Genomic DNA, 72,089 nt, shown 5'->3' with positions numbered 1-72,089 from the left:
ATAGCTAATCACACTATGAGGCTGGAGGATATAGCAACAGGATTGGAGGACCTGGAGAACCGTAACAGACGTAACAACATTAGAATACGGGGTCTCCCTGAGTCTGTGAGCCCACTTAAGCTGGATATTACAGTCCAAAAACTGGACTCTGGACACACCACCACGTCACGACTTCTTCCTATAGGTGTACACTCACCATACTCTGAACACTCCTTTTCTACTCTCACACTGTTTGTCCTCTTTTCTTCCTATCCTTCTGTGATATCCAATTCTCAACTCCCTAACCCATTCTCTACCCTGGATTTACTAATGAAGGCCCAAGGGGCCCGGTTTCCGCTCTCGTACTATCAGTCCCTCAAACAACACCTTGACTATGGCTGAAGTTAAATTTTGCTCCTTTAATACCAAGGGGCTAAACATACCAGAGAAGAGAAAACAGATCCTATACTCCAACCATAAGCAACATGTCTCAGTTCTGTTACTTCAGGAGACCCACTTTAAGACGGGTGTGACCCCTAATTGTACATCCTTTTATTACCCGAAATGGTTTCATAGCACAAACCCCATTCTAAGTCTAAGGGTGTATCTATAGGTTTTCATAAATCCTTTGTTCCAGAGGTCCTTGATTCGAAGATCGATGCAGAGGGGAGATTTGTTTTCTTGAAGTTGGCTTGGGCATCTCGTGAGCTTATCGTGGCGAATGTTTATTTCCCTAACCAGGATCAGCAGAAATTTGGCTACTCGTGTAAAAAGCTCCTGGAGAATTTTGCAGGCACCTCGCCGATCATCCTCGGAGGTGACCTTAATCTTCCAATGAACCCCTTAGTCGACGTGTCAACGGGTAAGACCTCTTATCCCTTGTCTGCTGTCAAAAAGGTGAGAAAGCAGATGAGTGATATGCGACTGGTTGATGTGTGGAGGGCTCTCCATCCGGGCGCAAGGGACTATAGTTTCTATTCTCAGGTACACTCCATTTATACACTCCATTTATAGTAGAATCGATTATTTTTTTGTATCTCATTCCCTGCTAGATTTGGGGGTGGGGGCGGAGGTGGGGTCGATGCTGAGGTCCGATCACGCACCCATCTATTTCTCAATAAAATTAGATCCCTCGGCGAGACCTGGATTTTCTTGGCGACTTAATGAGAACCTACTACGAAATCCGGTCTGCGCCTCAGAGGTAAAACACTCCATAGAGGGCTTTGTGGTGGACCACACTTCAGACCCCACGTCTCCTGCAATAAAATGGGAGGCTCTGAAGAGTGTCCTGAGAGGTGTTCTTATCTCTCATGGTACCCGCCTCAAAAAGGCCCGTATAGCAGAGATAGCTGATCTCTCCGCTCAGATTTCTAAACTCGAGACAAAACATAAATAAGACTTCTCCCCGGTAACCCTATCAGATTTATCCACGGCCAGACAAAAATTGCTTACAATTTTAGACCAGAAATCCCGTTGTCTCAGAGAGAAAATTAAGAGTCGTTTCTATCAACTAGGTAACAAAAGTGGCAAATTTTTAGCAAGGGCTCTACATCCACGAGGCCCACAAACATTTATCCCGTCCATAAAAAATGCTAAGGGTAAAGTAGTACACAGTACACGGGATATATTATCTAGTTTTTATGATTATTATAAGGAGGAGGACTTTTCATTAGAGGACTTCACCTCAGTAATTGGAGATCTGAAACCAGGCAAAAGCCCTGGTCCCGATGGTTATTCAGCGAGATTTTATAAACAATTTTCGGATTTACTGGGCCCTTTATTCTTAGCCGCTTGCAACTTTGTTGCTTCAGGGGGGTCATTTCCCTCACAGGCCTTAGCTGCACATATAACAGTCATCCCGAAACCAGAGAAGGATCCCTCCCTATGTAGCAGTTATCGTCCTATTTCACTCATCAATATAGACGTAAAAATTTATGCCAAAATGATTGCTAAAAGATTACTTTGTCTCCTGCCTCACCTGGTAAACCAAGATCAGGTGGGATTCGTCCTGGGAAGAGAAGCCAGAGACAACACTATTAGATCCATTACCTTGATAGATAGAGCAAACAGGACAGGTGATCCTATGTGTATACTCTCAATCGATGCTGAGAAGGCATTCGATAGGGTGGGCTGGGATTTTATGTACCAAACGTTAGAGGGTATTGGTTTAAAACGGAAAATGTTGAGGAGTATCATGGCTCTTTACGAGTCCCCCTCCGCACAAATCAAAGTTAATGGCTCCTTATCAGATTCCCTGCATATACGAAATGGTACAAGACAGGGATGCCCCTTGTCGCCTTTGTTGTATATATTAACCATGGAACACTTGGCCAACGCAATCCGCAATAATTCATCAATAAAGGGTGTGAAGATCCTCACAGAAGAACACAAGTTGGCACTTTTTGCTGATGATGTACTCATGTTTATTACCTCTCCTATAATCACTATCCCTAACATTTTATCGGAATTGCAGTGCTTTGGCCAACTGAGCAATTTTAAAATAAACTCACATAAATCTGAGATATTGGATATTTCTTTATCTCCGTCACTAGCTACTCAGATACGCTCCTTCCCGTTTAAATGGCGCTCTGATTCCCTCAGATACTTGGGTATAGCCTTGACTGCCAAGTCGTCACAGCTATACGAAATTAATCATAAAATGGCCCTTCGTAGAGCAGAGCTTGATCTGGAGAAGTGGGGTAAACTACATCTGTCCTGGCTTGGGAGGATTAACACAATTAAAATGGATTTATTACCACGCCTACTCTATTTTTTTCAGACCATCCCAATGGTTCTGCCTGCCTCCTTCTTCTCCAGACTCAAGACAGCAATCACAAGATATATATGGTCGGGCAGGCGTCCTCGCTTATCATATCAATTATTAAGTAGAACTAAACAGGAAGGAGGATTGGGGCTTCCCAACTTTCAGCTCTACAATCATGCCTCTCTCGGAACCTGCCTATTAGATTTATACCATCATAGACATAATAAAAAGTGGGTAGACTTAGAGTCGCAAGTCTCAATAAATAACCTCTGCATCTGGCAGGGTGGGGGAGCTGGGAACCAGGGGGGAGCCTCTCCTTTCTTACAAGAAATTTGATTATCTTTGTTAAACACAATAATTTAAAGCTCAACATTTCATCTATACCAGGTCCCTTGACCCCATTGTCTGATAACCCAGACTTCCCTGCGGGCCTAGATAAATTTATATTCCTTCATAAACACAAAGATAGCCACCCAATAGTCTATGACTACATTACCCATGCATCTGTAAAACCCTTACAATCCCTCTTTGAGGGGTTGGAAATTCCTCCTGGGGTTTGGCTTTTTTATGAACAAATTAGAGGCTATATTCTTAAGATATCCAGACAGGTTGACCTATTTCGACCACTTACTTCTTTTGAGTTGGCTTGCCTGGATGGGGACCCTCCATCGCACACAGTTTCATTTCTATATAAAATGTTTCAGGGGCACCAGGTATCTATATCTGGTCCTCCGGCTTTCTTTTTGAAATGGGAAAATGACCTAAACAAACCGATAACGCTGGAGGACAGGAAAAGAAGTCTTCTTCACATATTTAGATCCTCGTTATGTGCAGACTATCAAGAGAAAGGCTATAGACTCTTGGCTCGTTGGTACAGGAGCCCAGAAAATATCCATTCCATGTTCCCAAGCACTCCAGATACGTGCTGGAGGTGTTGGAGAGAGAAGGGTTCATGCACACATATTTGATGGTCTTGCCTGCCCATTAGGGGTTTTTGGGAGGATGTCTTTGATCTTCATAACAAGTTATCCCTGTACAAAATTCGTCCTACAATAGAGGTGGCTCTACTATCTATTTGTGATCTCTCTATAGCCAGATTTAAGAAAGGCCTCCTCAGGCATTTTTTGACAGCTGCGCGCAATTTAATTCCCCGCTACTGGAAGCAATCGATTTCCCCATCAAAAGCTGAGTTGGTAGCAGAGCTGAACCATCTCTTTAAAATGGAGCAACTAGTTGGTCAGGACACGGGAACCCTGGAGAAAGCACTAAACGTATGTGGAGCGCCCCCGGACACAGGGCCATGAGTTCTTGGTACCGGGCCTCTCTGGTTCGGTTCCGAGGCTGTCACGGTGGCTAGACCCAGTCTGCGACCCTGCTAAGGGGCGTCCAATAAAGGTGGTGCAGTCTGTCAGGGGTTCGTGACGCCACCTGTGGTGTTCGGTCAGGGTGACCGACGCTGCTGTGGGGTCCGCTGGGGTGATGGAATGGCAGCTAGATGGTATACCTTCCCACAGGTGAAGTATGTCCCCAGGGCTTCCCGGTAAGGTAGATGGTAATGGTGGAGGGTGCAGTCAATAACGAGGACACAGGGTTGCAGTCTCTTTACCTTTTTACTGAAGGCTTCAGGATCCACAATCCAGAGCACGTTTAACAGGGCTATCTGAGACCAGCCGGTCCGATGGGCACATCAAGAGTTTCCTTCGCAGATGGAAATCGTTGCCTACCACTAGCGCCTGTGTGTTGTAGTCCTACCCTGCTGAGCATTCGGAATAGTCCTCACAACTGCTGTTCTCGTTCGTTCGTTCTCTACAGCTCTCTCTTTCTTTGGTTCCAGATCTTTCTAGTTCAACGTCCCCCAGGTATGTTATGGCTAGGACGCACCCGTATGACGGGAAGGCCTGGAGGTCTTCCGGGACCCTAGAGACGCTCCTCTCCCACTGTTGCCCCATATGTCTTCGTAGGTGTTTAGGTGAGACAGCCAACCTATAATTAACTGTCCTGCGGAGTTCGGAGTAAGGCCTAGAGTCAGTTACTCCCGCGGTGTTCCGGCCACCGGCTACGCGCCTCAGTTGGATGTTGCCTCGGTCTCACGGCACGACTCCTACTGGTACTCCTTTGTGCTTGATCTCATTTACACTGTTCCACAATATCCTTCCCTTCGTGTCTCTCTCTCTTGGATACTGCCGTGGGGTGTGCAGGCGCGGTTCCGTTACGTTCTGTTCTGTTCGCTAGGCACCTGCCAGGTTCCCATGCCTGACAGGGACCCCCCTGTGTCTTCTCCCTGCAACACCCCCTGCCACGGGATGTTGCCTGAATCCAACCCAGTCAGCTTCTAACTAACTTCCTCCCCGACCCCTAGTTTTACCAGTGTGAGGAGGGGCCCAATAAATAAAGCCTTTTGCTCCCCCTAGTGGTCGGAGTGTGAAGTGTAAAGTGTTCTGGTGATACCTGGTCAGGAGAACTCCTTCAGTGCCATCAGACGTACCATCACTCCCCTTAGTGGCAGAGCGTCATACTGCAACGACCACGTCTCTGGGGCGCTGCATATGGACCCCCTGGATAGTATTTAGAGAAACCGCAGAACTGACCACTTGGATTAGCTAATTCCTGTGATACACCATCGATTTTATCGGTCATGTACTTCTTGATCGGTGTTCAAGTATATTTTAATATTAATTATAGACTGGGCTGGGCGAGATGGCGGAGGCTGTGCCCCCTCCCCCCCCTTACCCACTTGTCTCTTCTTCTCTCTCTGTTCTTTCTCACTTTCTTTCTCTAGTCCATTAATTCTTTTATTGGTTAAATTTTTGTTATAAGCAAGAAGCAATTTCGTTACCTTATACTAGCATTGTATTTGAATCTAGTCAATGATGACAAAGGAGTCAAAATATTGGTTTATATGGATAAGTTTATTGTATTTTCTCCTGGATATAGTACTAAAAGCCAAATGTAGCCTTAAGTTATATTTATACGCTACCATTGCAATTTGATATGTATATATATTTGTGATATTAATAAAACTGATTTACACAAAAGGTGGCGCAACAAAGTATTAAGTTAAAAGGGTCGAATAATATTGCACGCTCCACTTTACAGTTTTTGAATTTTCACAAAAATTTTAAATAACCAATAAATTTTGTTCATCTTCACAATTGTGTTCCACTTGTTGTTGATTCTTCACCAAAAATTTACATTGGTATCTTTATGTTTGGAGCATGGTATGTGGGAAAAGGTTGAAAAGTTCCAGGGAGCCGAATACTTTTGCAAGTATTATTTTGTATTGTTCCCCAGTTACATCCAGAGCTGCAGTCACAATTCTGCTATTTATACCGAAAGAGAACCAAATCGCTCCGAAGAGCCAAGCTCAGTTAGGGACCATATAATATAAGTACTATACAGTCATAATGCACGGCAAACCGATAATAGAGTCTATATAAGCGGATCCCAAAAAGAAGCAGAGGGGGTTTAATCAAATTTAAACAGTAAATCTTTATTAAGACAAAAATGACATATAATAACAAGAATACAAAACAGGAGGTATCAAGGGTAGAATGCAGCTAAAAGATAAAAGGCACCATACAGATGACAAAAATATGGTGCCAAAAAACGTGTCTCACGGAACACAGCTACACAGGGTATCCAGAACAGAAAATAGCACATAAATCTCAGAGTCTCTATGTAATCAGGTGCCTACAATCAGTTACAAACAACCTACCCATAAGTCATAAACAGAATATTGGATGAATAAAAGTGCCCTGCTACGATATAATGGTGACAGATATACGTAAGCCGTATCACTAACGGCTACTGATGGTTAATACTAGTCACTTGTAATGCAGGGATAGTAGTAATCCCAATTGGGCAGAGGTTGAAGTCTGGATCCCTAACACAAGGTGACGGAAAGCAATATCATACCTTGAGACATGGTAGTCTATGGGTGTAGCTGTGTCCGTGGGACGCGCTGGCCTCGACGCGCGTTTCACCACCTACGGCTTCGACAATTCTGCTATTACCTTATGTATTGTTCCCCAGTTACATCCAGAGCTGCAGTCACAATTCTGCTATTACCTTATGTATTGTTCCCCAGTTACACCCAGAGCTGCAGTCACAATTCTGCTATTACCTTATGTATTGTTCCCCAGTTACACCCAGAGCTGCAGTCACAATTCCGCTATTACCTTATGTATTGTTCCCCAGTTACACCCAGAGCTGCAGTCACAATTCCGCTATTACCTTATGTATTGTTCCCCAGTTACACCCAGAGCTGCAGTCACAATTCTGCTATTACCTTATGTATTGTTCCCCAGTTACACCAAGAGCTGCAGTCACAATTCCGCTATTACCTTATGTATTGTTCCCCAGTTACACCCAGAGCTGCAGTCACAATTCCGCTATTACCTTATGTATTGTTCCCCAGTTACACCCAGAGCTGCAGTCACAATTCTGCTATTACCTTATGTATTGTTGCCCAGTTACACCCAGAGCTGCTGTCACAATTCTGCTATTACCTTATGTATTGTTCCCCAGTTACACCCAGAGCTGCAGTCACAATTCTGCTATTACCATATGTATTGCTCCCCAGTTACACCCACAGATGCAGTCACAATTCTGCTATTACCTTATGTATTGTTCCCCAGTTATTATTATTATTATTTATTGTTATAGCGCCATTTATTCCATGGCGCGTTACATGTAAGGAGGGGTATACATAATAAAAACAAGTACAATAATCTTAAACAATACAAGTCATAACTGGTACAGGAGGAGAGAGGACCCTGCCCACGAAGGCTCACAATCTACAAGGGATGGGTTACACCCAGAGCTGCAGTCACAATTCTGTTATTATGCATTGTTCCCCAGTTACATCCTGAGCTGCAGGCACAGTTCTGTTATTATGCATTGTTCCCTAGTTACATTCAGAGCTGCAGTCACAATTCTGTTGCTACATCATATCTGTGCTCTAATCATATCAACATCTGTAATCTCTATTCTACTTCTAGATCATGCATTCTACTCCAGTTACATCCAGAACTGCTGTCATAATTTTATACTACATCCAGAACGATGAGCTGCAGATTATAATGATTAGGGTGCTCTAACGCTGAACTAGCAGAGGGCAGCATTGAAGCCCAGCAAGGGTTAAATGGACCCTGACAGCTGATACATGATGCCGATCCACGAGGCTCACGGGAGACTATTCATAAAGGCCGGGTCTGGCGGCATCTCCTCGCCTCTACCAGTGACGGACAGGTCTCTCCCTGTGTGTAGGGAGACATGTCAGCTATTAGCAGGGGGTGGGGAGAAGTTACCAGGACCCGTCTGTCCGACTAGTCACCCATGAGGCTTGGTCCCTGCAGCTTCTAAAGTAGGTTTCAGAATCAAACCTACCTGGCTGAGGTCTTACAACCAGTGTCTGGTCCCTGTAGAGAGGGCAGCATAAATCTGCTGTCAGGTTCCCTTCAAGAAGACACTTAGAAAATTCAAAATGCTGCTCAGCCTGTGACTTTTGAGCAATAGAAGATTCAGAAAGTAGTGATAGCCTTCATCTGTTCTTTGTACATTATTTGCTTGTCCAGCGCCCCGCCAGGTCCGTGGGGTACTCGGATCCGGGCCCTTCTTCTGTACTCAGTGGGGATGTCACGATGGCTGATCCGGTCCGTGGCCCTAGGGGAACGTCCACGGTGAATGGAAGGGGAAAGGTCTTTAAATTGATAATGTTCGTGACGACACCTGTGGTATTCGGTCAGGGTGACCGACGCTGCTTAGAGGTCCGCTGGGGTGATGTTATGGCAGCTAGATGGTATACCTTCCCACAGGTGAAGTATATCCCCAGGGCTTCCCAGAGTGTAGATGGCGATGGTGTGAGGCGCAGTGAATAACGAGGACAAAAGGTTGAAGTCTCCTTACCTTTACTGAAGGCTTCAGCATCCACAGTCCAGGGACCACAGGGTAGGCAGAGTCCGGCCGGTCTGAAGGCAAATCCAGAGTCCCCTTATCCAGGTGGAATTCAATAGCCTTCCTCTAGCGCCTGGGCGTTGTAGTACCTCCCTGCTGAGCAACTCGGTAAAGTCCTCACAACTATTTCAGATGTTAAGTCTCTTCTCTCTGTCCCCTGACGGATAGGACAAACCCGCATGACTGGTGGCCTTAGGCTTTTTATAGGGACCCTAGAGACGCCCCGGCCCCCACAAGTTGCCACCCTGCCTCCTGGGTATATGGTTGGGCAGTCAACATGGAATTAACTGTCCTGCCAGTCTCTGAAGTAACGGCATAGAGATCCTTACTCCCTCGGTGTTCTGGCTACCGGTGGTGCGCTTCAGAAGGAGGCAGCCTGCTTCTAACTGGTCTCCCTCTGATGTTCCTCTCCTGTTGCTATGACTTCGTTGCTCACTCACTGCAACACAATTCCTTTTGTGTCCTTTCTTAGGATGCTGCTGCATGGGATGCAGGCGTAGCTCCGTGTACCTTCACCTTCCACAGGCCGCAGTCTGGAGCTGGCTGGAACCCACTCCAACCAGCCTCTGCCAAACTCGGTCGGGACTCACTGACTATCTCCTACTCCCTCCAGTCAGCTTCTGCCTAACTTCCTAACCAACCCACCAGTTTTACCTAAGTGTGAGGAGTGCCCTAATAGATAGAAGCATGGCTCCCCCTGGCGGACTGGAGTGTGAAGTGTGTTTTGTGGTTGTGATACCTGGACAGAAGATCTCCTTTATTGCCTTCAGACGTAACATCACTCCCCCTGGTGGAAGAATAACATTACTGCAATGACCAGGACTCTTGTTCTTTGATACATGAGATATCCAGTAATGTTACTTAGACCAGTGAAATGTGATTAGTGGTGGGAAGTTTGGGAAAAGGACTGGACAGGATACATGAAGGTGAGAGGAGGATGAAGAAGGTTTAGTTTTCTTCATCGATGTCCGGCCTGTACAGCATAGAGTAGTCTCTGAGCAGCTGTGGATCAGCTGTGGTAGTCCTGAATGGACAGGCTCTTCCTGCTCAAAATGAGGTGGTTCATTGCCAGCCAAACCTTGTCCTTATAAAAGTTCAGAAGACGCCAGGCCCCGTGATGGTCCCAACAGAGCGATCTCCAGGGAATGGTCCGGAAAGTACAGAGTGGTGCGATAGGCTCCTCCTGGGCACAGAGTCTTTGGGATATGTGGGGTTTTTAAGTCGTTTTCTTTTTATGTTTTATGGATCAATAATTCTGCTTTTACTTACTGAATTGAACCTCTTTTGCTACTTTTTAGCTCAAAAAAGTTCTACTAAATTGTCTAAAAATTTGAGAACTTGCTTTAGAAGTACATGGAATCACTCAAGGGAAGGGGATGCTGGATTGCAGCTGTGAAATTTTTTTTTTTAATGAACCCCTTTACCCCCAAGGGTGGTTTGCACGTTAATGACCGGGCCAATTTTTACAATTCTGACCACTGTCCCTTTATGAGGTTATAACTCTGGAACGCTTCAATGGATCCCGGTGATTCTGACATTGTTTTCTCGTGACATATTGTACTTCATGATAGTGGTAACATTTCTTTGATAGTACCTGCGTTTATTTGTGAAAAAAACTGAAATTTGGCAAATATTTTGAAAATTTCGCAATTTTCCAACTTTGAATTTTTATGTCCTTAAATCACAGAGATATGTCACACAAAATACTTAATAAGTAACATTTCCCACATGTCTACTTTACATCAGCACAATTTTGGAACCAAAATTTTTTTTTTGCTAGGGAGTTATAAGGGTTAGGTGCACACATAGAATGGTCCTCTGCGGATTTTTCCACAGCCGATTTGAGAAATCCGCAGTGCAAAACCACTGTGGTTTTTCCTGTGGATTTATTGCGTTTTCTATTGCAGATTCTGCTGCGGTTTTACATCTGCAGTTTTCTATTGGAGCAGATGTAAAAACGCTGCGGATTCCACACAAAGAAATGACATGCTGCGGAAAATAAAACTCTGCGTTTCCGCGCGTTTTTTTCAGCAGCATGTGCACTGCGGATTTCATTTCCCATAGGTTTACATTGTACTGTGAACTCATGGGAAACTGCTGCGGATCCGCAGCTGCGGAAACGCTGCGGATCCGCAGCAAAATCCACAACATGTGCACATACCCAAAAAAGTTGACTAGCAATTTCTCATTTTTACAACACCATTTTTTTTTAGGGACCAAATCACATTTGAAGTCACTTTGAGGGGTCTATATGATAGAAAATACCCAAGTGTGACACCATTCTAAAACCTGCACCCCTCAAGGTGCTCAAAACTACATTCAAGAAGATTATTAACCCTTCAGGTGCTTCACAGGAATTTTTGGAATGTTTAAAAAAAAAATGAACATTTAACTTATATTCACAAAAAATTTACATCAGATCCAATTTGTTTTATTTCACCAAGGGTAACAGGAGGAATTAGACCCCAAGAGTTGTTGCACAATTTGTCCTGAGTATGCCGATACCCCATATGTGGGGTAGACCACTGTTTGGGCGCATGGCAGAGCTCGGAAGGGAAGGAGCGCCATTTGACTTTTCAATGCTGGAAATGAGATAGGACGCCATGTCGCGTTTGGAGAGCCCCTGATGTTCCTAATGAGTGGAACCCCCCACAAGTGGCACCATTTTGGAAAGTAGACCCTTAAAGAACTTATCTAGATTTGTGGTAAGTAGTGATGAGTGAGTATACTCGTTGCTCGGGTTCTCCCGAGCATGCTCTGGTGGTCTCTGAGTATTTGTTAGTGCTCGGAGATTTCGTTTTTGTTGACGCAGCTGCATGATTTACAGCTGATAGACAGCATGAATACATGTGAGGATTCCCTAGCAACCAGGCAACCCCACATGTACTCAGGCTGGCTAGCGCAATCTCCGAGCACTAACAAATACTCGGAGACCACCTGAGTGTGCTTGGGAAAACACGAGCAACGAGTATACTCGCTCATCACTAGTGGTGAGCACTTTGAACCCCCATAGCTTCACAGAAGTTTATTAACCCCTATCTGACCTGGGACGGGATAGTACGTCCGAGGTCAGATCCCCTGCTTTGATGCAGGGCTCCGCGGTTAGCCCGCACCAAAGCCGGGACACGTCAGCTGTTTTGAACAGCTGACATGTGCCCGTAATAGGTGCGGGCAGAATCGCGATCTGCCCGCACCTATTAACTAGTTAAATGCCGCTGTCAATCGCAGACAGCGGCATTTAACTACCGCATCCGGCCGGGCGGCCGGAAATGACGTCATCGCCGACCCCCGTCACATGATCGGGGGTCGGCGATGCGTCTCCATTGTAACCATAGAGGTCCTTGAGACCTCTATGGTTACTGATGATCGGTGGCTGTGAGCGCCACCCTGTGGTCGGCGCTCACAGCACACCTCCATTTCTGCTACATAGCAGCGATCAGCAGATCGTTGCTATGTAGCAGAGCCGATCGCGTTGTGCCTGCTTCTAGCCTCCCATGGAGGCTATTGAAGCATGGCAAAAGTAAAAAAAAAAAGTTGAAAAAAATGTAAAAAAAATAAAAAAAATATAAAAGTTTAAATCACCCCCCTTTCGCCCCAATCAAAATAAATCAATAAAAAAATATAAAATCTACGCATATTTGGTATCGCCGCGCTCAGAATCGCCCGATCTATCAACTAAAAAAAAGCATTAACCTGATCGCTAAACAGCGTAGCGGGAAAAAAATTCAAAACGCCAGAATTACGTTTTTTTGGTCGCCGCGACATTGCATTAAAATGCAGTAACGGGCGATCAAAAGAACGTATCTGCACCGAAATGCTATCATTAAAAACGTCATCTCGGCACGCAAAAAATAAGCCCTCAACCAACCCCAGATCACGAAAAATGGAGACCCTACGGGTATCGGAAAATGGCGCAATTTTTTTTTTTTTTTTTTAGCAAAGTTTGGAATTTTTTTTCACCACTTAGATAAAAAATAACCTAGTCATGTTAGGTGTCTATGAACTCGTACTGACCTGGAGAATCATAATTTCAGGTCAGTTTTAGCATTTAGTGAACCTAGCAAAAAAGCCAAACAAAAAACAAGTGTGGGATTGCACTTTTTTTGCAATTTCACCGCACTTGGAATTTTTTTCCCGTTTTCTAGTACACGACATGCTAAAACCAATGATGTTATTCAAATGTACAACTCGTCCCACAAAAAATAAGCCCTCATATGGCCAAATTTACGGAAAAATGAAAAAGTTATCGCTCTGGGAAGGAGGGGAGTGAAAAACGAACACGGAAAAACGAAAAATCCCAAGGTCATGAAGGGGTTAATGTAGAGCCGTAAAAATAAAAAATTATATTTTTTCACAAAAATGATCTTTTTGCCCCCAATATTTTATTTTCCCAAGGGTAACAGGAGAAATTGGACTCCAAAAGTTGTTGTGCAATTTGTCCTGAGTACGCCGATACCCCATATGTAGGGGTAAACCACTGTTTGGGTGCATGGAGGAGCTCGGAAGGTTAAGGAGCGCTGTTTGACTTTTCAATGCAAAATTGGCTGGAATTGAGATAGGACGCCATGTCTTGTTTGGAGAGCCCCTGATGTGCCTAAATAATGGAAACCCCCCACAATTGACACCATTGTGGAAGGTAGACCTTCCAAGAAAATTATCTAGATGTGTGGTGAGCACTTTGAACCCCCAAGTGTTTCACTAAAGTTTATAACGCCGTGAAAATAAAAAATCATCTTTTTTTCCACAAAAATGATTTGTTAGCCCCCAACTTTGTATTTTCCCAAGGGTAATAGGAGAAATTGGACTCCAAAAGTTGTTGTGCAATTTGTCCGGAGTACGGTGATACCCCATATGTGGGGGAACCACCGTTTGGGCGCATGGCAGAGCTCGGAAGGGAAGGAGAGCCATTTTGGAATGAAGACTTTGATGAAATGGTCTGCCGGTGTCACATTGCGTTTGCAGAGCCCCTGATGTACCTAAACAGTAGAAACCCCCACAAGTGACCCCATATTGGAAACTGGACCCCCAAGGATCTTATCTAGATCTGTTATGAGAACTTTGTACCCCCAAGTGTTTCACTAAAATTTATAACGCAGAGCCGTGAAATAAAAAATCGTTTGTTTTTTTTCAAAAAAAATATTTTTTAGCCCCCAGTTTTGTATTTTCACAAGGGTAACAGGAAAAATTGAAAACCAACAGTTTTTGTCCAATTTGCCCTGAGTGCGCTGGTACCCCATATGTGGGAGAAAACAACTGTTTGGGCACATGTTGGGACTCGGAAGGGAAGTAGTGGCGTTTTGGAATGCAGACTTTGATGGAATGGCCTGCGGGCCTCGTGTTGCGTTTGCAAAGCCACTGATGTGCCTAAACAGTAGAAACACCCCAGAAGTGACCCTATTTTGGAAACTAGACCCCCCTAGGAACTTATCTAGATGTGTTGTGAGAACTTTGAACCCCCAAGTGTTTCACTAAAGTTTATAATGCATAGCCGTGAAAATAAAAAATCTTTTTTTTCCCACAAAAATGATTTTTTAGCCTCCAAATTTTTATTTTCACAAGGGTAACAGGCAAAATTGGACCACAAAGGTTGTTGTTAAATTTGTCCTGAGTACGCTGATACCCCATATATGGGGGTAAACCACTGTTTGGGCGCACGGCTGAGCTCGGAAGGGAAGGAGCACCGTTTTACTTTTTCAACACAAAATTGGCTGGAATTGAGATCGGACGCCATGTTGCGCTTGGAGAGCCCTGATGTGCCTAAACATTGGAAACCCCCCAATTCTAACTCCAATCCTAACCCCAGTATACCCCTAATCGTAATCCCAACCCTAACTATAACCCTAACCACACCCCTAACCCCAACACACCCCTAACCTAATCCCAACCCTAACCATAACCCTAACCACACCCCTAACCTGGACCACCCCTAACCCTAATTCCAAAGCTAATCCCAACCTTAACCCTAATCTCCACTGTAAACGTAATCCAAACCCTAACCCAACTTTAACCCCAACCATAGCACTACCTTTAGACCCAACCCTAACCCTAACTTTAGCCCTAACCCTAATGGGAAAATGGAAATAAATAGAGGGACCAGGAGGATGCTGTGTCACAGCCAGAGACAGTACAGATGGGCAGGTTGCTCGCCATGGGGCAACTGACTTCGGAGGCTGATACTCTCATGTCTGGAGCGAAATAGACTAGGGAAGGTCAGCAGAGCTGAAAAGAGAGGACGCTGAGGAACCATGTGTGATGGTCCGAACTGGGTACGTGCTGTGTGACAGAGAGAGAAGTGCAGGGAAAGAGGAAGAAGTGTGCAATTAACATTAAAATTCTTTATTTGAAAGTTGAGATGGACTGTGTCTCTATTTATGCAGAACCGTCTATAGGGAGCCTACAGCAGAGCAGAGAGGACCCTGATGATGGGGAAAGTGGAGCCACAGGTATGCAGTGTAATGGACACTATTTTCATGTGATGGGAGGTCAGGGCACAAACGCCCCGGTGTCCTCGGCCATGACTACGGCCTTGGCCCTCCCTCACACTGATAACATCTGATAATCCGACACGTGTGAGCACCATTAATATTTTATTGAAGTAATGTACTGCAACGTCAACAAAGCAGTGCGCACGCGCCGGCCATAGATATTATAGCGATGGGCGTTCAGCCAACCTGTTCTGTTGGAAAGGCATTCCCTTCAATAAGATGGAGGACACCAATATCTGAAGGGATGTCACAATGTAGAGGGATCTTCCTTATTCTCATTTGCACATGGAAACACGAGAAGCAATGGGATGAAAGTGAAAGGGAGAAGATACAGATTAGATATTAGAAAAAACTTTTGGACGGTGAGGGTGAGCAATGAGTGGAACAGGCGGCCATGACAGGAGGTGACAAGTTTTCCTTCAGGGGGAGTGTTCACACAGAGGGTGGACAGACATCTGTCTGAAAGGGTTTAGTGAATCCTGCATTGCTGCATTGACCAGGGGTTAGACATTATGACCTTTGACCTCTCTTCCAACTGGAACATTGTAGGTTTCTAGAAGAGGCAGCATTCTACAGCCAGCCAATCACCGCACTTGCTCATTGATATATGTAAATGAGCTGCAGGGAAAAAGAAACTTTTCAACTAATTTCTCCTAAATATTCAGCAGGGGAGGGGCATTTTGACAACAGGGGTGTTCAGTTTCTTAGCAGGTCCAACAACATATATGATGCCATAGCAGAGAACCAAAATTACCTGACCTAGAGCCAACTAGAGCCAACTATTGTGTGGGAAAAATCATGGGGGGGGGGGGGGGGAGTATGTGTAAATCACTCTATTAGCCCCTAAGTAAACCCTGCCTGCCAGCCGTGTACGCAGATTGGTGCCCCCGCTCCCTAAAGGCCCCTAAGAGACCCTGATCACCTGAGGAAATGTACCAAAAGTGACCAGCACCATATAAACCACTCAATATCTACCAACACAGCTGCCTAATCAAGGACCAATAATCTGATACCTTGCATAATAAATCTCTCAAAAGGAGGTAGATTAGTATGATAGGTAGACAAGGGTGACAAAAAATGGGAATTACCAGCCAGTTGTCTTGATAACACCCATTGGGATGAAACACAACTTTGTCCTGGAGCACAGGCAGAACACCATTACTCAAGGCCAATGCTTTGCCCTCAATGGTGAGTTGCCTATGACAATGGTGCACAATCAACAGGCAACCCTGGCACACCAGGTTGACAAAAGAACTGAGGCGTGCTTCCAGGGTTGCTGAGCGGAGATGGAAAAGATCCCACTCCAACAAGCATTTCATCACATTCAAAGAGTCCCTCACTACTTTCAAGTCCACACAACTGCAGCAAAACAAACCTGCTTCTCATTTCTCATATCCTCCCTGTCTTTCAACCCTAAACAGCTATTCAACACTTTAATTTCTCTCCCCTGTCCCCCAGCGCCTCCTCTCTCTCATCTCTGCTGAAGACTTTGCCTCATTGTTCAAGCAGAAGATTGATAACATCAGAGAAAACTTTGGCATACAGTCCCCACAGCCTCTCATAACAAATCATCCCTCCTCCTCCAAAACCAGCTTCTCTGTCATCACTGAAGATCGACTTTCTCCTCTGCTCTCCAGATCACATCTCACCACCTGTGCACTTGACTAGACTTCATCCCACCTCATCACAAACCTCCCCACAGTCTTCATCCCAACCTTAACCCATCTCTTCAACCTAACACTAGTGTCTTCCCCCTTTACTTCAAACATGACTCGATAACACCCATCCTTAAAAAAGCTCTCACTTGACCCATCCTCTGTGTCTAACTATCGTCCCATTTTACATTTCGCCTATGCCTCAAAACTACTGGAACAACATGTCTATGTTGAACTGTCCTCTTACCTCTCCTCCTGCTCTAGTAAGAAACTAAAAAATGATTGTGTTGGCCCCCTTAAAAATAGTCTGGGTGAAATGGTGGATGAGGATGAGGAAAAAGCCAATATGCTAAATGACTTTTTTTCATCAGTATTTACACAAGAAAATCCCATGGCGGACAAAATGACCAGTGATAAAAAATCCCCATTAAATGTCACCTACTTAACCCAGCAGGAAATAAGGCGGTGTCTAAAAATCACTAAAATTGACAAATCTCCGGGCCCGGATGGGATACACCCCCGAGTACTGCAGGAACTAAGCACAGTCATTGATAGACCATTATTTTTAATCTTTAAAGACTCCATAATAACAGAGTCTGTACCACAGGACTGGCGTATAGCAAATGTGGTGCCAATATTCAGAAAGGGGACAAAAACTGAACTCGGTAATTATAGGCCAGTAAGCTTAACCTCTACTGTGGGTAAAATCCTGGAGGGCATTCTAAGGGATGCTATACTGGAGTATCTGAAGAGGAATAACCTCATGACCCAGTATCAGCACGGGTTTACTAGGGACCGTTCATGTCAGACTAATCTGATCAGCTTCTCTGAAGCGGTAAGTTCCGGACTGGACCAAGGGAACCCAGTGGATGTAGTGTATATGGACTTTTCAAAAGCTTTTGATATGGTGCCACACAAAAGGTTGATACATAAAATGAGAATAATGGGGATAGGGGAAAATATGTGTAAGTGGGTTGAGAGCTGGCTTAGGGATAGGAAACAAAGGGTGGTTATTAATGGAGCACACTCGGACTGGGTCACGGTTAGCCGGTTAGCAGTGGGGTACCACAGGGGTCAGTATTGGGCTCTCTTCTTTTCAACATATTTATTAATGATCTTGTAGGGGTCATTCAGAGCAGAATTTCAATATTTGCAGATGACACTAAACTCTGCAGGGTAATCAATACAGAGGACAAATTTATATTACAGGATGATTTATGTAAACTAGAAGCTTGGGCTGATAAATGGCAAATGTGCTTTAATGGGGATAAATGTAAGGTCATGCACTTGGGTAGAAGTAATAAGATGTATAACTATGTGCTTAATTCTAAAACTCTGGGCAAAACCGTCAATGAAAAAGACCTGGGTGTATGGGTGGAGGACAAACTCATATTCAGTGACCAGTGCCAGGCAGCTGCTACAAAGGCAAATAAAATAATGGGATGCATTAAAGGAGGCATCGATGCACATGAGAAGAACATAATTTTACCTCTATACAAGTCACTAGTTCGACCACACTTAGAATACTGTGCACAGTTCTGGTCTCCGGTGTATAAGAAAGACATAGCTGAACTAGAGCGGATGCAGAGAAGAGTGACCAAGGTTCTTAGAGGACTGGGGGGTCTGCAATACCAAGATAGGTTATTACACTTGGGGCTATTTAGTTTGGAAAAAGGAAGACTAAGGGGTGATCTTATTTTAATGTATAAATATATGAGGGGACAGTACAAAGACCTTTCTGATGATCTTTTTAATCATAGACCTGAGACAGGGACAAGGGGGCATCCTCTGCGTTTGGAGGAAAAAAGGTTTAAGCATAATAACAGACGCGGATTCTTTACTGTAAGAGCAGTGAGACTATTGAACTCTCTGCCGTATGATGTTGTAATGAGTGATTCATTACTTAAATTTAAGAGGAAAACTGGATGCCTTTCTAGAAAAGTATAATGTTACAGGGTATATATACTACATTCCTTGATAGAGCGTTGATCCAGGGAACTAGTCTGATTGCCGTATGTGGAGTCGGGAATGAATTTTTTTCCCCAAAGTGGAGCTTACTATTTGCCACATGGGTTTTTTTTTGCCTTCCTCTGGATCAACATGTTAGGGCATGTTAGGTTAGGCTATGGGTTGAACTAGATGGACTTAAAGTCTTCCTTCAACCTTAATAATAACTATGCTCCCTCTTTGACCGCTTACAATCTGGTTTCCGACCGCATCATTCCACTGAAACTGCCCTGACTAAAGTCACCAATGACCTACTAACCGCCAAATCCAAGAAACAATACTCTGTCCTCCTCCTCCTGGACCTGTCCTGTGCCTTCGACACAGTGGACCATTCCATCTTACTACAGATTCTCTCATCTCTTGGCATCACATACCTGGCCCTATCCTGTATCTTCATACCTAACAGATCGGACATTCAGCGTCTCCCTCTCACATACCACCTCCTCATCATCTCACTCCCTATCTGTCAATGTCCCCCAAGGTCCAATTCTAGGACCCCTGCTCTTCTCCATCTACACCTTTGGCCCAGGACAGCTCATAGAGTCCCACTGCTTTCAGTATTGTCTCTATGCTGATGACACTCACATCTACCTCTCTGTACCCGTTATCACCTTTTTACTAACCAGAATGCCACAAGGTCCGTCCGCTATCTTCTCCTTCTTCTCTGCTTGATTTCTAAAACTTAAGATGGACAAAACAGAATTCATCATCTTACCCCCATCTCACCCCCCCCAACAGACCTATCCATCAAAGTAAATGGCTGCTCACTCTCCCGTCTCGCAAGCTTGCCCCGGGGTAATCCTTGACTCTGATCTCTCTGATATCCAAGTGCTTTTCAATTCCTGTCAACTTCCTTAATCAAGAATCTGCAAAAACACTAGTGCATGCCCTAATCATCTCCCCCTTGACTACTGCAACCTTCTGGTCCGTGGCCTCCCTTCTAACACTCGCGCACCCCTCCAATCTATCCTAAATTCTGCTGCCCAACTAATCCACCTATCCTTTCGCTATTCCCCAGCCTCTCCTCTCTGTCAATCCCTGCACTGGCCCAGAGACTCCAGTTCAAAACTCTAACTGCTGACAGTAGCAAGGCGCGGGAGCGCCGCTCACATCTACCACTTTGCAGGCTACCACATATCTACTGGGCCACCACCTGTATATGATATACGAGCAGCACCACAGCTATAGCCTTATCTGGGCACTGAGGGATCTCTACCCTATCCGTTTTAACTCACTTCTTACTGTGGATAAGCGATTCAATGAATAAGGCTCTGGTTGAGCCGAAACGTCTGTTGTATATATCGCTGCCAGCACTATATTTCTGTTTCGCTCCCTAATTTAAATTTATTAAACATACCAAAAGAACTGGCGCACAGCTATAAACTATACACATAAAAGGGGGGTGCAAGTAGCAGCATAGTAAATGACAAAAAGGGAGAAGAAAGACGCTGCTACAAAAATTGCACACCACCCGGTATATGAACATGCAAAAAACACTTTATTGGCATAGACAATAAAAACAATTAAAAACATAGAACCACTGTAAACCACCTGGACATAAATACATGTGTATATACATAGCAATAATTATACAGCCTATCAATATGTCCATAGGGAATATACACCCTATATGGACATGTATGCTGGTAAACACCTACCTAATGGCTCATGAGGACTCTGAATACAAGCCTATTATAAAAGGGATATATATCCCGCAGAACCCACAGGCAAGTGTGTCAAATAATGACCACCCACCTGCTCATATGAAGGGAGAAAAAAAAAAAAAAAAAAAAAAAAAAAAAAAAAGAGCCTAAGCAGTGAGGGCAAGATATCCCCAACCCAAACCTGTACCAACCTATGTCCGATAAGCTGAGGTGTCCAGGGGGAGAGACAGTGGACCCTAACCCCACGCGTATCGCCTCCTTAATGAGGCTTCGTCAGGGGAAGTATGCAGTAGCCAAATAAACCAGTGTTTATATGTCCCAGATAATTGTTTTAAGCTCTCACTGGTGTGTCCGGAGTCCTACCATAGGAGCGTGATAAACATCCACGCCCCTCACCCGGAAGTGACGCCCATCCAAGTGTCATAAGACCAGGGCTGCATAGCACCTGCGCACATAGTCAGATAGCTCGTGCGCGTGCGCAAATCTGACCCCAGGACACTACGCAGGAGCCGCACCACATCCTCCAAGGGCGCATGTGCCCCTACCAAAACACTTGTGTCTCCAAGAGACAGTGCGCATACACAGATCAATCATCATGATCACCCAGGGCGCACACTATACCACATCTGACAAGAGCAAAATGCGCCCCCTCAGGACTAAAAAGTGGTCACCACCAAACTATGACCGCGCAAATATATGCTATAATACTAGAGGCCACGTACATAAGGAGAGCAGCCTGAACCAGCGCGCGTCCGCAACTGGACTACAGGAGCACAACGATATCAAACACAATATAGAAAACCACCGTTCTGCGCATGTCCGGGAAATAATCCTGGACAGCCACAGTTCGGGGGTTGAAGCAAACTGTGTACACATAGAGCCAAACAGAAAAAATTGCAAAATGCAGGCCAGGGGAGGATAGGCAGGGGGAGAAAAGGGCAGGAAAACAGAAGAGGAAAAAAAAAAAAAAAAAAAAAAAAAAAATTCCATTAAGGAGTAATGTAGACATAGGTCAAGAGGGTCGCAAAATACATATGCATTGAAGCAGTATATAGATGCATCTATACCATAGCAAATGGATCCTAGTAAAAGTCCACCCATCATACAGTTATACCGCTACATCCAACCTAATATACCCATCCAATATAACATACACTCCTAATACAATAAAACACCCATATGCCATACCCATACATAGCCACCCATAAACCACTGTATATATATAACCAACACACATACATCCCCCATATCACATACAAGACCACAAACCACAACTTGACTTATACACACACAACCATACACAATACCACATATATACATGTGCACCAAGGGGCTACTTCCCCCAAACATCCCGCACCAATCAAACAATGAACTAACAACCAACATCATAAGTCAATTCATTTATTGTAATAAATCATAACACAAAAGGATGATTTAAAAGTATCAACAACAGAAAAGAGTATCAACAACAGAAAAGGAAAAAATAAATATAGAGGACACAATTGGTCCATATGATACAGTAGGGGGTAACCTATCCCTTTAGAATATAAATATTCTCCAAAAGCCCCACCAGAACAAGATCCCCGACGGGGAAAGGTAAGAGGCCCCAAATGACCTGCCTGCCCCATGAGCCAAGCTGATTAAATGGAATACCCCCCCAAGGTCCGCAATAGATGTCAGGCCGAATCCATCACATAGGGGCCAAGAACCATTGGACTCCCAAATATCCTACCTACCCCATGAGCCACCTAATATAAGGGATATCCCCATAGATCCACAGCTGATATAGATCCAAGTGTTCCACACAGAAACCCAAAATTATGAGACCGTACCAAATATAGGACCCATATACAAATAGAAAATACTGGATAGTCCCAGATTCCAATGTTCCTCCAATGGAGCAAGATCCAAGAACAGCGTTCATCCATACTGCTCTTTCCATATTGAGCCTGGGTCCCACAGAATGGTCCATAATTGCTCCAGTTCCAATGGGGAGAGTGTAGTCCAACAGTCCACATATTCAACCAAGGAAGCCGGTGAACAGTAACTCTTCATTCAGACCTGTAGGGGTGACAGATCCGAGATTAAAAATCCACCGAGACTCTACTTGAAGTAACCGGTTTTTGGGGGATCCCCCCCTCTCTGACATTGTAATTTTCTCCAATCCCACTATCCGTGTCTTCAATGTACTGCCAGAGTGATGTGATAAGAAATGGGCCGCTACCGGGGTTAATGCTCTCCCCTTCTCCATGTCACTTCTTGCCAGATTGATTGTGGAGAAGTGTTTTTGGATTCTCCGTCGCAACTCTTGTGAGGTCTGACCCACATAGACCATCTTGCAAGGACAGATGAGAGCATAAATGACGCATCTAGTCCTGCAATTGATGTAACCTCCAAGTCTATGCCTAGATCCATCAATGGGGTTTTGAAAGGTTTCCCTGGTTGGACCCATGTGGGGACAAATGTTACAGTCTCCACAGGGGAACGACCCCCTAAGCCTCACTCCACGATTCAACTGGGTAGTCTGTCTTCTATAGTGACTTTGGACTAGGAGATCCCTCAAATTGGGTGCTCTCCTAGCTACCAAAAGGGGCTGTTCACCCACAATGTTAGAAGTGTTCAAATCAGTAGCCAAAATGCCCCAATGTCTACACAAGATACCCCTCAATTGCGACCAGTGTGTATTATAGTTTGTAATGAATCTGGGCATATTATCCCGTACCTTGCGTTCTGTATTTAGCAAGGACTCTTGTGTATGTGTCCTCGCCCTCTGAAATGCCATTGAAATACATCTCTGCGGATAGTTTCTTTCTTTAAAACGGGACGTCAATGTCAAGGCCTCTGATCTGAAGTCGTCATCGCGTGTGCAGTTCCTCCTTGTTCTGAGAAATTGTCCGGTAGGGACTCCGCGCTTTGTATGGTGGGGATGGAAACTTCTGAAGTCCAGGAGACTATTTGTAGCCGTGGGTTTACGATATAACTTGGTGATAATAGTATCATTCTCCACCATGACTTCCAAATCCAAGAAGGTAGCTGAGGAGGAAGATGTTGAATAAGTAAAAAAAATGTTATATGGATTCTCGTTCAACCCATCCATAAATACCCTACACTCAGCTTCTGTCCCCGACCAAACAAAAAACACATCGTCGATAAAGCGCATCCAATAACGCACCTTATCTTTGAATGCATCAAGTACATATACCACAGTGGCCTCCCACCAACCCAAAAATAGGTTGGCTAGGGCCGGGGCACATCTGGCCCCCATGGCCACGCCGGAGGTCTGAAGGTAGTATGTCCTATCGAATGTAAAATAATTATGTTTGAGGACAAATTCCATCAGATCCACAATTAATGAGTCGTGCATTCTGTCAGAATGCCCCGACTGATCCAAAAAATAGAGGACTGCCCTAACCGCATCTTCGTGATCGATGTTTGAGTAGAGGGACTCTACATCACAAGTAACCAGCAACGTGTTACTAGGTAATATAATATCCCGACACTTCTTGATGAAATATGAAGAGTCTAAAATAAAGGAAGGTAATTTCTTAACCATAGGTTGCAGAAAGTGGTCGACATGTATCTATGTCGACCACTTTCTGCAACCTATGGTTAAGAAATTACCTTCCTTTATTTTAGACTCTTCATATTTCATCAAGAAGTGTCGGGATATTATATTACCTAGTAACACGTTGCTGGTTACTTGTGATGTAGAGTCCCTCTACTCAAACATCGATCACGAAGATGCGGTTAGGGCAGTCCTCTATTTTTTGGATCAGTCGGGGCATTCTGACAGAATGCACGACTCATTAATTGTGGATCTGATGGAATTTGTCCTCAAACATAATTATTTTACATTCGATAGGACATACTACCTTCAGACCTCCGGCGTGGCCATGGGGGCCAGATGTGCCCCGGCCCTAGCCAACCTATTTTTGGGTTGGTGGGAGGCCACTGTGGTATATGTACTTGATGCATTCAAAGATAAGGTGCGTTATTGGATGCGCTTTATCGACGATGTGTTTTTTGTTTGGTCGGGGACAGAAGCTGAGTGTAGGGTATTTATGGATGGGTTGAACGAGAATCCATATAACATTTTTTTTACTTATTCAACATCTTCCTCCTCAGCTACCTTCTTGGATTTGGAAGTCATGGTGGAGAATGATACTATTATCACCAAGTTATATCGTAAACCCACGGCTACAAATAGTCTCCTGGACTTCAGAAGTTTCCATCCCCACCATACAAAGCGCGGAGTCCCTACCGGACAATTTCTCAGAACAAGGAGGAACTGCACACGCGATGACGACTTCAGATCAGAGGCCTTGACATTGACGTCCCGTTTTAAAGAAAGAAACTATCCGCAGAGATGTATTTCAATGGCATTTCAGAGGGCGAGGACACATACACAAGAGTCCTTGCTAAATACAGAACGCAAGGTACGGGATAATATGCCCAGATTCATTACAAACTATAATACACACTGGTCGCAATTGAGGGGTATCTTGTGTAGACATTGGGGCATTTTGGCTACTGATTTGAACACTTCTAACATTGTGGGTGAACAGCCCCTTTTGGTAGCTAGGAGAGCACCCAATTTGAGGGATCTCCTAGTCCAAAGTCACTATAGAAGACAGACTACCCGGTTGAATCGTGGAGTGAGGCTTAGGGGGTCGTTCCCCTGTGGAGACTGTAACATTTGTCCCCACATGGGTCCAACCAGGGAAACCTTTCAAAACCCCATTGATGGATCTAGGCATAGACTTGGAGGTTACATCAATTGCAGGACTAGATGCGTCATTTATGCTCTCATCTGTCCTTGCAAGATGGTCTATGTGGGTCAGACCTCACAAGAGTTGCGACGGAGAATCCAAAAACACTTCTCCACAATCAATCTGGCAAGAAGTGACATGGAGAAGGGGAGAGCATTAACCCCGGTAGCGGCCCATTTCTTATCACATCACTCTGGCAGTACATTGAAGACACGGATAGTGGGATTGGAGAAAATTACAATGTCAGAGAGGGGGGGATCCCCCAAAAACCGGTTACTTCAAGTAGAGTCTCGGTGGATTTTTAATCTCGGATCTGTCACCCCTACAGGTCTGAATGAAGAGTTACTGTTCACCGGCTTCCTTGGTTGAATATGTGGACTGTTGGACTACACTCTCCCCATTGGAACTGGAGCAATTATGGACCATTCTGTGGGACCCAGGCTCAATATGGAAAGAGCAGTATGGATGAACGCTGTTCTTGGATCTTGCTCCATTGGAGGAACATTGGAATCTGGGACTATCCAGTATTTTCTATTTGTATATGGGTCCTATATTTGGTACGGTCTCATAATTTTGGGTTTCTGTGTGGAACACTTGGATCTATATCAGCTGTGGATCTATGGGGATATCCCTTATATTAGGTGGCTCATGGGGTAGGTAGGATATTTGGGAGTCCAATGGTTCTTGGCCCCTATGTGATGGATTCGGCCTGACATCTATTGCGGACCTTGGGGGGGTATTCCATTTAATCAGCTTGGCTCATGGGGCAGGCAGGTCATTTGGGGCCTCTTACCTTTCCCCGTCGGGGATCTTGTTCTGGTGGGGCTTTTGGAGAATATTTATATTCTAAAGGGATAGGTTACCCCCTACTGTATCATATGGACCAATTGTGTCCTCTATATTTATTTTTTCCTTTTCTGTTGTTGATACTCTTTTCTGTTGTTGATACTTTTAAATCATCCTTTTGTGTTATGATTTATTACAATAAATGAATTGACTTATGATGTTGGTTGTTAGTTCATTGTTTGATTGGTGCGGGATGTTTGGGGGAAGTAGCCCCTTGGTGCACATGTATATATGTGGTATTGTGTATGGTTGTGTGTGTATAAGTCAAGTTGTGGTTTGTGGTCTTGTATGTGATATGGGGGATGTATGTGTGTTGGTTATATATATACAGTGGTTTATGGGTGGCTATGTATGGGTATGGCATATGGGTGTTTTATTGTATTAGGAGTGTATGTTATATTGGATGGGTATATTAGGTTGGATGTAGCGGTATAACTGTATGATGGGTGGACTTTTACTAGGATCCATTTGCTATGGTATAGATGCATCTATATACTGCTTCAATGCATATGTATTTTGCGACCCTCTTGACCTATGTCTACATTACTCCTTAATGGAATTTTTTTTTTTTTTTTTTTTTTTCCTCTTCTGTTTTCCTGCCCTTTTCTCCCCCTGCCTATCCTCCCCTGGCCTGCATTTTGCAATTTTTTCTGTTTGGCTCTATGTGTACACAGTTTGCTTCAACCCCCGAACTGTGGCTGTCCAGGATTATTTCCCGGACATGCGCAGAACGGTGGTTTTCTATATTGTGTTTGATATCGTTGTGCTCCTGTAGTCCAGTTGCGGACGCGCGCTGGTTCAGGCTGCTCTCCTTATGTACGTGGCCTCTAGTATTATAGCATATATTTGCGCGGTCATAGTTTGGTGGTGACCACTTTTTAGTCCTGAGGGGGCGCATTTTGCTCTTGTCAGATGTGGTATAGTGTGCGCCCTGGGTGATCATGATGATTGATCTGTGTATGCGCACTGTCTCTTGGAGACACAAGTGTTTTGGTAGGGGCACATGCGCCCTTGGAGGATGTGGTGCGGCTCCTGCGTAGTGTCCTGGGGTCAGATTTGCGCACGCGCACGAGCTATCTGACTATGTGCGCAGGTGCTATGCAGCCCTGGTCTTATGACACTTGGATGGGCGTCACTTCCGGGTGAGGGGCGTGGATGTTTATCACGCTCCTATGGTAGGACTCCGGACACACCAGTGAGAGCTTAAAACAATTATCTGGGACATATAAACACTGGTTTATTTGGCTACTGCATACTTCCCCTGACGAAGCCTCATTAAGGAGGCGATACGCGTGGGGTTAGGGTCCACTGTCTCTCCCCCTGGACACCTCAGCTTATCGGACATAGGTTGGTACAGGTTTGGGTTGGGGATATCTTGCCCTCACTGCTTAGGCTCTTTTTTTTTTTTTTTTTTTTTTTTTTCTCCCTTCATATGAGCAGGTGGGTGGTCATTATTTGACACACTTGCCTGTGGGTTCTGCGGGATATATATCCCTTTTATAATAGGCTTGTATTCAGAGTCCTCATGAGCCATTAGGTAGGTGTTTACCAGCATACATGTCCATATAGGGTGTATATTCCCTATGGACATATTGATAGGCTGTATAATTATTGCTATGTATATACACATGTATTTATGTCCAGGTGGTTTACAGTGGTTCTATGTTTTTAATTGTTTTTATTGTCTATGCCAATAAAGTGTTTTTTGCATGTTCATATACCGGGTGGTGTGCAATTTTTGTAGCAGCGTCTTTCTTCTCCCTTTTTTTCTAATTTAAATTTATTTGACAATAAATGTTTAAGCAAAGCAATCCACACGTTGTCATCAGAGTGTACGGTGTAAACATATTTACAAAACTCTAACCATGACATACCCAGCTATCCACAACCTGTCTACTCCCTACATCTGTGACCTAGTCTCCCGATACTTACCTGCACGCAACCTCCGATCCTCAAAAAGATCCCCTTCTCTACTCCTCTTTCCACTATTGCTTAAAATTTTTTCCTGTGCATCCCCCCTACTCTGGAACTCTCTAACCCAACATATCAGACTCTCGACTACCGTGGACACCTTCAAAAGGAGCCGGAAGACCCGCCTCTTCTGTCAAGCCTGCAACATACCTGGAGCACCCCCATAGAGCTGTGGGGTACTCGGTACCGGGCTCTTCGGTTCTCAAAGGGGATGTCACGCTGGCTGACCCGGTCCGTGGCCCCCGGGAGGTCCGTTAATAAAAGGGGGGAAAGGTCTTTAAAGGGATAATGTTCGTAACGCCACCTGTTGTATTCGGTCAGGGTGACCGACGCTGCTTAGGGGTCCGCTGGGGTGATGTTATGGCAGCTAGATGGTATACCTTCCCACAGGTGAAGTATGTCCCCAGGGCTTCCCAGAGTGTAGATGGTGGATGGTGTGAGGCGCAGTGAAGACCGAGGACACAAGGGTGCAGTCTCTTTACCTTTTTACTGAAGGTTCAGCGTCCACAGTCCAGAGCACTGGATCACAGGACAGGCAGAGTCCGGTCGGTCTGAAGGCAAATCCAGAGTCCCCTTATCCAGGTGGAAATCAGTAGCCTTCCTCTAGCGCCTAGGTGTTGTAGTATCTCCCTGCTGTGCGTCTCGGTAAGGTCCTCACAACTGTTGTGGATGTTATGTCTTTCTCTCGCTGTCCCCTGATGGTAAGGATAGGACAAACCCGTATGACTGATGGCCTGAGGCTTTTTACAGAAGCTCTTAGATACCCCGGCCCCCACAGTTGCCATTGTGCTTCCTGGGTAAAGGTTAGGCAACTAATATAGAATTAGCTGTCCTGACGGTCTCTGGAGCCAGGCTTGGAGACGATGACTCTCTCGGTGTTCCGGCTACCGGCTTCTGCGCCTCAGAAAGGAGGCAGCCTTTTACAGGGCAGAACTCCTTCTGGTTTTCCTCTCCTTTTGCTATGACTTCGTTTCTCACACTCTGCAACGCAATTCCCTTCAATGTCTCTTTCTTAGGATGCTGCCGCACGTCGGGCCAACGCAGCTCCGTGGCCTTCTGTCTAGGCCTCTTACAGGATCCCACCCCTGTCAGGGAGCCACTACCTGAGTGGAGCTCAGATTGCAGCTAACTGAGTGAAGCCCAGCCAGTGTCCACCAGACTGGTGCTGCCTGGGTGAAACCCAGTCAGCTTCTGCCTAAGGCCGGGATCACACATGCGAGAAACATGTCCGTGTCTCGCATGTGAAAACCCTCCTCTGGCGCCGGCACTTGGGAGCGGAGCATGCAGCCGCATAGCAACAGAGCTTGGATTTCACATGCGAGACACGGACGTGTTTCTCACATGTGTGATCCCTGCATTACTTCCTATCCAGACCACCAGTTTTACCTAATTGTGAAGAGTGCCCTACTAAATAGGAGCATAGCTCCCCCTGGTGGACTGGAGTGTGAAGTGTGGTGTGTGGTATGTGATACCCAGTAAAGTGATCTCCTTTATAGCCATCAGGCGTAACATCACTCCCCCTGGTGGAAGAACGACATTACTGCAACGACCAGGACCCTGGGGCGCTGCATACCGCTGCACGACCATCTGTACCCTCACCTACTGTATCGTCACCCATCCCTTGTAGGCTGTGAACTCTCTTGGGCAGGGTCCTCTCTCTTCCTGCACCAGTCGGTGACTCGTTTTGTTCAAGATTATTGTACTTGGGTTTTTTTATGTATACCTCTTTTCACATGTAAAGCGCCATGGAATAAATGGTGCTATAATAATAAAGAATAATAATGGTGATCAGGTCCAGGTGTGGTGATGCCTCTGATCTCTACCTCTGCAAAGATAAATAAATAATCTTTATATAGCACTAACATATTCCACAGCGTTTTACAGTTTGCACACATTATCATCACTGTCCCCGATGGGGCTCACAATCTAGAATCCCTATCAGTATGTTTTTGGAATGTGGGAGGAAACCGGAGTACCCGGAGAAAAACCCACGGGGAGAACATACAAACTCCTTGCAGATGTTGTCCTTGGTGGGATTTGAACCCAGGACTCCATCCAACACTGCAAGACTGCAGTGCTATCCACTGAGCCACCGTGCTGCCCGTAAAGCTATTCATAGGGCCTTTTTCAGACGCCATTTTTCTCATGTACAAGAAAAGCAGAGCTATTATTTCGATCAGCATTTGATCCGAGTGTCATCAGCTTTTCTCGTCCACGAAGAAGAAATTTTTTTTCCCACCATCTCCTATGTGACAGTCTGTGAAAATCAGACCACACTCAAATACCACCTAAATGCGTTCTGATTTTTACATGGACCCATAGACATATTGCAGATTTGGATTTGACTCTTGGATCAAAATTAGATACGTCTTGACGATTTTGCATGGACCACTCAGTACACAAAAAAAAATTATGGATGTGAATGATCTCATAGACTATCACAGGTACGAGTGACAAAACACGGATATCGTATGCGAAAAATGGATGTCTGAATGAGGCCTAGCACAAACCAAAAGGTGAGGTGAAAGAGGAGCCTTGTCTGACCCCAGAGAGCACCGAAAATGGGTCAGTCTTCCAGCCGTTCATTAGCACCGTACGGTGAATATCAAGGTATATAAGGTTCAAGGAACAGAACATTGTGCCCACCCAAAGCCTGGGCCCATGAGCTCAAGAGAGCTTTTCAATGACCATGACTGACCGGGATGATCTGTATGTTTTGGATCTTGTCTCATGAGAGCAGGACTACCAGCCATCCTTTGGCCAGGAATGCTGCAAATCTAGTTCAGTCAGCTTCTAGCCCTTAGGCAAGTACCTTGGCCTGGATCTTAGAGTCCATGTTCAGGACAAACTTGTTTATCACGTCACATCTCCCCAACTTGCCTCCATCCACCACCATCTTCTCACCCAGCTCTGGATTACATAGAGTTCCACTGGGAAAAAGCCAGAGCAGCTCCCTCATGGCCGTCGCACCTGCTGAATTAGTGATTCCTGAGAGTTGAGGGTTTCCAGAAGGCTGATGATTCTTTGTGATTTGTACTAGATACTCGGAAAGTCTATCCTCTATCATTTATCAGCTCCCGCCTGGGTGCCAGTATACACTGTAGTTCTGGTATTCTATTCATGAACTAGGAGGTCCAGGATGAACAGGGCTATAGGTTCCTCCGGGATAGTATAGTGCTGTATATAGTTTTCCGGACTTGCATCGTATTAATGTTGTCAGTGGCCATATATGATCTCTCGAGCTGGAATCATAAACCTATATATGCTGTGATGGTATTGATCTGCCGCTGCTGTCTCTCCTGACACCGGCACCTGACATTTTCCTTTTTACTTGTGATAAACTGTGTCAGACCTGGAAGAAAAATGTGCACAATCTGTTGTCCCGGTCGCCCCTACATCCTCCCCCCGGCCCCGCTCGCCCTCCACCTGAGGGATCCCATCTTCTCCTAAGCCTGCTCTCATTACCATTAGAGAGGATGTTGCTATAGCTGCGGGGAAATCCTCCTGATAATCTGTCACAAGTTGCCGCTCTATTCTGTGGTTGTCGTCGGTTGTAGCTGATGGCGATGACCTCGGGAGACGTGACACGACAAGGTCTTTTCTGGCCTCCATCTTGTAAGGTAAATGGTGCACATGCACGATGGACATGAGGCCTAGTATAGACTTCATAGGTCATATTAGTATTTTTTAACTGGCGTGAGACACCAGACCATGGGGGGCGCTCTATAGTGACAGGCAACATGACACTGAATCTCTTACAGGTGTCGCTTAGAGCTCCTCCAGGGTGGAGGCAATGGGCGCCATATTGGTTGTTACAACTTTATAAACAGAAATCATCCATATAGAATATTATTATTTATTTTACTTTCTTCTATAGCGCAAACATATTCCACGGCGCTGTACCGACATTATCATCACTCTCCCCATCGGGGCTCAATTCCCTGTCAGTATGTCTTTGGAGTGTGAGAGAAAACCAGAGGAAACGTTCCACAAGCAGAATATACACAGACCTAATATGAAATCTCCCTCTCAAGACCACCATTATCACGAGCGCTCAGCTGGGTCGAGCGTCCATATGTTTTCAGAGGGGAGAGAGGAGGAAGCAGATGTAACAACCTCACGTTGTTAGTATAAAGCGTTATTATTTCAATGGGGCAAACATTTAGAATGAGAAGGGGTGGTCCTATTAGTGGGCAACTCCTGTAAAGGGGTTTTCTAATTTTGGAAAACTCATTCCCCAACTGACCATTTCGAGCATGCATGAGTCTGATCTGATATTCGGATCGCACTCAGCCATGCTATCAATGAGTGCGTAGAAACCATCGGTCTGCGCTCGGATGACATCTGAGTGCAGTCCGATTTCCACAAACTGACAGAATGGTGAAGATGGAGACATTTTTTTTCTGCATCCAAGAGAATCAGATTACATTTAGAGCAAACTCTGATCAGTGTCATTTTCCTAATCGACCCGATTCTGTCGGATGAGAGAACATACGGTCGTCTGCACCCGCTCTAACTTTGCGAAGCAGCGACTAATGAGCCCCGTCAACGGGTAAATATGGAATTAAGGTTTTTAGCTGAATATTTTTGAAATCTTTAGATTTTCCAAAATGTTATTGCTTTCTGTAACAGTAAAAAAGTCAGTTTTTGTAGAAAAAAATAAAAAATTTTGAACGAAAAATGAAATGGATAAAGACGAGCAGGGGGTAGGAGTCCTGGGGAGGGCAGTTTAAGCTTCTGAGCAGGGAGGCAAGGGTTAATACACTTTGATTCCTGTACTTGGGAGGAGAGAAGGGAAAAGTTTTTTTTTTCCTTTGCCACGTCCTCCTCACTTCCTGCAGCCGGTTCCCCTCCTCCCCGCACTGCTCTGTCCTCCCTGTTGCAGTAAGTAGTGCTCACCTATGTTTATCCCTGTACCTGCCACCTAACCACCAGCTCTGCCGGTCACTGAGCACCCAGCACAATGTGTGGCATCTCTGTGCTCACAGGTGGGACATTGTTACGGGCTGTACAGGATTTCGGTCTCGGACGGTAAACAGGTCAGTTCCCATTCGCTGACCGCAAGCATAGATCTGGGAATGGTGATGCATTAAGATCTAGAAGTCTGTTAGAAAGTTGCAGGCCTTAATTTTATTTACATGGGACTGCTGGACCTGCATTAGGTACAGATCCTTCTCCACCCCATTGTGCTGTGTGTGCCGAGGAGCCACACTCCGCACTGTCGCTGTATCCTGCCCCAGACGTCCCACCTGTAGGCACTTGATGTATCTGGCGGGTTCTGTGTCATGTCTGGGGTCTTCCTGCTATTTGTTCACTGTCCCTTTTATTCTGATTATTTTCCAGCTTCACCTACAATGCGAGAACACTGTCGGTGACCGTCACTGCATCATGGGTACGTCTCACACTGGTAAACCATATCTTACGCTGATTTTAGATGAAAAGACGATTGTAAAGTTATGAACGGTTACGACTAAAGAAAAGCAAATATCTTGAGCGTGTTAGTCCATTGGGACTGCCTCCTGCCTGCCGGGAACCCCCCGACGTCTCTTCTGATTGGTCGGTTTAGCACAACGTCACCGTTACAGCGTGACGCGCACATGATGCCAGCAGATAGGCGGTTTGCGTGGGTCCGGTGGACCGACAGCTACTCACTACTGTTGTAGCCGCCGCACCAGGGTCCTGTGAAACGATTCACGCCTGATAATTATGTAGTGTAAACTTTTACAAAGATCGGACCATATGACCAAAAGCACTCGATTGTCCGTTATAACATTTTGTACCTGGCAAAAAAATAGTTTCCCTTTTAATAAATAGTTAATTCGTTGCATTTCTTAGCATTTTTGGGCACTGTCCACACCCGCGCTACCAGTCATCTTCTGACACATTACCTGCCTGAACGATGAGCCATTAATTGGTCGTACAATCATACATTAATTAATTTTTACATGTAAATGCCTGACTGCCATCGTGGTGAGGTCACTTCTGGTGATCGTTTACTGCTGATCTGATGATCTACCCGTCTGGACCCAGCTTTATACTCCAATCACAATTTGCTTTGCAGCCTCGGCTCTTCTATTCCATTATGTCTTATGCCTTAGTCCCTGCTTATATATCTGGGATTTTTTTCTTATCATTTCCACAAAAAAAGTGTCCATTTTCATTACTGGTTGCTGCTTTTCATCCATCATTGGCCCTGGTGTCCATTCTTGCCATTCATTTTTCTCATGTAAGGACAGCACATTTCCCCCCAAAATAATAAACCTAAGTATACTTCACATATCTGTGATTCGCAGTCCAAATAAGGACCGTGATATATGGTCTGGTCTATGAGAACCTCCTCTTGGCTGACATCATCCACGCTCTTGTTTTGGTTAGCCAGCCTGGCACAACGTCACATGTGCAGGTGCATCACGCTACAACGATGATGTCACCCTAGTCCAACTAGTCACAAGAAGAGCCACCGATGCCAGGAGGTGGTTCTAAGAATTCCCGTCCAGTGGCCACAGATTACTAATCTTCTCTCTGCAGTGGATACATTTGCACCAACTCTTATCTGAGCAGTAAGGATCCAGCATGTCCAATTTTTGACTGCCGATCCTTTTGTTCTCTAATGGATAAGCTGCCCTCTGCGATGTTTGGCAGTGGCTCCTTCATAGAGGGAGCACTCTCTCTGTCAGTAAGAGAGTTGCGTGTGACCTCACCTTATGCGTCGTCTGACCTTACAGCTAATTATTTTCTCTGGCTTTCTTCCAGGTATCCCAGCAGTTCATCTCATCTTGGCGGCTACAGTGTCGCTACTGGGCGGCCTGATCTTTGGATATGAGCTCACTATTATCTCTGGGGCTCTACTACACCTGAAGAATGAGTTTCTTCTCACCTGTTTTCAGCAGGAGGTCCTGGTCAGCGCGGTACTGGTGGGGGCCCTGGCAGCTTCCCTGGTGGGCGGCTTCCTGATTGACCGTTCTGGTCGCCGGACTTCTATACTGGCCAGCAATGTAGTGGTTCTGAGTGGCAGCGTCATTCTAATTCTGTCTGGATCTTTCTGGTGGTTGGTCATCGGCCGTTTCACTATTGGGTTAGCCATCTCCGTCTCTTCTATGGCTTGCTGTATCTACATATCTGAGATTGTCCAGCCTCACCAGCGAGGCATGCTGGTGTCCCTCTATGAGACTGGCATCACCGTGGGCATTCTACTCTCCTACTCTGTAAACTACTTCATGTCTGGCTGGAAATATATGTTCGGTTTAGCAATTTCTCCAGCTTTATTACAGTTCATCAGTGTCTTATTTCTTCCGTCCAAAGCTTCTAAGGTGAATCTCTCAGATCAAGAATCCCACAATGGACTCATTCAGCTACAAGACTTTGAGGAGGCTGAAGATTTAAAGACCTGTTCATCCAACAAAGTCTACTCTTTCTTTGACCTCTTTCGCGCAAAGGATAACATGAGGACTAGGACTTTGATAGGGGTAGGGCTTGTACTATTTCAGCAATTGACCGGCCAGCCCAATGTCCTGTACTATGCCTCCACAATTTTTCGCTCAGTTGGGTTCCGGAGCAATTCATCGGCCATTCTTGCCTCTGTTGGGCTTGGTGTAGTCAAGGTTCTTTCTACTCTGGTGGCCATGAGTTGCGCAGACAAGGCAGGGAGGAGAGTTTTACTTATCACCGGCGGCATTATTATGACTATCTCCATAACCGGAATAGGATGCGCCAATTTTCTGATCCAGTTGGATTCTCACAAAAGCTGCGAGTCCTTGGCACAAGTTAATGCATCTACTCATCCGTTAAACTCTACCATGGATGCACTCACGGTGTCCTTTCAAGCTCAGCTGAATGACCCTGAGGCGTTTAACACAGGAATGGTGAGCGCTCACACAGCCGGAGTGACCAGTGTCAGTAGAGGGCAGACAGAGCACACGGATCCATCAGTCAGAGCCGGCATGTTGCACAGCTACTCTGTTTTGAATTGGATTACTCTGTTGAGTTTGATGGCGTTTGTAAGTGCTTTTTCTATTGGATTTGGACCAAGTAAGTGAAAAGCAAATAAGTGCGTAAGAATTAAAGTGATTTGTGGATTTCTTAAGTCTGGCACGGGCGATACAAAATCTCATGGCTACAATTACATGTACAGGCTTTGACTTGGAGTGTATAAAACTTCCTTAAAAGGGTTCTCCCCTACTATTACCGTAAATTGTATCTGTCATTCAGCAGGTCCCCATGTATGGAGCAGGCCCATAACCTGAACCAGATCCACACAAGGTAGATACCGGCTAAATGAAACATCTGACATCTGTATCTAAAAGCTGAAGCTGAGCTACACAAGCTGCTGTTAACCATTTACATGTTGCTGTCAATCTCTGACACCATCATTTAAATAGTGCTGTTACCTTGTGTTGACCAGCTCACATCGGCTCCTTCAACGTGATGTTGGGAACTGATGGGCTACTGTGCCAGCCAGGACCCAGCTAAAGGTCTCCATCACTGCTATCGTGGTTCTCCTGTGAAGCTAAGCTATAGGCCTAGCTTTATAGCAGACCATGGTGTACTCTGTTTACTGTAATACTGTTGTGTTGCAGTACATGGTATAAGGGATGTGCAGGTTCAATACCATACTATGATAATGGGAGTAAAAAAAATAAACTTTTTTTTTTAAATAACTAAAAAGATTTACTAAGATATATAATTATTCAACTTTCCCCAGTTAAAAGTGGAAGTCCGATTTATCAAAGTCTAATATTGTTTAACCGATACGGTAAACAAAAAAGAAAAAATTAATATGTAAAAATTATTTTATTTTTTTCAGTTGCCACAAATCCTTAAAAAAATACAATAAGAAGTTAACAAAATGTCTTATGTACCTCAAAATTGTATCAATAAAACAATCAGCTCACCAAGCAAGAGACAAGTCCTCACACAGCTCAATCGACAGAAAAATAAAAACGTTGGCAACAGAACGAATTGATTGTGTGTATATATATGAATCTATATGTATCTATATGTATGTGTGTGTGTGTATATATATATATATATATATATATATATATATATGTCACTTCGTCTGTCTGTCTGTCCTTCTGTCACGGTTATTCATTCGCTGATTGGTCTCGGCAGCTGCCTGTCATGGCTGCCGCGACCAATCAGTGATGGGCACAGTCCGATTAGTCCCTCCCCTACTCCCCTGCACTCACTGCCCGGCGCCCGCTCCGTAATCCCCTCCACTCACCGCTCACACAGGGTTAATGGCAGCGGTAATGGACCGCGGTGTAAAGCACTCCGTTATCGCTGCTATTAACCCTGTGTGTCCCCAACTATTTACTATTGATGCTGCCTATGCAGCATCAATAGTAAAAATATGTCATGTTGAAAATCATAAAAAAAACAAAAAACCTGCTATACTCGCCCTCCGCTGCTGGGACCGCTCCATTGCAAGCGGCAGCTTCCGGTCCCAGGGCTGGTGTGCGACAAGGACCTGCTGTGACGTCATGGTCATGTGACCGCGACGTCATCATAGGTCCTGCTCGCACCAGCCCTGGGACCGGAAGCTGCCGCTTGCAATGGAGCGGTCCCGGGAGCGTGGCGAGGTGCGAGAAAGGCGGCGGATGGTGAGTATAGCAGGACTTCCAACGGGCCTTCGGAAGGTGAGTATATGTTTATTTTTTTTTTAAGTCTCTATACTACGTGGCTCTGTGCTGGGCAATATACTAGGTGACTGGGCAATATACTAGGTGACTGGGCAATATACTAGGTGACTGGGCAATATACTAGGTGACTGGGCAATATACTAGGTGACTGGGCAATATACTAGGTGGCTGGGCAATATACTAGGTTGCAGGGCAATATACTAGGTGACTGGGCAATATACTACGTCGCTGGGCAATATACTACATGACTGGGCAATATACTACGTCGCTTGGCAATATACTACGTGGCTGGGCAATATACTACGTGGACACGCATATTCTAGAATACCCGATGCGTTAGAATAGGGCCATCATCTAGTGTGTGTGTGTGTGTCTGTGTGTGTGTGATATATATATATATATATATATATATATATATATATATATATATATATATATATATAATTACAGACCACAAGTTTGGACAACTTTTTTCTGTATTTTCATGATTATGAAAATTGTACACTCACACTGAAGGCATCAAAACTATGAATTAACACGTGGAATTATATACTTACCAAAAAAGTGTGAAACAACTGAAATTATGTCTTATATTCTAGGTTCTTTAAAGTAGCCACCTTTTGCTTTGATGACTGCCTTGCACACTCTTGACATTCTCTTGATGAGCTTTAAGAGGTAGTTACCGGGAATCGTCTTCCAACAATCTTGAAGGAGTTCCCAGAGATGCTTAGTACTTATTGGCCCTTTTGCCTTCACTCTGCAGTCCAGCTCACCCCAAACCATCTCGATGGGGTTCAGGTCTGGTGACGGTGGAGGCCAGGTCATCTGGCGTAGCACGCCATCACTCTCCTTCTTGGTTAAATAGCCCTTACACAGCCTGGAGGTGTGTTTGGGGTCATTGTCCTGCTGAAAAATAAATGATGGTCCAAATAAACACAAACCAGATGGAATAGCATGCCGCTGCAAGACGCTGTGGTAGCTATGCTGGTTCAGTATACCTTCAATTTTGAATAAATCCCCAACAGTGTCACCAGCAAAGCATCCCCACACAGTCACACCTTCTCCATGCTTCACAGTGGAAACCAGGCATGCAGAGTCCATCCGTTGACCTTTTTACAAAGACACGGTGGTTGGAACCAAAGATCTGAAATTTGGACTCATCAGACCAAAGCACAGATTTCCACTGGTCTAATGTCCATTCCTTGTGTTCTTTAGCCCAAACAAGTCTCTTCTGCTTGTTGCCTGTCCTTAGCAGTGGTTTCCTAGCAGCCATTTTACCATGAAGGTCTGCTGCACAAAGTCTCCTCTTAACAGTTGTTGTAGAGATCTGTCTGCTGCTAGAACTCTGTGTGGCATTGACCTGGTCTCCAATCTGAGCTGCTGTTAATCTGCGATTTCTGAGGCTGGTGACTCGGATAAACTTATCCTCAGAAGCAGAGGTGACTCTTTGTCTTCCTTTCCTGGGGCGGTCCTCATGTGAGCCAGATTCTTTGTAGCGCTTGATGGTTTTTGCCACTGCACTTGGTGACACTTTCAAAGTTTTCCCAATTTTTCGGACTGACTGACCTTCATTTCTTAAAGTAATGATGGCCACTTGTTTTTCTTTACTTAGCTGCTTTTTTCTTGCCATAATACAAATTCTAAAGGCCCCTTCACATTTAGCGACGCTGCAGCGATACCGACAACGATCCGGATCGCTGCAGCGTCGCTGTTTGGTCGCTGGAGAGCAGTCACACAGACCGCTCTCCAGCGACCAACGATGCCGGTAACCAGGGTAAACATCGGGTAACTAAGCGCAGGGCCGCGCTTAGTAACCCGATGTTTACCCTGGTTACCATGCTAAAAGTAAAAAAAAACAAACAGTACATACTTACCTACAGCTGTCTGTCCTCCAGCGCTGCGCTCTGCTTCTCTGCTCTCCTCCTGTACTGTCTGGGAGCCGGAAAGCAGAGCGGTGACGTCACCGCTCTGCTTTCCGGCTCACAGCCAGTACAGGAGGAGTGCAGAGCGCAGCGCTGGAGCACAGACAGCGGTAGGTAAGTATGTAGTGTTTGTTTTTTTTTACTTTTAGCATGGTAACCAGGGTAAACATCGGGTTACTAAGCGCGGCCCTGCGCTTAGTTACCCGATGTTTACCCTGGTTACCAGTGAAGACATCGCTGGATCGGTGTCACACACGCCGATCCAGCGATGTCAGCGGGAGTCCAGCGACGAAATAAAGTTCTGGACTTTCCTCAGCGACCAACGATCTCCCAGCAGGGGCCTGATCGTTGGTCGCTGTCACACAGAACGATTTCATTAACGATATCGTTGCTACGTCACAAATAGCAACGATATCGTTAACAATATCGTTATGTGTGAAGGTACCTTAACAGTCTATTCAGTAGGACTATCAGCTGTGTATCCACCAGACTTCTGCACAACACAACTGATGGTCCCAAAACCATTTATAAGGCAAGAAATCCCACTTATTAAACCTGACAGGGCACACCTGTGAAGTGAAAACCATTCCCAGTGACTACCTCTTGAAGCTCATCAAGAGAATGCCAAGAGTGTGCAAAGCAGTCATCAAAGCAAATGGTGGCTACTTTGAAGAACCTAGAATATAAGACATAATTTCAGTTGTTTCACACTTTTTTGTTAAGTATATAATTCCACATGTGTTAATTCATAGTTTCGATGCCTTCAGTGTGACTGTACAATTTTCATAGTCATGAAAATACAGAAAAATCTTTAAATGAGGTGTCCAAACTTTTGGTTTGTAATATATATATATATATATATATATATATATATATATATATATATATATATATATATATATATATATATATATATATATATATATATATATATATATGCCATATTAACTATACGCATGTGTCTATATTGGGGTATGTGGAAACGCTAATAATGTGCATTAGATATGTTATACTCTGGTCTACAGAGTAATATCCAGTTTTCAAATGTAAATTTCTTTGTCTTCACACATCAATATACTTTAGATCGGGCGTATTTGGTATCCATGTAATCAGCACAAATACAGAAATAGATGTAGAGGCATAAAAAAGTAGAACTTCATTGGGATACATACAATTTCCACAAAGTTATTACTTGTGAAGTAAAGTGTAACACATTAAAAATTGCAAAATTTCCTTTGGTCTTTAAAGAGGTTTTCCATTTTTGTTTTATTTTTGTATTTTTTTTTTTTTTTACAGCAAACTGTGCTTTATTCACCATTCTCAGGTCCAGCACTGTGTCTTTACTGCTGCTCCCAGTGTCTGTTGTTGTCTGCAGCGCTGACATCACATCGACGGTGCTGCAGCCAATCAGCTCAGCGACTCTGCCCAAGAAGATGGCACAAGCCTCACAGAACCGCTGAGCTCACTGATTGGCTGCAGCGCTGTCTACATGATGTCAGAGCTGTAAACAATAACAGAGACTAGGAGCAGCAGGGGAGACGTAGTGCTGGACCAGGGGAGGGTAAGAAAGGTTGTTTTCCAAGATCAGGGAAAAAAAAACCTTTTAAGCCAAGAAAACCTATTTGAGAGTTGCTGCCAGTGAATAAAAATATTTTAGGTGACAACCCTTTTCATGAATCCGCTTGTCCCCTCTGTCTTCCACCAGTGACCTGGTTGGTCCTCAGTGAGATCTATCCTACTGAAATCCGGGGTCGAGCCTTTGCCTTCTGTAACAGCTTGAACTGGGCCACCAACCTGCTGATCACCATGTCCTTCCTGGATGTCATCGGTGAGTCACACAGAGCGCTGTTCCCACTGCCCAAATCCCGCTGACTATGGGATAACCTATGTTGCATCCTCCTCATCTGCTCAGCATTCAGTGTCCGCTCCAGGACACCGCCATCATCAATGACTCTTCATGTGACGTGGTCAGCAATCCTCCACTATGGTCTCAGCAGAGGCTTGGGTTACTGTTGTATTGCTCCCCCATGCTTTACACTGCAGCTCTGCTTGTTCAGGTTCGTTGCTGTGTATAAGCATCATCAAAGCAGGAAAGTCAGTAGATGGGGAGATGATACATTACATTAAGGACACACAATTTTAACTAAAACTTGAGTAAGTATAATATTATAAAAGATGAGCTGAGTATTGACAATGGGGAGGATCCTCTGTAAATGGAAGGAGCTGAGAGTTCTTTATTATATTGCATGTCCTATAAAAGACAAAAGTATCATATTGTATTAGAAAACCTTTACAATTCCTCAAGAGTAATTTGGGGCGTGCACCCAAAAAATATATCAGGAAAAAATGTTATTAAAGGGGTTTTAGAAAACTGTACCCCAAATGCTACCTGGCATGTAAAGTGTTTTGCCTCCAAAGGTGATGTTTTGTCTAGAGCTCAGCTAACCGCTGCAGCCGATCACTGAGCTCAGCAGGTCAGCCGGGCTGCTGAGCTCAGTGATTGGCTGCAGAGATGACGTGTATTCCCAGACAGTCAGGTTTAGCATAAGTTACCCTATTACTGGGAGGTTTATCCCATTAGGACTGAAGGCATAAATGACTGATAAATGCAGATCACACATCTGATGAGGGTCCAAGGAGAATAGGGTCCACTAATTCACAATGGCCGATACTCCCAAAAAACCTAATGCAGAGTTGGCTATGCTTGCCTTTTGGCTTGTAACATGAAGTCTATGGGAGTTACAGAGAGAGTCGCGTAAGGGGGGATATGCACTGGTTGGGTTGAGGCCGGTGGGCCTGTGACATTGGCCCCCATGTTGTCCCATTGGTTTACTGTGTCCTGTCGTCTTTTCTTTCCAGAGTCCATAGGCCTGTCCTGGACCTTCCTGCTATACGGGATCATGGGAGTCGCTGCCATAATTTTTATTTACATATTTATTCCGGAAACCAAAGGAAGAACGTTACAGGAGATCGATGAGCTGTTCTCAGACAGAAGGTGAACCATGATTATTAGCCGAGGAATTAAGGATATGATAGAAATCTCTATCCTTAAAAGGAAGCTATTATCAGAAATTGACCCTTTGTGTAAATCATATTTTTGTGTCATGTATTTTTAAAAGATTTTTTTTCAAAATGAGTAATCTTGCAATTTTCCACTGAGGTTTTTTTTTTTTTACCACTCCCAGTTACTCTCTTTTTGGGAAGAGTTTTCAGCAGGTTCCTTATCAGCAGAGGCTAGATGACGAGGACAGCTTATAATACAGGATCCACCAGTCACAATAGGCGTTGTCACAGCTCCCTCTTTACAATGACTTTTGCTCAGGCTCATTAGACACATGAAATCATAGGGTCAGGATCTGCCCATTATGGCTGGTTACATGTGTTGATTCCTGAAACAATAGGAAGTTAGTCTAAAAAAAAATCCTTAGTGGCCAGTGTGAAATTTGCAAGACTTTTCACAATCACAGATTGTGATTTTGAAAAAAAAAATGCCTACGTTTATAAAAAAATACATTTAACACAAAAACCTGACTTACACGATAGGTCATTTTCTGATGACCTATTACCTTTAATTACACTTGATCATAGGTGCAATCATTTTTTCATTTTTCCAAGCCCCTCCAATCTCACTGGTGACATCTGTATGTGTAAGCCCCTCCCATTCCACTGGTCACAGCTTCTACTACAAGCCACTCCCATCTCACTGATCATAGCAGTCAGTACAAACCCATCCCATTGTTCACAGCTGTCAGTACAAGCACCTCCCATCCCGTTGGTCACAGCTGTCAGTACAAGCCCCTCCCATCCCATTGGTCACAGCTGTCAGTACAAGCGCCTCCCATCCCGTTGGTCACAGCTGTCAGTACAAGCCCCTCCCATCCCATTGGTCACAGCTGTCAGTACAAGCCCCTCCCATCCCACTGTTCACAGCTGTCAGTACAAGCGCCTCCCATCCCGTTGGTCACAGCTGTCAGTACAAGCCCCTCCCATCCCATTGGTCACAGCTGTCAGTACAAGCCCCTCCCATCTCACTGGTCACAGCTGTCAGTACAAGCCCCTCCCATCCCACTGGTCACAGCTGTCAGTACAAGCCCCTCCCATCCCACTGGTCACAGCTGTCAGTACAAGCGCCTCCCATTCCGCTGGTCACAGCTGTCAGTACAAGCGCCTCCCATCCCGCTGGTCACAGCTGTCAGTACAAGCGCCTCCCATCCCGCTGGTCACAGCTGTCAGTACAAGCGCCTCCCATCCCGCTGGTCACAGCTGTCAGTACAAGCGCCTCCCATCCCGCTGGTCACAGCTGTCAGTACAAGCGCCTCCCATCCCGCTGGTCACAGCTGTCAGTACAAGCGCCTCCCATCCCGCTGGTCACAGCTGTCAGTACAAGCGCCTCCCATCCCGCTGGTCACAGCTGTCAGTACAAGCGCCTCCCATCCCGCTGGTCACAGCTGTCAGTACAAGCGCCTCCCATCCCGCTGGTCACAGCTGTCAGTACAAGCGCCTCCCATCCCGCTGGTCACAGCTGTCAGTACAAGCGCCTCCCATCCCGCTGGTCACAGCTGTCAGTACAAGCGCCTCCCATCCCGCTGGTCACAGCTGTCAGTACAAGCGCCTCCCATCCCGCTGGTCACAGCTGTCAGTACAAGCGCCTCCCATCCCGCTGGTCACAGCTGTCAGTACAAGCGCCACCCATCCCGCTGGTCACAGCTGTCAGTACAAGCGCCTCCCATCCCGCTGGTCACAGCTGTCAGTACAAGCGCCTCCCATCCCGCTGGTCACAGCTGTCAGTACAAGCGCCTCCCATCCCGCTGGTCACAGCTGTCAGTACAAGCGCCTCCCATCCCGCTGGTCACAGCTGTCAGTATAAGCCCTTGCCATTGGTCACAGCTGTCAGTACAAGCGGCTCCCATCCCGCTGGTCACAGCTGTCAGTACAAGCGCCTCCCATCCCGCTGGTCACAGCTGTCAGTACAAGCGGCTCCCATCCCGCTGGTCACAGCTGTCAGTACAAGCGCCTCCCATCCCACTGGTTACAGCTGTCAGTATAAGCCCTTGCCATTGGTCACAGCTGTCAGTACAAGCGGCTCCCATCCCACTGGTCACAGCTGTCAGTACAAGCGCCTCCCATCCCGCTGGTCACAGCTGTCAGTACAAGCGCCTCCCATCCCACTGGTTACAACTGTCAGTATAAGCCCTTGCCATTGGTCACAGCTGTCAGTACAAGCGGCTCCCATCCCACTGGTCACAGCTGTCAGTACAAGCGCCTCCCATTCCGCTGGTCACAGCTGTCAGTACAAGCGGCTCCCATCCCGCTGGTCACAGCTGTCAGTACAAGCGCCTCCCATCCCACTGGTTACAGCTGTCAGTATAAGCCCTTGCCATTGGTCACAGCTGTCAGTACAAGCGGCTCCCATCCCACTGGTCACAGCTGTCAGTACAAGCGCCTCCCATCCCGCTGGTCACAGCTGTCAGTACAAGCGCCTCCCATCCCGCTGGTCACAGCTGTCAGTACAAGCGCCTCCCATCCCGCTGGTCACAGCTGTCAGTACAAGCGCCTCCCATCCCGCTGGTCACAGCTGTCAGTACAAGCGCCTCCCATCCCGCTGGTCACAGCTGTCAGTACAAGCGCCTCCCATCCCGCTGGTCACAGCTGTCAGTACAAGCGCCTCCCATCCCGCTGGTCACAGCTGTCAGTACAAGCGCCTCCCATCCCGCTGGTCACAGCTGTCAGTACAAGCGCCTCCCATCCCGCTGGTCACAGCTGTCAGTACAAGCGCCTCCCATCCCGCTGGTCACAGCTGTCAGTACAAGCGCCTCCCATCCCGCTGGTCACAGCTGTCAGTACAAGCGCCTCCCATCCCACTGGTCACAGCTGTCAGTACAAGCGCCTCCCATCCCACTGGTTACAGCTGTCAGTATAAGCCCTTGCCATTGGTCACAGCTGTCAGTACAAGCGGCTCCCATCCCACTGGTCACAGCTGTCAGTACAAGCGCCTCCCATCCCGCTGGTCACAGCTGTCAGTACAAGCGCCTCCCATCCCGCTGGTCACAGCTGTCAGTACAAGCGCCTCCCATCCCGCTGGTCACAGCTGTCAGTACAAGCGCCTCCCATCCCGCTGGTCACAGCTGTCAGTACAAGCGCCTCCCATCCCGCTGGTCACAGCTGTCAGTACAAGCGCCTCCCATCCCGCTGGTCACAGCTGTCAGTACAAGCGCCTCCCATCCCGCTGGTCACAGCTGTCAGTACAAGCGCCTCCCATCCCGCTGGTCACAGCTGTCAGTACAAGCGCCTCCCATCCCGCTGGTCACAGCTGTCAGTACAAGCGCCTCCCATCCCGCTGGTCACAGCTGTCAGTACAAGCGCCTCCCATCCCGCTGGTCACAGCTGTCAGTACAAGCGCCTCCCATCCCGCTGGTCACAGCTGTCAGTACAAGCGCCTCCCATCCCGCTGGTCACAGCTGTCAGTACAAGCGCCTCCCATCCCGCTGGTCACAGCTGTCAGTACAAGCGGCTCCCATCCCGCTGGTCACAGCTGTCAGTACAAGCGCCTCCCATCCCGCTGGTTACAGCTGTCAGTATAAGCCCTTGCCATTGGTCACAGCTGTCAGTACAAGCGGCTCCCATCCCACTGGTTACAGCTGTCAGTATAAGCCCTTGCCATTGGTCACAGCTGTCAGTACAAGCGGCTCCCATCCCACTGGTCACAGCTGTCAGTACAAGCGCCTCCCATCCCGCTGGTCACAGCTGTCAGTACAAGCGGCTCCCATCCCGCTGGTCACAGCTGTCAGTACAAGCGCCTCCCATCCCACTGGTTACAGCTGTCAGTATAAGCCCTTGCCATTGGTCACAGCTGTCAGTACAAGCGGCTCCCATCCCACTGGTCACAGCTGTCAGTACAAGCGCCTCCCATCCCGCTGGTCACAGCTGTCAGTACAAGCGCCTCCCATCTCGCTGGTCACAGCTGTCAGTACAAGCGCCTCCCATCCCGCTGGTCACAGCTGTCAGTACAAGCGCCTCCCATCCCGCTGGTCACAGCTGTCAGTACAAGCGCCTCCCATCCCGCTGGTCACAGCTGTCTGTATAAGCGCCTCCCATCCCGCTGGTCACAGCTGTCAGTACAAGCGCCTCCCATCCCGCTGGTCACAGCTGTCAGTATAAGCCCTTGCCATTGGTCACAGCTGTCAGTACAAGCGGCTCCCATCCCACTGGTCACAGCTGTCAGTACAAGCGCCTCCCATCCCGCTGGTCACAGCTGTCAGTACAAGCGGCTCCCATCCCGCTGGTCACAGCTGTCAGTACAAGCGCCTCCCATCCCACTGGTTACAGCTGTCAGTATAAGCCCTTGCCATTGGTCACAGCTGTCAGTACAAGCGGCTCCCATCCCACTGGTCACAGCTGTCAGTACAAGCGCCTCCCATCCCGCTGGTCACAGCTGTCAGTACAAGCGCCTCTCATCTCGCTGGTCATAGCTGTCAGTACAAGCGCCTCCCATCCCGCTGGTCACAGCTGTCAGTACATGCGCCTCCCATCCCGCTGGTTACAGCTGTCAGTACAAGCGCCTCCCATCCCGCTGGTCACAGCTGTCAGTACAAGCGCCTCCCATCCCGCTGGTCACAGCTGTCAGTACAAGCGCCTCCCATCCCACTGGTTACAGCTGTCAGTATAAGCCCTTGCCATTGGTCACAGCTGTCAGTACAAGCGGCTCCCATCCCGCTGGTCACAGCTGTCAGTACAAGCGCCTCCCATCCCGCTGGTTACAGCTGTCAGTATAAGCCCTTGCCATTGGTCACAGCTGTCAGTACAAGCGGCTCCCATCCCACTGGTCACAGCTGTCAGTACAAGCGCCTCCCATCCCGCTGGTCACAGCTGTCAGTACAAGCGCCTCCCATCCCGCTGGTCACAGCTGTCAGTACAAGCGGCTCCCATCCCGCTGGTCACAGCTGTCAGTACAAGCGGCTCCCATCCCGCTGGTCACAGCTGTCAGTACAAGCGCCTCCCATCCCGCTGGTCACAGCTGTCAGTACAAGCGCCTCCCATCCCGCTGGTCACAGCTGTCAGTACAAGCGGCTCCCATCCCGCTGGTCACAGCTGTCAGTACAAGCGGCTCCCATCCCGCTGGTCACAGCTGTCAGTACAAGCGGCTCCCATCCCGCTGGTCACAGCTGTCAGTACAAGCGCCTCCCATCCCGCTGGTCACAGCTGTCAGTACAAGCGGCTCCCATCCCGCTGGTCACAGCTGTCAGTACAAGCGCCTCCCATCCCACTGGTTACAGCTGTCAGTATAAGCCCTTGCCAATGGTCACAGCTGTCAGTACAAGCGCCTCCCATCCCGCTGGTCACAGCTGTCAGTACAAGCGCCTCCCATCTCGCTGGTCACAGCTGTCAGTACAAGCGCCTCCCATCCCGCTGGTCACAGCTGTCAGTACAAGCGCCTCCCATCCCGCTGGTCACATCTGTTAGTACAAGCCCCTCCCATCCCGCATGAGACAGTTGTCAGCCATCATTATTTCATAAATGGCTTTTCCCATTGCTTCTTCCATGCAGTCTAGTTTTTAGCCCTGTGACCCTTCTCTGGGAACCCTTTGGCTGAGCCATACCCTTTGTGAGATCTACATAGATCTGTGCACTTTCTATTTTTTTTCGGTTTTGTTTCTGTTTGATGCCATCTGTGGAAAATGTTAGAAAGAACCGCACATAATTACAGCGGAGCCATTGATTTAGAGCGAGGGCGCCTGATTGCTGCATGGTTCCTGGTTTCTGGTTTTAATGCTCACAAATCCTCAGTGATTATGGCAGCCTCATTCCTGTAAGTTCACAAATCTTTTCTTCAAATCATTTAGCTTTTTTTCCATTGTCTTGGGGTCTTGGCTTTTGGGTAGAGGTGGCAGCTGTGCACCCGACCACAAAGGCCTGCAGCTCATTGGCGTGGAGCAGCCATGGAAAATATCTGCAGTGCAGGAGAACTAATGAGGCTTGGCAGTGGGATGGAGGTGTAAGGAGATGGATATACTGCCTACGTTCCCCCTTGAAGACATGCGTATTGTTGTAATGTGTATTGTGACGTGCGTTATTAGTGTTGGTGTTGTAAACTGCCATGCCGTAGGGAAAGTTAATAACTGGGGCTAGCCCAGAGTAGGGGGGGCTATAGTGAAGGGACAGAAACAGTTTCCTGTCATGACGTCAGATAGGGCTCAGCAGGTAGTAGAAGCAGACCTAAGGTCTGACCAGTCAGCAGAGCTGCGTGACGTGGGTGTCCGAGTGGTGTGGAGACTAAAGCAGTGGATAGTCCGATCCTGAGTAGAAGTGATTGAAGGACAGAGTGGTTGACTAGAGATGGGTCCTTTGACAGGACACCTAGCAGTATGGCCCTGAGTTCACAAGTTAAAGAGGTAATGGGAATGGGCCAGGACAAAACTGGGAACGTGAGCCAAAGAGAGCGTCCTGGGTGTCAGTTCTAAGGTATCAGCAAACAGAGAAACTAATGTAAGACCATAGTGGCAATTATTATTATTATACATTTATATAGCGCCATTTATTCCATGGCGCTTTACATGTGAGAAGGGGCAAATATAGACAAGCACAATAAACCTGAGCAATACAAGGCACTAACAGGTACAGAAGCAGGGAGGACTCTGCCCGCGAGGGTTCACAGTCTGCAGGGGATGGGTGAGGATACACTGGGAGAGGATAGAGCTGGTCGTGCGGTGGTTCAGCAGACTAAGGATCACTGCAGATTGTAGGCTTGTCAGAAGAGGTGGGTCGTAGCTTAGTTGAGGCAAAAAGGACATGGAACCGGTTGCTGATGTGCAGGACTCCCATGTACTGGACTGTGGTACCGTTAGTGAGAACTAGGAAAGCTCCCGAAGTATTGTGCTGGGTTAGGGTGAAGAGAGAAGAATTAGTTGAGGCAGAAACCAGCGAGCCTAGAGAAGGAAAGTTAGACAGAGCATCTTCATGCGCAATGTTCTTAAAGAAACGTTTTTGAAACCGCTATCTATTATACATGCGCAGCTCCCACCAAGTTGATGTTCAGTAAAAGACTGTTTACGTTTGATTGGTGGTCTCACTCATTGAACTTTTCACCATTTGATTCTGGCCAACCAAGATATCATGTGACCTGCAAGTGAGTAGTACTCCCATAGATGAAGCCCACACACCCATCCAGGACTCCCACCTCCATGTAGCGTGTCGGGGCGTGAAAGACAAGCACCTGCTCCGCAGCTGCTTCCCGAGCCTCTTAATAATCGTCTAAGTATGATATCTATCTATACTGTATATAATACTGTACATACAGGACTCAAGAGGCCTCAATCCTGCTGTCAAGCCTCATTAGTTCTTCCGCTCTGCAGAAAACCATTATTGGAAATAATGGTAGAATGGAAGCAAAACCCTGACTCCAAGAACTTACTATCTACGAGTCTTGTTTTTCTCACAGTTTGCTGCTTCGGTGTACGTAAATCTTTTAGTTAGATGTTTCTCTGGTTACTGAAGTACAATTGTCAACATTTCATAAGTTTTAACACTTTCTTTTGTCAAATTCATGAAGTTTAGGTAAAGACACAATATAAACGTGTTGTCGCTTATTTTTCTAGACTACTGCTCTTCACCCTGGCAGCCGGATATCCACTTCTGGGCCAAATGCTGGCTGATGACCGCCCATTCTTGGAGTTTATCACAATTTCTGTTTTGTCTGTCTGCTTTTTGAGGACTGACCACAGGTTCTCTATTACAGGGGTCCCCAACTCCAGTCCTCAAGGCCCACCAACATGTCATGTTTTCAGGATTTCCTTAATCTTGCCCAGGTAATAATTGCATCACCTGTGCAATGCAAAGGAAATCCTGAAAACATGACCTGTTGGTGGGCCTTGAGGACTGGAGTTGGGGACCCCTGCTATTGGAATGAGATCTGGGGAGTTTCTGGGCAGTGGGCCCAAAATGTCAATGCTTTGTGCACTGAGCCCTTAGTTATCATTTTGATAAGCTCCAAGCACTGGTGAGACTAGAATGTAATGGGTCTTCAGTCAGGATTTGGCCCAGAAGCTGATAATTGTACTTCAGTAACCAGAAAAACATCCAACTAAAAGATCGATAAACACTGAAGCAGTAAACTGTGCGAAAACCAAAATTTATGTCAATCTCAAAACTCTTGGCCATGACTGTACATGGTTAATGGAATGAAATGGCAAAAAACAGCCACTGTGTCACCCGATAGGATACCATTATATCTCTGTGGCATTTATTATTCTGACTTTTTTCTTTTCCAGATTTCTTGCCAGAAGTCAGACATCGGAAATATTAGGGCAGAAGAGTCAATCATCTTGTCATCGCTACAGAAAAATGGAGCAATCCACCACATCTGACTCCAGCACCTCCAGCAGCCTCTAATAACAGAGGTCAGACATGGATGCTGGTGCCTTTGATGCCACGGTGGACATGGTGCTTTATAGCTGCAGCCTGAATACTGTAGGCTCTGGCGATGTCCACCATGTACCAGTACGGTCAACTTTACTTGCGGTTCTTCCTAGACGGTGGTATTAGTGCTATATAGTTATATACTGCTCTGAGAATTGCCACCTAGTAGTACGGTGTTGCCAGTGGCGTTACTTGAAGCTTGTAGGCCCCGATGCAAAATCTACAACAGGGACCCCAACTATCTAAGGCCTTTCGTAGTAATGATCTTTTAATATGGGCCAAAGGGATCTTTAGGGACTTTCCGGGCTCAGGTGTGATATCAACCCCTGCACCTATTATAGTTACTCCTTTGGGTGTTGCTGCAGGTATCGTCATTGCTCAGGTTCAGCACAGACTGTCGGAATTATCTGTGCAGCTCTCTGGCTTCTAGACATAGTGCCCCCTGGTGGTGGCCAACGATGTTGTATCGGATGTTTTTATTTGTAAATTTGGAGAAATCTCCATATTAAATTTGATTTTATATTTTTCATGTAGTTGTCATTATTTTCTGGAGTCACTGGATTCTCTGTTTCGATGTGCACTTGAGGAGGATGAATTTTATTTCCTTTTTTTTAAATTGAGCATCATGAAAAGTTCTCCAACTTTCTTCTCTCTGCTACCTCTCAGTGAATCAAAACTGATTTTTTTTACAACCATTCGGGTCACTTCTTACAGCCAAACATTTATGTATTCAGTCTAGAGAATATTTAGTATCTTGGACTCCAGAGGGTTTGCCTGCACGAATATGCTGTAGAAAAACTATTGAGACAAAAGAGAGACTTGTGCAGCTGATGTGTTCAGCTCACGTTCTACACAGTAAAACTGTAGCAAAAACTCAGCAGTGTGAGAAGGACTAATTCAGGATGTGATCAAGAATAAAGATATTCAATGACAGCAAGCGGAGATCTTAGAAAAAGGGAAAGGAAGCACAAGGTACTATACTGTATATAAGAAAGTAGCTGCATTTTTTTTGCAATGAGAGGGTTTCTCTGTGATTTGGGCCATACAGGGGAGGTAATAGTTGCTGCAAAAGACAACACCCCACCACTGCTCCTCGATTTAGACAGACAGTGACTTATCTTCTAAAATGATGTCATTTTTTCTGACTGTCATAAGGGGAACATTTCTCGTAGCAGAGAGTGCCAAGCCTGTGTAAGGAGACTTATAGGCCTTGCACTAATCCTTGGGGAATTTAATTATGCAAATAGCATCTTGTAAAGAAAGTGGACTTGATCTCCGGCCCCACCTATAAGAGGTAGCAATCCTATAACTCAATATTAACCCTTTTATGAGCCTTGGCACATGACTTAAGAAGACAAATCGGAAACTCTATTTGTGTTTTGGGGTGTTGCTCCTCCTCAGTGCAAACCAAGAGATCTGTTTTTTGGCTAGGTGAGAAACTTCTGACTGAAGGTCTAAGGGGGAATGTTTCTACTTGCGTAGAGTGCCAAGCCGATGTAAGGAGAGTTCTAGACCATGCAATGCTCCTCTGGAAATTTAAATATGCAAATGCTCTGCAAGGAAAAGGCTTCCCCCTTGGACCCTCAATCAGGGGTCTGTCACCTAGTCAAATCAGAACTGTTTTGCATTGAGGAGGGGAATCTTCCTGAAACAGGTGAAAGGCCACTGAGAGAGTCTAAGGGGACTGTTTCTCCTTGCATAGAGTGTCAACTTGGTGTAAGGAGACATATAGGCCATGCAATGCTCCTCTGAAAATGTAGATATACAGATAGTCTCTTGGCACACTAAGCAAGGAGAAATGTTCTTCCTTAGACCCTCAGTCAGAGGCCTCTTATCTAGCCAAATAAGATCCTCTGCTCTGCACTATGAGCAAACACATGCCTGCAAACTAAGATGCTGGTTTGGCTTCTTATCCTAAGTCATGTGGAAAGGCTCCTTAAAGGGTCAGTATTGACTTTTAAGATTGCTACAACCAAAAGGTGGTGCTAGGGGTCGTCATCTTCCTTCTGAAGAGGCTATTTGCATATTCTTCTGACTATGGCATGCCACTGTAGTGTTGTGTTCACTATTCTAACCGTGCATTGGACATTTTAAAGTTTGATTTCTCCACTAGGTGGCGATGACGTCCTTCCTCCCAGTTCTGTGCTGTCACTTTAATAGCCTACTAATAATCCTCTGCTTTAATTGCCTTTAGAATGTGAGTCTCTGATCTAATCTATTTTTATAGGGCTCATTACAGTTACCCTTTTTATTTTTACCTAAATTTGCTGTTGGGCCAAAATAATCAGCTCACAATTTACCAATTACACGTTGCCGGCTGCAGGAAGCAGATGTTCTAGTCCGAGAGATGTGAATATACTGTATGTGTGATGTATCTGTGGACATTATTCATGCTATCCATCTCTGCTGGACATTGGATCGCAACATAAAGGTATTTTTTAAACAGCTGTTGCCTGTCTAGATTCTGAAAATTGTGTTTTTTTTTAGTAACCTCTATATATAATTGCGTCCATCAATATGTCATACTTCACGTCAAATGGTTAACCATGCCCCCTATTCTCATCATTTTTAACAACCGGCATGTTAAGTAGCGTAAAACATTGAACATTTTGACGCAGGCATTAATGAAAAGAATGTGGCATAATTTGCACCTATTTTTGGGTGCAAACACAATGATACATGTCCCCCTGTATGTACGTAAATGGGGTCACAGGTACTAAAATATTCCAGGTGGCCTTCCCACAATTGGGTGTGGGAAGTAGTTCTGATATGTTTAGGGGGCTCACGAACTGCACACGTGGCTATATTAAATAGCAAGCGTCTGTCAATAACCGTCGGCACGGAGTTCTGGACATGGCTCTTGATTTGATACCGCTGTCAATCTCTTTTAAAGGAAATGCGTGCAATTGCTTGCACACACATCGACTCCCATTGGCTCTCCGCAATGCAGTCGCGGAGGACTGATGCTGTCTGCTGAAGACCTCCATTGCTGTCATTTCGGACTTTCTGTGAAGCTCATTTTTCAAATGAGTGGGTGAAAAATGCAAATAGAGGCGCTGCCAGAAAAGCGCATCGTGTGCCCAGCACATTTATTGCCAACACTCTCCTTTTTGGTGCAGAACAAAACGCTGCAATTACACAACGTGTGAGCATAGTCTTAGCTGATGAAGCAGCACAATCATCATCAGGTCTTTGCGGCTGTTTTCTCTGGATCGCTGTTCTGTTCCAGTCGTGCATCTGTAGATGCAAGTTCCCAACCTCAGGCTCATTGCTGCGGGAGATTCCAGCTCGCTGAGTGACGCGAGTCAGTATTTATCTTGCAGCACGTCCATTCACTTTGGCTGCTCATTAAAGTCATCGACTGTACATTTTTTTCCATCGTACCCAACCAGAACTGAGCTGATTCCAAGGAACCTTTCCTAAATAAGCCTCAGCTGTTTGTGTAACTTACACCACGATGGAGCAGGACTGGCGGCCAAGCACAAACCAAATCTCCACACAAGGGGCACTTAACACCGTGCCAAACTGCACTAGGCATACTGACCGGGATTTAAAGGAACAGTAACGACGCTTTCCATGTGGTCTCAGCAGAGCTGCTCCCATAAACCTTGATCTTGCTGTTTTAATGTAGAAAGTGCTGTGGCTGTACACGGTTCATAGCTGCAGCTCTTAATTTTGCGATTATCCACACACCGACCATATGTAATCAACTGACGTCTTCAGGTGCATTTTCACAAGCCGATTATTGGAAACAAGTGGATCCTCGGAAACTCATATCATTGGCCAGCCTAAACAGGCGACCAATCTCCCAATGAACGAGCAAAATGCTCTTTCATCCAGTGGAATGATTTTTAAGCTTGCTTAAAAATAATCTTTCTCGGCAGCACATTGGTCCTGTGTGAACCGGACATGTGCTGCCATGAACAATGATATTTTATGTGCACAGATCGATTGTATTAACACTTGTTTTACGCACATTCAAGGGCAGTCGGCCTGTGTAAACCAGCTATTAAATGACCGCCGGTCGTCTGCTTGCATGTAGCTGATCAGCAGTCATTTAATCTTACGCCTTTTATCATGGTGATCATTTCTGGGAAATATTATTTCCCTATAATCGGTCTGTGTAAAGAGGCTGTTAATCACTCCACGAACGTACAAATCACTTGTTCTTCATCGGATCAAATTAACTTCAAGTGTTTTGCTCGTCTTTCAGCTAATTGGCAGCCTGTTTAGACATGATGATTATCGGGAAATTAAAGTTCTTAGGATCACTCTTTCCCGATAATCAGGCAGTGTGAATGCACTATTAGGCCTTGTGCACACATTCAGTATTTAAATGGTCAGTATTTCACATCAGTATTTGTAGGCCCAAACCAGGAGTGGAACAGTCAGAGGAAAAGTATAATAGAAACACGTCACCACTTCTGTATTTATCACCCACTCCTGGTTTTGGCTTCCAATTACTGATATAAAATACTGACCAAATATTGAACGTGTGAATGTGGCCTTAGATTTTTTTTTTTTTTTTAAGTTTTGGAGTAAACCCATGCAAATACAGCAAGAGCATCCACGTTGCATAGAAATGTGGCCCCCATTTTAAATTTGAATCCGCTTTCTAACCGCAAATCCACCAGATCAGTGCAAATGTATAAATCTCTAATTTCACCCTGTTAAAATTTAGTTCATATTCTACATCTGTTTCTCACTTTCAAGATCTCTACTGTCTCAAAGTAAATTAAAACATCAGTGTATCTGAAAATCAGTACACAATGTATCCAATGTGCATACACCATCACAAATAATCCCTCTTCTGTTCTGATAGGTAAATGGTCACTGTTGTTTCAACAAACTTTGCATATATCAAAAGTCCAATCCAAACTCTGAAAAAGTTGGGACGCTGTGTAAAACAAAAGTTGTGCCCAGGCCTGGACTACCTTTGTGTACTGTCTCCTCTTACTTTTTTACAACAGTCTGTAGCCTTCTTGGAAAAAAGGAGACCAATTGCTGGAATTTTGGGAGCGGAATCTTGGGCTATTCTTCTCTGATGTCAGATTCTCGCTGCTCCACAGTCTGGGGCGGGGGTCCCCAACCTGTAGCTCTGGAGCCACATGTGGCTCGCGGTCCAATGAATTGTGGCTTGTGGCTGTCTGCGAGCTTGGTGCTTTATCTCCAGGTATAAAAACTTGATTCCAGCTCACCCAGTTGCTCTATGCTCATCCATCTGGGGCTCAGACACCGGCCTCGCCCTGGCCTCACATCAAGGAAAATAGAAAAAAATACATACAAAAAGACAATTTTTACATGGTCGACATGACCCAGTCGATGCGTTTCGACTGCACTAGGCAGTCTTACTCATTACATTCTTTTGTATGCACTATATTTTCTTTTGAAAAAGAAAAGGAAAATCCAGTCCTGTTGATCTGGACTCCAATTTTTTGTATTATCTCCAGATCTAGCAAACAGGTATGATTAGCACATCTGAAAATGGTGAATTTTTGCACAAAAGAGCAGATCTGGATGCATAGATCCTGGTCTTAGGGGTTTTGAGATAATTTAAGTATGGTTCGCTGGAGATAAGATGATACCACCTGTCAGAGGAGGTGCTTGAAGCTGTCTGTGACAGTGTCTTGGGAGTGCTTTATAGGAGTATACTGAATGGGGGTATTGTGGGAACCCCTGGATCTTAGTATACTGCTTTCGGGTGATTTTTGTGGAAAAGCTTTGGTTACCATTATGTCTGTAATGGGGGCTTTGGTTTCCACTATTGTGAGGGGGCAGAAACTGAATGTGGCTCGCAACCCTCTCTCAAGGCTGGATGTGGCTTGCGACCCTCTCTCAGAGCTGAATGTGGCTCTCAAGATCAAAAACGTTGGGGACCTCTGGTCTGGGGTCTTTGCTGGATTGTTCATTTTCTAATGCACCAAATATTTCTATTGGTGAAAAGTATGGACTGCAGGCGGCCTGTTCATCACCAGAACTCTTCTTCTGTGAAGTCATGCTTTTGTGATGGATGCAGTATGTGGTTTGGCATTGTGTTGCTGAAATATACAAGGCCTTTCCTGAACTAGACGTTGTCTGGATGGAGCAGATATTGTTCTAGAACGTTTATATGATGGTCAGCATCAGGGCTGCCACTAGGAATTTCAGGTCCCCATGCTGGCAAAATTTTCAGGGCCCCCTTGAGACTCCGCCCAGGCTCAACCCCAGCCCGCCTCCACCCCTCGAACTGTCCACAGCCCCATCGCTCTCTTGGAAAAACTCCACTTCTCACCAATCACACATTAACAGTTCCCATCACCAGATCACACATATAACCGGCAGCCTTTGTTTTGGCCAAAAGATTTTTTAAGCCGTCACCACGACACGATAGACTCGCTGTCGAGGAACTGAGGGCAGTGACAGAGGTGCCGAAGAGCAGCCAGGAGAGAGAGTAGAATGCAGGAACAGGACCTGCGATCATGTGACTGCAGGTCATGAGGGAAGGGGGCGGAGCTTAGAGCTAAGCTGCCAAAGGAGACAGCGGAGCGCACAGCAGAATCCCGAGGTTCAGAGAGGAATGGTAACCACGGGACACCAGGGAAGGAAGGGCACCAGGAAACAGTAGTAAAGGCAAGCCGAGGTCACAACGGGGAACAAACCAGGTCAAAACCAAACAGACAGAAGAGGACTCAGGCTCTAAGGCACAGGCACACAGGGGTCAATGTACTCAGCTGAGGGAAAAAGTATAACCGACGACGCCTAGACCCACAAAGAGGTTATAAAAAGCCTCGCTGAAACCAAAGGGAGGCTCCAAGATTAACCCCAGCAACTCCAGACCTAAGCATCCCAGGCAAACCATAACAGTACCCCCCTCTCAACAGGGGGCCACCGGACCCCCAGGCTTTTCAGGATGCCTGGCATGAAAGGCTCGAACCAGATGGTTTGCGTGCACCAAACGAGCAGGCACCCAAGACCGATCTTCCGGCCCGTAAACCTTCCAATGCACTAGATACTGCAATGATCTGCGGACCATGCGGGAATCTACAATGTGTCCCACCTCATACTCCATGTGTCCCTCCACCAGCATCGGGGAAGGAACCGATCCCGGCTCCTCCACCACAGAGCCCAAGGGTCTCAACAGAGATGTTCCAGGTGGAAAGCCACACCTTGTCACCGAGCTGTAACACCTGACCAGTGATTCTTTTTCTAGCCGCAAAAATTGTATACTTCCCTCTGAGCTCTGGAGCTATTACGCCGGACCTCCGACCACAAATTACTGAGTCTACAGATGTACCCCTCACACCAGTCATCCTGCAAAACAGAAGTTGAACACCAAAGGATCTGTTCAAGGAATTGATTGGTACGCTCAGTTTGGCCCTTACTTTCAAGATGATATGCCGAAGGGAAAGACAGGGAGATACCCAACTTCTTACAAAATGCCCGCCAGAATTTAGCCACAAATTGTACCCCCCTGTCAGACACCACATTCAACGGCACACCATGCAATCATACGACATGTTGAATAAAACATTTGGACAAGGTTTCTGCTGAAAGTAAGGCTGTCAAAGGTATTAAATGAGCCTGTTTGGAAAACCTCTCCACCGCCACCGACACGACAGTATTAACCTGGGAAGGAGGGAGATTAGTAATGAAGTCCATGGACAAATGAGTCCTTGACCTCTCTGGGACTGGCAAAATCAACCAATCCCCGGCCGGCCGGCAATGAGAGCTCTTGGAATCGGCACAGACCCCACATGCAGAAACATTTTTCCTTATATGAGAACGCATAGACGGCCACCAAAAAACCCGTGCCACTGCTTCCCGCGGGGCCGAAATACCCGGATGAGCACTCGGCTTAAACTCATGAAATTCCCGCAGAAGCCTAGACCGGAAGTGCTCAGGAACAAATAATTTACCTTCTGGTTTGGATGTTGGAGCAAAGGACTGGGCCTCCACAATCTCCTGCTCCAGCTCAGATGAGACACCTGCCACTACTATATCAGGATGAAGAATGGAGGACGGACATAGCTTTCTAATATTCCTACAGGCACTGGTAATTATAATAGCTCTTATAGACCCATGGTTTCTCTAACCATCCTATTTGCTTCTAAACATTTTCTGTCTTCCCTTACAGCCCACATCGGACTGAGTCTTTCTTCCTTATACATCCTTTACCTTTACTGAAAGGTCAGTATATCATTACAAATGGCTTGATCTTGATGCCTAGGCTAGTATATATGTTATTGACTATACATAGATGGATGCATAATAGTACCGTATATTTAAGGGATGTTTCTCTGTTATACTGCCTGCTCTCCCTATGATGATAAGGGGCTAAAATCTTAAATAACCATGGATGTACATGTTAATTGTCTGTTTCTGGGGACTCCTTGTCATCCCTCCCGCTTTTAAGAAAAAGCAAATGTGTATCTTTATATATGGACGTGTACGGTTTATTCCTGAATGCGATATTAGCGTCTTTTTGATGGTTCTCCTGCTTCTCCTAATTTTATAAGATGTGAATCTCCAGGGATACTTCTCAGTATCCCTTTTACAAGATGTTAGATTATTGTATATAAGGTTGTATATAGTTCTTTGTATAGGCTTTTTTATTGGTAATTTTTTGGTGTCAACATGTAGAAATGAAATTTTGTCGTCATAGTTGATCATGTATGTATGTATGTATGTATGTATGTATGTACAGCATTTTTATATTGTGTATTTATTTTACAGTGAGGTTTTGACAAAGACCATCCCTGGTTGAAACGTTAACCTTATTGTCCGCAAAATCCTTTATACGTTATTGAGCACCTGGTGATGTCTGTACGCACAAATAAAGAAATAATACTTTTTGCGTAATCTTCAAATTTTCTGAGTGCAGCTGTTTTTCCATAAATATTGATGGAGGATGGCAGTTCGGGGGCGGACACGGGCTCAAAACTACAAGACAAGGCATGCGCTTTAACAATTTTAAACTCTGGACGAAATGTGATAGAGAATTGTAATCGCGAAAAAAAACGACCAACGGGCTTGCCTGGGAGTTAGCCTTTTGGCGGATTCGATATACTCTAAATTGTTATGATCAGTGATCACAGTGATGGGAGGAGCTGCCCCCTCCAAAAAATGCCTCCATTCTTCAAATGCCAACTTAACCGCAAGAAGTTCCCTATTGCCCACATCATAGTTTCTTTCAGCCGAAGAGAACTTCCTGGAAAAGAATGCACATGGCTTATGATTGGTTAATGTGACAGGACTCTGAGCCGTCCACCTCGACAACAAATGGCTTAAACGGGTCGAGTTGCACCAAAATTGTGGCAGACATGAAGTACTTCTTTAAGATCAAAAAGGACTCTTTAGCCAATGGAGACCAATTTTTGACATCCGCCCCTTTACTTGTGAAATCTTCAAAGGGTTTAACTACCTGTGAAAATCCCTTGATGAATTTACGATAATAATTAGAGAATCCCAAAAAGCGCTGGAGCCCCCTGAGATCCCGGGGTTGCACCCAATCTACATTAGCTGGCACCTTCTTGGGATCCATACGAAACCCATCACAAGATACGATAAGACCAAGAAAAGACAACTCTTGTACGAAAAACGAACATTTTTCAAGTTTAACAAACAACCGGTTCTCTCGGAGTTTCTGTAGAACTGTTTTTAAGTGATGCAAATGAATATGACTGTCAACAGAATAAATCAAAATATTATCTAAATAAATTACCACAAAACGGCCAATAAGATCTGCAAAAACCACATTGATAAAGTTTTGAAACACTGTCAGGGTATTAGTGATCCCCTCGGACGTAAGGATGGCCGTTTTCCTTTCATCCCCCTCCCTCAACCTTATGAGATTGTAAGCCCCCCAGAGATCAAGTTTGGAGAACCATTTAGCTCCAGACAGTTGATTACACAAATCCAGAATTAGGGGAAGGGGATACGTATTCCTAACTGTTATCTTGTTATGTTCGAGGCATGGGCGTAAACCACCATCCTTTTTCTTAACAAAGAAAAAAAATGCTGCCACAGAAGAGACAGAGGGCCGTATGTGACCATTGCGAAGGCTCTCCGCAACATACTCCTTCATGGCTAAACATTCAGGACCAGACAAATTAAACAGGCGGGCTTTAAGTAGATTAGCCCCGGGAACTAAATCAATGGCGCACTCAAAAGATCTATGCGGTGGTAAAGCTTCGGCCTTGCTTTCGGAAAACACGTCTTCGAAGTCCTTTAGGTACTCCGGAATACCCTCCAGACTGACAGACGACACAGAAACAGATTTTACAGGTTTAACAATCAGTTTAAATTTATGACAAGAATTGACACACTTAGGCCCCCACATACCAATTTCCGCCGTTTCCCAGTTGATAACCGTGTTATGGCATCCCCAGTACAAGCCCAGAAGGCAGATTGTCCAGAACAAAACAACTTAACTCCTAATGAACACTTAACTCCTCAGAAACACAAAGAATCCCAGCTTGGGTGAGAGGAGATAAATCAATGGCCACAACATTGAGGGGTGTCCTGAGCCTGACTGTCCCTATCTTGCACTGGGTAATAACACGGGAGCTGATCAGGTTTGTGGAAGAACCACTGTCCACAAAAGCTGTAGAAAAAAAAATGACAATCGTCCACCAGTTCAACTTGCAGCAACATTTTAGAACATGAGGACAAATGTACCTGAAGGTCTGAGTGGCTTCCTCGATCACCACCCAGACCTAGTCATTTCCTGACATCTTGGAGGATGATGGACAGGAAGGACATTCCTTTTTCCAATTTCCAGACTCCCCGCAGTAAAACACAACTGTTTCTCACGACGGCGTCTCCTTTCCTTCTCCTTAAGGGTGATGGCAACAATCTCCAAGGGTTCAGGTGAATAACAAGTTACTTTGCCACCGGAAAACAATGGGGTCTCCTACTGCATTACTCCCCTTGCCCAAGGGTGTGATCCATCTGCACAGCTTGGGTCATAGCGTCCTCCAGAGAGTCAGGAAGGGGGTGCAGTGCTAGGGCATCCTTCAAGCGTTCAGACAAACCTCTCCGGAACAAACCTCACAGGGCAGCATCGTTCCAAGAGATCTCCGCGGCCCAGCATCTGAACTCTGAGCAAAACCACTCAGCTGGGTGCTTCCCCGGACACACACTCATCACCATATCCTCTGCCAGGTGCACTAGGTCTGGTTCATCATAGATATGCCCCAGAGCCTCAAAGAAAACATCCACAGTCAATCTCTCGGGGGCCGTGTGAGGAAGGGAGAAAGCCCAGGTTTGAGGAGCCCCTCTAAGTAAGGATATAACCACCCCCCACCTTCTGCCTTTCATCCCCAGAGGAGCGGGGTCTTAAGAGAAAAAAGTTTACACCCCTCTCTGAAAACTCTGAATTCCTTCTTATCTCCTGAGAAGAAATCAGGCAATTTAACGGGGGTTGAGGGGGCACAAGAGCAACTTCCCGACCTCCAGCCCCCAGGGCCCCTGCAGAAAAGGCCCCTTGCACAGTAACAGCTAATTGCTGATGAGACTACGCCATGGTCCGTTGCTCTACATTAAGCTTTTGAAACATGCGAGTCAGATGTTTAACCTGCTCAGACAGTGCCTGAAGGAAATCCATATTCCCCCCACAGGAGCAGAGCAAAAAAAAAGGCAAAACTTTAGATAAATGGATCGGTTATAATATCAGGACCTGCCAGACAAACACTCACCAGGAGCCTGAGCGGTCCAAGTTGTGGGAGATCAGTCACAGATGCCCCAAGATGGACGGCGGAACCCACGCTGTCCAGGAACTGAGGGCAGCGACAGTGGTGCCGCAGTGCAGGCAGAGCAGCCGGGAGAGAGAGTATAATGCAGGAACAGGACCTGCGATCACATGACCACAGGTCACGAGGGAAGGGGTGGGGCTTAGAGCAAAGCTGCCAAAGGAGACCACGGAGTGCACAGCAGAATCCCGAGGTTCGGAGAGGAACAGTAACCACGGGACACCAGGGAAGGAAGGGCACCAGAGTAGTCAAGGCAAGCCGAGATCAGGGAAGCCAGGTCAGACGAGGAGGTACCGAATCAGAAGACAAGTAGCAAAAACCCTAAGACACAGCCGAAGTCAGAAACCAGAGAAGCAGATGAGGTACAGAATCAGTAGGCAAAATCACAACGGGGAACAAACCAGGTCAAATCCAAACAGACAGAAGAGGACTCAGGCACACAGGGGTCGACGTACTCAGCCAAGGGCAAAAGTATAACCGACCATGCCTAGACCCACAAAGAGGCTATAAAAAGCCTCGCTGAAACCAAAGGGAGGCTCCCAAGATTAACCCCAGCAGCTCCAGACCTAAGCATCCCAGGCAAACCATGACGCCCCATGTCTCCAATACTGCCCTGTGTCTCCAATCATACCTTGATATCTTTCACCCTGCCCCCTGTCTCCATTCTGCCCCGTCTGTATTCTGCCCCCAGCAGGATGGACACTTGTCTCCATCCTGCTGGCTTGCTGTCTTCAATAAAAAAAACCCCTTTCCTCTTACCTTGCCGTGCTCCTACGGCGAGTGATTTTCCCTCCAGGCTGAAAGCGCGCACTCGCCGGCGAATGACGATTATGTTAGACGCTGGCGATGTGTGCGCTGATGTCAATTGCCACCCTCCTCTGCTTCTGAAAGACTCTGCTTCTCTAACATGCACTTTTTTAGACATGCCGTAGTTATGTGACTTACCGTAATTGAAAATTGACCCACCAATTGTTTTTCATTATTTACTTTTTTTGTTAACCCTGTCCCAAACTTTTTTGAGATGCCTTGCTGCAATCAATATCTAAATGAGTTAATTTTTTCAAATGAAATGGAAATGTTCAGCTTCAGATCTGTGTTCTATGTTCTGCTGTGAATAAAATATGGCGATAAGTGACTTTCAAATCATTGCATTCTTGTTTTCTTTACATTTTTCCTAGTGCCCCAATTTTTGGGGAATTGAGTTTGTACAACTTAAAGGGAACCTGTCACCCCGTGTTTTCAGTAGGGGATAAAAATACCGTTAAATAGGGCCTGAGCTGTGCTTTACAATAGGGTATTTTTTGTCCCCTGATTCCCTACCTATGCTGCCGAAATACCTTACAAAAGTGCCCTTTTTCGCCTGTCAATCAGGCTGGTCAGGTCGGATGGGCGTGGTCACAGCGCTGTTTCTCCCCCACATCTTGCTTATGTTCCCGTTGGTGGCGTAGTGCTTCTTGCATGCGCAAGTGCTGAGTGCACTGCGCAGCTGTAGAAAAAGAGCGCGCTCGTGCGCAGCTTCGAACTCGGCTTCAGGAAAATGGCCGCCGCGATGTCCATCTGCGCACGCGCGGCATCCCGCGGCCATTTTCCTGAAGCCCCGGGAAGCAGGAGACTCCATCTGCGCACGCGCGGCCTCAGGAAGATGGCCGCGCCCACCGAGAAACCGCTGAATAGCGGCGAGCGCGCTCTTTTTCTACAGCTGCACAGTGCATTCGGCACTTGCGCATACGAGAAGCACTACGCCACCAATGGGAACATAAGCAAGATGTAGGGGAGAAACAGCGCTGTGACCACGCCCATCCGACCTGACCAGCCTGATTGACAGGCGAAAAAGGCCACTTTTGTAAGGTATTTCAGCAGCATAGGTAGGGAATTCGGGGGACAAAAAATATCCTATTGTAAAGCACAGCTCAGGCCCTATTTAACGGTATTTTTATCTCCTGAAAAAATGGGGTGACAGGTTCCCTTTAATATAGGAAATTTCAAAATATATAGTTTCTTATCAAAGAAGTATACTTCTCCATTTCTCAGCAACTCCTCCTCCCCTGTACTCCCTGAATTCATTCTTCACTTTAAAAACACCCAAAACTGACTCCCAGCTCACCGAGGGACCTATTTACAGATGCATATTGAAGTCTGTGGAGAAAAAATGGGGTAGGAGCAGAGTGGGGAGAAAAGTGACAGCTAAAGACAAATATACACAGTGGCGATGCTCTCCCGTATCTATGCTATCCATGTCCAAAAGCAGCAACAACATGGGGGAATTTATACAGCAGTACTTAGCAGTGTGGCTTTGAATCCCATCACTGAGATATGGTAAAATACTAGTGTTCTAGCACTTTGTAGTGTTGGATTCACATCTACACTGCACAGTATTTGCAACACCATGGAGCACATTATGTACCAGTACTGAGCAATGTGGCTGTGAATCTAGTTCTGAGAGTAAATAAAATAATTACTAGTGTTTTAGTATATCGCACAGCTGGATTCACAGATTCTTTGCTCAGTGCTGCTGTAGAAAGTCTTCCATACTTTTGTTACTTTTGGATACGGCTTGCATAGATACAGGAGAGCAGGAATCCCTCATTTCTGTGTACTGTGTATGGAAGACAACATAGAATCTGGTCTCTACCTACTAGCTCAGAGACAGTTAAAAATTATAGAGAGAATCATGCAGGATACAAGACATATAATGGTATGAAATAGTTATTCCCTAAGTATGCATACATGACAGCTTATACTGATTAGTCATATGAAATGACATACAGTGTTTATAATGTAAATTGTATCAGTGGGAAGTCAAGACTGTTTAGCTTACAGAAGATTGTCAAGACTGGATACAATTTTAGTAAACCTTCAGATGTTTTTTTTTTTTTAAACTTCTGCGTGTAAACAAGAACGTTCACATTTACTGACTGTTCATGTAGCTAATGCATTGTACATTTTCTTTCCATCACTGACTGAGCAAATTACTAGGAAACTAGGTAAGCTTCAGCCATTTGTGTAAGTTGCACTGTGATGAAGCAGGACTGCAACCTCACCAGCAACTGAATATGTGCACAAGGTGTGTTAAATACCATTCATACACAAACATTTCCACACACATGGATACTGCTGACATGGATAATTACTGTACTCCACTGTCCTATGTGTAGGTAGTATGCATCAAATCTGACAGTCCCACAATGATGGGTTGTTTCAATGTTTTCTTATTGGGACCCTTCTACTATACACGCACATGATTATACTGAGAAGATACAGTAGAAATGACAAGTGATCTGTCACGGGTTACCGTAACAGAGAGGAGCCCGAAGACTGCAGCGTCTGATTGCTCCTACTCCTACGCTGAGAAGAAGCACTTCTCCTTCGTTTTAATGGTGTTTATTTCTTTAGACAGAACAGGGGTTAATTGGCCGTGTTAGAAACTCTGAGCTCTCAGCTGAACTCAGTTAGCCACTGCTGCATGGCTTAGGAGGAGAAGTGTTCGAATAAGGAGGAGTTTCTGTGACTGTTGCATGGTTTGTAAGTGTGGTAATTCCCTTCCCTTCTCTACTTTGGTTTTACCCCCATCTTCTACTCCCCGGTGCATTCCTCTGTTATGTGAGTGAATATTTGTATGCTTGCTATTTTCAGCTATCCTTTGTGTAGCCTTGTTTGTTGGGTTGGATTACTGCAGTGCACAGTAGTGCCCCTCTTCCCTGGGTGGGGGAAGAGAACAAACTGAGGGCTAACTCAGGAGATAAGGCAAGGGTGGGGGCCCCGGCATCTTCACCTTCAGAAGTATCCTAAGGAATAGGGCATGCTAGAGCACACCCTAGTGGTTGGGACAGGGAAGGAGCCCCTGGTCCTGGGTTACCCGACAGCTGAGTCGTGACAGGATCTCTGCTACTTCTTGATTGGAGAAGATCCAGTAGAAGTGACCGGGGACTTCTGCTGCCCCTTCATTGGGGGGATATCCAATAGAATTGACCTGGGGATCTATGTTCCCTCTTGATTGAGGAAAATCCAGCTGATCAGAGATGGTGTTTTGTGCACTGACACATAGATGACAACATCAGAAATGCTAGATGTTCAGACCCCCCATTTATTTGAATTACGGTCCGGATTCGGGTACCGTTCTGGTAAACCTGGATTCTTTGCTTGATTGGGGAAGATCCAGTAGAAGTGACCTGAGATCTATTCTCCTTCTTTGCTGGGTGAGATCCAGTATGAATGACCTGGGATCTCTGCTCCCTCTTTGTTGAGACTCAATAGAAATAACATGGAATCTCTTCTACCTCTTTTTCTGGGGGAGATCCTATAGAAGTGACCTGTGATCTTTGCTCCCTCTTGATTGGGGAAATACAATAGAAGTGACCTGGGATCTTTGCCCTTTATTTGCTGGGGGACATCCAGTAGAAGTGACCTGGGATCTTTGCCCCTTCTTTGCTGCGGGACATCCAGTAGAAGTGACCTGGGATCTCTGCTCCCTTTTGATTTGGGAAGATTCACTAGAAGTGACCTGAGATCTTTGCCCCTTCTTTGCTGGAGGATATCCAGTAGAAGTGGCCTGGGATATCTGTTCCCTCTTGGTTGGGGAGTTCCAGTAGAGGTGACCTGGGATTTCTGCTCCCTTTTTGCTGTGGGAGATCCAGTAAAACTGACTTGTGATCTCTGCTCCCTCTTTGCTAGAAGACAGCTAGTAAAAGTGACCTAGGATCTCTGATCCCTCTTGATTGGGGAAGATCCAGTAGAAGTAACCTGGGATCTCTGATCCCTCTTGATTGGGGAAGATCCAGCAGAAGTGACCTGGAATTTCTGCTACATCTTTGCTTTGGAGATTCAATAGAAATGATCTGGGATCTCTGCTCCCTCTTTGGAGGAGACCCAGTAGAAGTGACCTTGGATCTCTGCTCCCTCTTGATTGGGGAAGATCCAGTAAAACTGACCTGGGATTTTGGCTCCTTCTTTGCTAGGGGAGAGCTAGTAGAAGTGACTTGGGATTTCTGCTTCCTCTTTGCTGTGGAGATTCAATAGAAGTGACCTGGAATCTTTGCTCCGTCTTGATTGGGGAAGGTTCAGTAGAAGTGACCCGTGATCTATGCTCCTTCTTTGCTGGGGAGATTCAATAGAAGTGACAAGGGATCTCTGCTCCTTCTTTGCTCGGTGAGAGCCAATAGAAGTGACCGGGGATCTCTGCTCCCTCTTTGCTGAGGGAGATCCTGTAGAAGGGAACTAGAATCTTTGCCCCTTCTTTGCTGGGGACATCCAATAGAAGTGACCTGTGATCTCTGCTCACTCTTGATTGGGGAAGATCCAGTAGAAGTGACATGGGATTTCTGCTACATCTTCGCTGTGGAGATTCAATAGAAATGACCTGGGATCTCTGCTCCCTCTTTGGAGGAGATTCAGTAGAAATGACCTGGGATCTCTGCTCCCTCTTTGCTAGGGGAGAGCTAGTAGAAGTGACTTGGGATTTCTGCTACCTCTTTGCTTTGGAGATTCAATAGAAGTGACCTGTGATCTCTGCTGCCTCTGTTGGGGTATATCCAGTAGACGTGACCTGAGATCTCTGCTCCCTCTTTGCTGGGGCTGACTGTGACCTCTGTTCCCTCTTTGCTAGTGGAGATCTAGTAAAAGTGACCCTGGATCTTTGCTCTCTCTTTGCTGGGGTAGATCATGTAGAACTCACCTGGTATCTATGCTCCCTCTTTGTTGGGGGAGATCTTGTAGAAGTAACCTGGGATATCTGTTCCTTCTTTGCTGGGGGGGTTGCCGTAGAAATAACCTGCTTTCTCTGCCCTCTTTTTGCTAGGGGAGACAGTAGAAGTGACCTGGGACTTCTGCCCTCTTTCTGCTAGGAGAAATTCAGTAGAAGTGACCTGAGACCCCTGTTCCCTCTATGCTGGGGAGATCTATTTGCAGTGACCTAGGATCTCTGCTCTCTCTTTTCTGGGGGAGATCCAGTAGAAGTGACCTGGTATCTCTGCTCCCTCTTTGCTGGGGGAGGTACATTAGAAGTTGACTGTGATCTCTGTTTCCTCTTTGCTGGGGGAGATGCAGTAAAAATGACCAGAGATCTCTGCTCCCTCTTGATTGGGGAAGATCCAGTAGGAGTGTCCTGGCATCTTTGCTTTCTGTTTGCCGGGGGAGATCCAATAGAAGAAACCTTGGATCTCTGCCCTTTTTTTGCTATGAGAAATCCAATAGAAGTGACCCCGAATCTCTGCTCTGATTTTGCTGGTGAGATCGAGTAGAAGTGACCTGGGATCTCTACTCCCTATTTGTTGGAGGTGATCTAGTAGAAGTGACCTGGGATATCTGCCCTCTTTTTGCTAGGGGAAATCCAGAACTGACTGGGATCTCTTGCTGTGGTAGATTCAGAAAAAGTGACCTGGGATGCCCTCTTCATTGTAAAAGATCCAATAGAAGTGAAATAGGCTCTCTGCTCCCTCTTTGCTGAGGTAGGTTAGGTAAAAGTGACCTGGGATCTCTGCTCCCTCTTTGTTGGGTAAGATCAAATAGAAGTGACCTGGGAGCTCTACTCTCTCTTTGCTGAGGAAGATCCAGTAAAAGTGGCCTGGGATTTCTGCTCCCTCACTGTTAGGGTTCCCTTAGTTCATGCTATATCATGTACCCACTCTTCTATTGCTCAGAAAGAAGCCTTTTCACCCAACTCAAGAACGCTGGCAGCTCAACCTTTTCTTAAGAGCTTAAGACAATAATCTTTTCAAGTGGATGCTTTGCAGCTAAAAGCCTCGTCAGTCGCAGTGACTGATGCCGGCGAGAGGCGCAGACCCGTCCAACACTACAGGCTAATCCCTTACAAAGAGCCTGCTGGTAATTGTGAAATCCTGTTTTGTTCTCTTGTCACCGTTTTCTTGTTCGTTAATCCTGGTGGATGAGAAAAGTGATCCAGAGCCTTGTTGTGTCAGCGCAGACCTGTCTTAGTTGAAGCGTTGGCGCCTCGGTGGCTGCAGGAGCACATGCCCCAACATGCCACGTTTCACTGGCGACCTTACAAGCGAGGCCAAGCAATGCTGCAGTAACACTCTTCCAATGGAGGATGGATGAGAACTGAGGAGGATGAGCTTGTGTACATGATTGTATGCAGGTGTCAGTCGGGAGCTGGGGGTATCCGGGCACAGAATCCGGCACAGTGCAGTCAGAGGTGTTTATGGACTGGGCAGCGAACGTGTCAGATGACTTAGTCACTTTATAAAGGATTTCTGCAACCTTAATGGTTGTAGACAGGAAACTTTCTTGACACCACGTTAACTTAATACCTGCCAAACTTTCTGCCATGTATTTCACAGTGCGCAGAAAGGCTTGAAAACTGAAAGGTGGCTTAATGCATGCAGAATGGATGCCACTGATCCGTCCATTCTTCCCTGTGATCATTAAAGATCCAAATGTGAGGATATGTCACTTTGTGTTTTTTATTATATATAACAGATTTTTGTGCAAAGTCACACATTTATGAAGAGGGCACAATAAGATCAGTCCTGGCAATAGTCCTCATCCTTGTTTATGCGGGACTTTGCGTAACAGAGTCATGGAGTCTCCTCTCTACTCCATCCTCTTACACACTCGCTAACCCACCACTTCCTTTTAACTAATTGGACCTGTGCAGCCAGAGCTCCATAACCTGGGATTATTGATGTTACCAAAGCAGGGGTGGTTGATGTCGACCTTTATTGATAAATTATTAGGGCTTCCAGCGCTCTCATCCATGCTGCACTTTTCATCATCTCATTATATCGTCCTACAAGTGCTAAACTAGTTTGCTACAAAAAAAAAACTGTCTTTCTTGACTTGCACCATATTTATGAGGTGTTTTAAGCACTTTTGCAACTTATTAGTCTACAGGCATGACCTCGAAGAAAAAAATGACTTATCAGGGGAAATAGGTGTGGTTTAACGAGACCTAAAGCACCAAACATGTGGCAAAAGTGTAGCTCACATTTCTGGCACAATGTAAGTCAACAATTAGGTCGTGTAAACTTAAAAGGGGTTTATATTCCTCTATCTGTGGCCAAAAACAACCGTTGATCATCTTATTTGTTTGCCGGTCAATGGTCATGTAATATCCTGTGTACATAGGCCTACCCTGCTTCTGATGCATACAAGACGATCTATTAGGCATTGGCTGTCCTCGTTCTCGGCAGCACATCACCTGTTTGCACAGTATGATGTGCTGCAGAGAATGACAATTTTTAAAGAAATCCTAAAGATCATATCACATGAGGATCGAGTGTTTAGCTCGTTTGTCAGGTGATCGACAGCCTGTTTACACTTCATGATTATGAAGAAACAATCTTTCCTAGCAACGCTCGTTCACCATAATTACAGTCATGGCCAAAAGTATTGACACCCCTGCAATTCTGTCAGATAATGCTCATTTTCTTCCTGAAAATGATTGCAAACACAAATTATTTGGTATTATTATCTTCATTTAATTTGTCTTAAATGAAAAAACACAAAAGAGAATGAAGCAACAAGCAAAACATTGATCATTTCACACAAAACTCCAAAAATGGGCCAGACAAAAGTATTAGCACCCGCAGCCTAATACTTGGTTGCACAACCTTTAGCCAGAATAACTGCGACCAACCGCTTCCGGTAACCATCAACGAGTTTCTTACAATGTTCTGCTGGAATTTTAGGCCATTCTTCTTTGGCAAACTGCTCCAGGTCCCTGATATTTGAAGGGTGCCTTCTCCAAACTGCCATTTTTAGATCTCTCCACAGGTGTTCTATGGGATTCAGGTCTGGACTCATTGCTGGCCACCTTAGAAGTCTCCAGTGCTTTCTCTCAAACCATTTTCTAGTGCTTTTTGAAGTGTGTTTTGGGTCATTGTCCTGCTGGAAGACCCATGACCTCTGAGGGAGACCCAGCTTTCTCACACTGGGCCCTACATTATGCTGCAAAATTTGTTGGTAATCTTCAGACTTCATAATGCCATGCACACGGTCAAGCAGTCCAGTGCCAGAGGCAGCAAAGCAACCCCAAAACATCAGGGAACCTCCGCCATGTTTGACTGTAGGGACCATGTTCTTTTCTTTGAATGCCTCTTTTTTTCTCCTGTAAACTCTATGTTGATGCCTTTGCCCCAAAAGCTCTACTTTTGTCTCATCTGACCAGAGAACATTCTTCCAAAACGTTTTAGGCTTTTTCAGGTAAGTTTTGGCAAACTCTGGCTTGAACTTGTTTGGATGTTAGTCGAGGTTCTTTATCCAACATCCACACAATCTTGCATTGAAATCTCTTGTCAATTTTTCTTTTCCGTCCACATCTAGGGAGGTTAGCC

The 72,089-nt window shown here is 45.8% G+C and overlaps 1 protein-coding gene across 2 annotated transcripts; it reads left to right on the top strand.

Annotated features, from left to right (window-relative positions):
* Nucleotides 1–32,944: 32,944 nt before the first annotated feature.
* Nucleotides 32,945–51,599, top strand: SLC2A10 (solute carrier family 2 member 10). Of its 2 annotated transcripts, none has more exons than XM_069750859.1 (6): nt 32,945–32,979; nt 33,439–33,487; nt 34,849–36,123; nt 41,364–41,486; nt 42,518–42,653; nt 50,923–51,599. In XM_069750859.1, the coding sequence occupies exons 2-6, from the start codon at nt 33,484–33,486 to the stop codon at nt 51,041–51,043; spliced, it is 1,659 nt and encodes a 552-aa protein (XP_069606960.1). In that variant the 5' UTR covers nt 32,945–32,979; nt 33,439–33,483; the 3' UTR covers nt 51,044–51,599. The 2 variants fall into 2 exon arrangements, with proteins under 2 accessions (XP_069606960.1, XP_069606959.1); XM_069750858.1 differs by having other exon boundaries at nt 32,955–33,134.
* Nucleotides 51,600–72,089: the final 20,490 nt, after the last annotated feature.

Source organism: Ranitomeya imitator, chromosome 2 (genome assembly GCF_032444005.1).
Source record: "Ranitomeya imitator isolate aRanImi1 chromosome 2, aRanImi1.pri, whole genome shotgun sequence".
NCBI lineage: Eukaryota > Metazoa > Chordata > Amphibia > Anura > Dendrobatidae > Ranitomeya > Ranitomeya imitator.
Note: the sequence above shows the minus strand (reverse complement) of the source record. Positions and strands in the feature narration are given on the sequence as shown.

Excerpts from the sequence above, each read along its gene's own strand:
- SLC2A10 (XM_069750859.1), top strand. Across the intron at positions 41,487-42,517 it reads GTCCTTCCTGGATGTCATCG|AGTCCATAGGCCTGTCCTGG; the intron begins GTGAGTCACACA and ends TTTTCTTTCCAG. Across the intron at positions 42,654-50,922 it reads GAGCTGTTCTCAGACAGAAG|ATTTCTTGCCAGAAGTCAGA; the intron begins GTGAACCATGAT and ends TTTCTTTTCCAG.